We start from the raw sequence: 72089 nt of genomic DNA, 5'->3' as shown, positions 1-72089 counted from the left end.
TAAGAACCCCAAAATATGCACCAAAAAGTGGATACAACCACCAGCAGCAAAAACCATGCGTTGTCCACAGCATGCGAGAGAAACAGCAAGAAAGCAAAGCAACTCCTAATGGCTCTGAGAACTGGAGAGCCCTCAAAGTGCTAACAAACACTTATTTAAAAAGTGTATTCCAATTGGAAACAACTGCAGAAGCAAGCACAGCTTTCACCAACCCCATACAACTGTGCGGGGCAGAGACCAGTGTAAGATTAGATGTGGCACAGGCAAGCTGAGCCCTGTGAATTATGAAAATGAATAAAGGGAAGCTCCCTCCCAAGACAAAATCCCACTCTGAGAAGAATGCCACTTGAACAGGACAGGTACAATAAAGCAAAGGAAAAAAAAAATTCAGATGAAAGTGGAGAAAGGGTGCACTGGAGTTAGATCTCAGAATTCACTGAAGCCATTACGATTACTACTAGTAGTCACTTCACGGAAATAACAGAAAAGATAGTGCTAAAGCCCTAAATCTAGAAAAGCTATCCTGGAACACCCTTTCTGTCTAAAATATAGAGAAACCTATTTGTTTTAAGCATGAGCAAAAGAAAACGAATGTGATTAAATCCCATACAAAGGTATTTTTTAATCAATAAGGAGCAGAATCTAATATTTCTAAAAAAGTGAAAGTATTTATAATAAAGTAATAGAAACTATTAAATAACAGCATGAAACAGAAGTAGAAACACATGGAAATGAAGTGAATAGAAAATGGGAAGTATGAAAAGATAGGGTGACAAAATTTAAGAAAGAGCATAAAAGAAAAAAACATTTTAGAAATGAAGACTGAATTTGAAGTCACTCAGAAGTAAATGAACATAAAGAATAATGTCTTAAGAAAAATAGAAAGTGAAAGGAAATGTTTTAACATCAAAAAGAAACACTGAAAAAGATCTAAACTATTCTTGGGAAAGATATAGCTATCGAAGATAAGCAAAAAGGATTGGACAATGTATTAGAGTCCACAGAGAAAATCAAAGCAAAGGCAGAGAACAAACACTAAGATTATCAATCAAGAAAACTTCCATGAAGTTTACAGATATAAAAATAAGAAGACTTAAAACTTCACATGGAAAAGGTATACCACATACGTGGGAAAATCATCATAGCACAGCCATGGCATATTCTGATAAAATCGTCAGACTTTAAATAAAAAGAAAAAATGTCTAGCACTCCTGCCTCCAAGTCACTTCTATGAAAATCAGGTTGTCATCAGATATTTCAGCACTATATCAAAAATAAAATGAGGCAACACATCTAAGAAAATGTGAACTAGTATATCATCCAGCCAAACAAAACTCCAAGTAAAAAGACCACAATTATTAATTTACCAAGTAAGCAAACCATCGCAGCCACAACCCTCGCAAAAAAGAGAAAGCGCTATTTCTCTGAAGACAGTTTCAGATAACCAAATGTCTAGAAAAAAACCGGCATCATTTCTGACAGTGAATATTAACTATATATTTATCTATAGAACTAAGATAAAATAATGGCTATAGTGGAAAAACTAAAGTTTATGATGGCTACACTTTGACAGTATAATAAAACAGGGAGAGAGAAACAGGAACAGACATGAAAGGAGAAGGAACTTACTTATTGCCTTCTGCAATCAAGTTTTCTGCGTAAATTGCCTTCTGGAAGTAAAGGATATTTCAAATACAGGCATACCTTGGAGATAGTGCAGGTTTGGGTCCAGACCATTGCAATAAAGTAAATATCTAAATAAAATGAGACACATGGATTTTTTTTGTGTCTCAGTGCATATCAAAGTTACGTTTACACTATGTTGTAATCTGTTAAGTGGGCAACAGCATTATGAATAAAAAAGCAATATATATAATTTTAAAAATGTATTGCTAAAAATAATAACAATCATCTGAGCCAGTTGTAACTTATTTTTTGGTGGTAAGTCTTGATGTTGATGGCTGCTGACTGATTAGGGTGGTGGTTGCTGAAGGACGGGTTGACTGTGGAAATTTCTTAAAATAAAACAATGAAGTTTGCCACATCAATTGACTCTTCCTTTCATGAAAGATTTCTCTGTCATATGCAATGCTATTTGATAACACGTTACCCACAGTAGAACACCTTTCAAAATTGGTGTCAATCCTCTCAAACCCTGCCACTGTTTTATCTACTAAGCTGACATAACATTCTAAATCCTTTGTTTTCATTTCAACAATGCTCACAGCATCTTCACCAGGAAAAGTTTCCATCTCAAGAAACTCTTTGCTCATCCATAAGAAACAACTTCTCATCCCTTCAAAACCGATCATGAGATTGCAGCAATTCAGTCACAGCTTTTAACTCCATTTCAAATCCTAGTTCTTTTGCCATTTCCACCACATCTGCAGTGACTTCCTCCACTGAAGTCTTGAATCCCTCCAAGTCATCCATGAGGACTGATGTCAACATTTTTCAAACTCCTGTTAATGTCATATGTTCTGAATGACATCTACAATGCTGAATCCTTTCCAGAGCTTTTCAACCTACTTTGCCCAGATCCGTCTGAGAAATGATTATCTATGGGAGGTATAGCCTTATGAAGTTTATTTCTTAAATAACAAGACTTGAAAGTTGAGACGACTCCTTGATCCATGGGCTGCAGAATAGATGTTATGTTAACAGGCAGGAAAACAATATTAATCTCCTTATATCCCTCCATCAGAGCTCTTGGGTGAACAGATGCATTTTCAACAAGCAGTAATATTTTGAAAGCAAATTGTTTTTTGTTTTTTGTTTTTTTTTTTTTTTTCTGAGCAGTAGTTCTTAATAGTGGGTTTAAAATACTGCTGCAAACCATGATGTAAACAGATGGTGCTGTCATCCAGGCTTTGTTGTTCCATTTATAGAGCACAGCTAGAGTAGATTTAGCATAATTCTTAAGGGCCCGAAGACTTCCATAATGGTAAATGAGTACTGGCTTCAACTTAATGCCACCAACTGCATTAGCCCCTAACAAGAGTCAGCCTGTACTTTGAAGTTTGAAGTCACTGACTTCCCTCCAGCTTTGAAAGTCTTTGATGGCATCTTCTTCCAACAGAAGGCTATTTAATCTATTAATACATTGAAAATCTACTCTGTAGTGTAGCCATCTTCATCAGTGATCTTTGCTGGATCTTCTGGATAACGCTACATGCAGTTTCTATGTCGGCACTTGCTGTTTCACCTCTCACTTTTATCTTATGGAGATGGCTTCTTTTCTTAAGTCTCATAAGCCAACCTCTGCTAGCTTAATTTTTCTTCTGCAGCTTCCTCACCTTTCTCAGTCTTCACAGAATTAAAGAGAGTTAGGGCCTTGCTTTTGATTAGGCTTTTGCTTAAGTGAATGTTGTGGCTGGTTTGCTCTTCTATTCAGACCATTCAAACTTTCTCCATATCAGCAAAAAGTCTGTTTTGCTTTCTCATCATTTATATGCAGTGCTTTAAACTTCTCCTTTGCCTTCACAACTTGGCTAATTGTTTAGCATAAGAGGCCTAGCTTTGGGCCTATCTCAGTTTTTGGACATACCTTTCTCACTAAGCTTAATCATTTTTAGCTTTTGATTTAAAGTAAGAGACATATGACTCTTCCTGTCACATGAACACTTCAAAACCACTGTAGGGTTATTAATTGGCCTGATGCCAACATTGTTTTGTCTCAAGGAACAGGAAGGCCCAAGGAGAGGGAGAGAAGTAAGGGAATGGCTGGTTGGTGGAGCAGTCAGAACACACACATTTATCAATTAAGTTCACCTTCTATATGAGCAAGGTTTGTGGCATCCCAAAACAAATACAATAGTAACATCAAAGATCACCGGCCACAGATCACCATAACAGATATAATAATAAGTTTGAAATATTGCAAAAATTTTTAAAAATGTGACAGAGACACAAAGTGAGCACACAAAGTGAGCAAAACAGTGCTAACAAACTTGCTCTGTGCATTGTTGCCACAAACTTTCAATCTGAAAAAAAAAAAAAAACAACATCTGGGAAGCACAATAAAGTGAAATACAATAAAAGGAGGTGTGCCTGTAGATGCTGGGAGAGGGGGAGAAGAACAGAAAGAAGTTAGTACTAGTAAATGTCAAAAATTCTGGCAGGAGGGAACAAATTAAAAATAGCCAGAGAGAGGAGGAAAGAAGGAGAGAGAGAACACAAGTACATAAAATAGAATACACAATGAAAGGGTATGTATATATAGTAATTATGAAAACCAATATTACAGAACCAGAGGTCAAACATACAGATCATATCAGTAAATATAAAATGAGATTAATTTATAAAAGGAAAAACATTCAGATTGGTAAACAAAGCAATCATGATTTTGGTGATATTGTTTGCCTTGTTACTTTTAGGCAGTAGTGTGTATGGTGAGGGATATCCTGATTAATATGGTGGCATCATACATTACTTCAAAATGCATGGTTTTAAGATATGACGACATTGATAATGGGCTTATATCCGGATACAAACAACTCAAAAATCAATAAAAAGAAAACAAAAACCCCATTTTAATAAATGTGCACTCGATTTTAACAGACAGTACACCACAAACGACATACAAATGACAAGTGCATGAAGATACATTCATCTTTAGATATTAGGGAAATGTATATTAAAGCGAAAATGAGCTATCAGGACACAGCAAATGGAATGGCTAAGATTAAAAAACAACTAAACATACTGTAGATTACCTAGAATTCTTAAACATTCCTTGCAGCAATATAAAATATTGATAAACAGTTTTTTGTTGTTGTTGTTGTTTTGTTTTTTTTTGAGACGGAGTCTCACGCTGTTGCCCAGGCTGGAGTGCAGTGGCGCGATCTCGGCTCACTGCAAGCTCCGCCTCCCGGGTTCCCGCCATTCTCCTGCCTCAGCCTCCTGAGTAGCTGGGACTACAGGCGCCCGCCACCGCGCCCGGCTAATTTTTTGTATTTTTAGTAGAGATGGAGTTTCACTGTGGTCTCGATCTCCTGACCTTGTGATCCGCCCGCCTCGGCCTCCCAAAGTGCTGGGATTACAGGCTTGAGCCACTTGATAAACAGTTTTGAAAACAGTATGGTAGCTTATAAAATGTTAAGCACACACATACCATATAATCCAACCATTTCACCCCTAGTTACCCAAGAAAAATGAAAACAGATGTTCAGATAAATACCTTCACATGAACACACATACCAATCTTATTTGTTTAAAAAAAAAAAAAAAAAAAAAAACCTAGAAGTAATCTGAATGCTCATGAAGAGATGAATGGGTAAACAAATTATGGTATAGTCACACGATGGAATACTATTCAATAATAAGAAGAAATGAACTATTGATTACTCTATGACATAGATGAATCTCAAAATAATAATGCTGAATTAAGCCAGGTCAAAAAGAGTACAGAATGTATGATTCAATTAATATAAAATTACAGAAAATGCAATTAATGTATACTAGCCAATCAATGGCGCCTGGAGACAAAGGGGGGTAAGAACCAGGGAGGGGCAGCGAGTAAGGATTACACAGAATACAAAGGAACAGAAGGAAACTCTTGGACTGATAAGTTGTTTCATTATCTTGATTGCCCTGATGGGTTTACACTATATGTACAAGTCAAAACTTACTGAATTGTGTGCTTTAAATTCCACAGTTTTTATGTCAATTATAACTCAATAAAGCTATTTAATTAAAAAGGTAAGAGAAAGGGCTATACTTAAAAGCAACAAAGCATGGGTAATTTAATACCAACAAAATGACATTAATTTTGCTCTTGAAAAAAATATTTGGGCAGCTCTTGGTGGAAATAGCTTATTTCTACTCAAATCCATGTTACCTAAGGAAATGGAATCATCTAAAATTTTCCTCACTCACAACTCTGGTGGTTGATCTTGTCAGCTGAGACCATACGTGGGACTGTTGGCCAGAATGCCTGCAGGTAAACTCTCTGGAACCTGGACTTCCTTAAAACATGTGGCTGTTTCCAAGGGTGAGCATTCTGAGAGAAAGTCCAAAAGAAGCTGAATTGCCTCCTGCCTGCCATGCAGACATCATACAATGTTGTTTTTGTCTCTTTATTCATTGAGGCAGACAGAAAGGCATATCCAATTTCAAGGGGAAGAAAACTGACCACATCCAGAAGCAGAAGCAACAAGCTTCTGGATGCACACATAGGATTGGAAACACTGTTGTGACAATTTTTTAAAATCCAATGTGCCATATGGGACAAATAAATGAGTATTTACATTAATGTAATTAGGAACTGAAATTTTTGGCATGAAAGAAGATTCAGATGTAAGAGTAATAAAATTAAAGAAAAACACCATATTCCTGAGTTCTAAAATATATTTCTATTTTCCACAAAACTATAAAAATCCCATAACATAGGAGAAAATCTAGGTGACCTTGGGTTTGGCAGTGACATTTTAGATCCAATACCAAAGGCAAGATCTATCAAAGAAATAATTAATAAGCTGGACTTCATTAAAATTAAAAACTTCTGTTCAGCAAAAGACACCATCAAAGAATGAAAACATAAGCCACAGGTTGGGAGAAAATATTTGTTAAAAGCAACAAAGACATATTTAATAAAGGACTATTATTCAAAATATATAAAGAACTCTTAAACCTCAACAGTAAGAAAACAAACAACTTGATTTAAAAAATGTGCCAAAGGCCTTAGCAGAAAACTCATCAAAGAAGATATACAGATAACAAAGAAGCATATGAAAAGATACTCCACGTCATAGGTCATCTGGGAAATGCAAATTAAAACAACAATGATATACCAATACACAACAATTAGAATGGTCAACATCCAGAAACAGCAATACCACATGCTAGCAAGAATGTGGAACAACAGAAACTCATTTATTGCTAGTAAGAATGCAAAATAGTACAGCCACAATTTCTTTTTTTTTTTTTTTTTTTTTTTTTTTTTTGAGACGGAGTCTCACTCTGTCACCCAGGCTGGAGTGCAGTGGCCGGATCTCAGCTCACTGCAAGCTCCGCCTCCCGGGTTCACGCCATTCTCCTGCCTCAGCCTCCCGAGTAGCTGGGACTACAGGCGCCTGCCACCTCGCCCGGCTAAGTTTTTGTATTTTTAGTAGAGACGGGGTTTCACTGTGTTAGCCAGGATGGACTCGATCTCCTGACTTCGTGATCCGCCTGTCTCGGCCTCCCAAAGTGCTGGGATTACAGGCTTGAGCCACCTCGCCCGGCCAGCAATTTCTTATAAAACTAAATATATTCTTACCATAGAATCCAGCAATCAAGCTCCTTGGTACTTAACAAAAGGAGTAGAAAACATGTCCACACAAAAACCTGCACATGAGTGTTTATAGCAATTTGATTTATAATTGTCAAATCTTGGAAGCAACCAATATGTCTTCAGTAGGTGAATAAACTGTAATATATCCAGATAATAAAATATTATGCAACACTAAAATGAAAAGAACTATCAAGCCATTAAGAGATATACAGGAAGCTTAAATGCATATTACTAAGTGAAAAAAAAAGCCAATCTGAAAAGACTACCTACTGTAGGATTCCAACTACAGGACATTCTGGAAAAGCCAAAACTAAAGAGTCAGTTAAACGACTGGTGGTTGCCAGGGTTTGAGTGGGAAGATGGATACATAGGCAGAACACAGAGAATTTCTAGGGCAATAAAACTACCCTGTGTAATACTATAATGGTGGATATTGTCATCATACATTTGTCAAAAAACCCATAGACTATATGCCAAAAGTGAACCCTAACATAAACTATAGACTTTGGGTGATAATGATGTGTCAAGGTAGGTTCATAGATTGTAACAAATGCACTACTTGGTGGAGAATGTTGGTAACAAGAGAGGCTGAGCATGTGTTGGGGAAGGAGGTACATGGGAAATTTCTGTATCTTCTGCTCAATATTACTGTGAACTGCTCTAAAATGAGCAATCTAGTAACAATGAACATGTCAAGCAATCAGATCTGTGTCTCTAACTACATTTCCTCATAAAAGGAACCAGGGCTTCTTAGAGAAATGGCTGTTTTTAGGAATGTTTAAGATGAGCTTTCATACCAGAAAGCAAGAAAGCAGTGACTATCAGGATTGTGTCCAAAGGACTCAGAATCCAAAATGAAGAGGATACCCTGGCCATTGTTGGGACAATTTAAGCATAAAGAAGAAAAATATTTGCAAGTATTAAAATATATCAAATATTTAGGAATTCATGCATTCATAATATGAAATTTTAAACCTCATTGTAAGAAACTGATATATGGTCTCATTTGGAAACTAGCAAATAAGAGAAAAGAATCAAGGAGTTTTCCTTTCTTTACTGTACAAACTATATCATCTCAGGGTAATTAGATAGTTGATGATGGAAAACTTCATCATAGAATGAACTATTCCAGCTAGTAAGTAAAAGGAATAATTGAATTAAAATAGCACCATTTTGTAAACTAATTTGAAAATGGGTCTGGGCATTGATCATCAGAGGCTGTTAATATCTCAAAAAGAGAAACAACCAGAAATATTTTACCTAATGATGGATGTGCCCAATAACACTTACGAAACAGTCTTTCCAAAGTGATCCAATTTAAATTCTACCAAGCTTTTAGCTCTAACTATCAATTTATAGGAAATAAAGAGAACAGAGGAACACACTAAATGATGTAACAGAAATTCAATTACTCCTAACCCTTTGGAAAACTGCATACAAATGACCCACTCTCTTTTTTGCAAGAAAAAGGAAAAAAGAGATGGAGACATAGGCTATAGATTTTAAAAGATGTAAGAAACACATTAACCAATCTCAACAAATACACCTTATTTGAATTCTGATTTGAGCCAACAAACTATATATGGGACAATCTGGGAAGTGTGAACATTGACAGGATATTTGATTATACAAAATAAATTAAACTTTTGGTGTCCTAATGGTATTACATGTTTTCAATGAATCATCCTCTTTTAACTACACATACATCCACACTAAGATATTTTTCAGATGAAGTCATAGCTAGGACTTCTATCCAAATAGCCCAAAGGAAGGGGTAGTGAGAGTGGGGCTGGCTATATATGAAACAAGGCTACATCATCCTGTAGATTCATTATTTTTTTCACTTCCATATATATGTTACAAGTATTCCAAAATAAAAAGTCTAAAAACAAGTACTTAAGTAAATAATTATACCCTCACCCCATTGCCAGCTATTCTGATGTAATTGTTCTGTTAATATCCAGCTTTTGGTTCTTTTTTAAGATTGCTAAGGAATTCTAATGAGTAGCAATAAATGAGAATAATCTCATTGAGCCATACACATAGACAGATATACTCATACCTCATCATAGCATGGGAGAAAACCATAAAGCCTGTTATCTGGGTGACTGATTGATTTCAGAAGCCACAAATCATAACAGAAATGAGTAGAGCTTGCATGTTTATGAGTACAGTACATACACAAATATAAATATGGTAAACATTCCTGCTTAATGGGAAGACTTGCCAAGTGCAATGAACTGTTGTCTGTGGGGTTTCACTTTTGTGCTTGGCTGAGCTGGTCGAAGTAGAATGAATTACAGGGGAAATAAGGCTCAGTCATTCAATGACAAGGTGACTGAGGCATTTTCCTGGAGAAAGCATGCAGCTAGCCTGTATCTGTGCCATTTTGGTTATAAATAATTCAACTAAAGAAATCTTCATCACCTTTCATGGTAACAGTAATTGGTAATAACCACATGTGATATTTTAAAGTCCATCTTGATTAAATGCCTGTATGATAGTTGAAATTGAGTAACATTTGAGATTTGAAACCACATCATATATCATACTCACGGAAAAAAGAAACACATCCTGCTTTTCTTACTGTGCAATTGTAATACATATTAATACTGCTCTCCCTACTAACTGAAACAAATAAAACCTTGAACCTCAACAAACTGCCTTTTATTAACACTATTATTCAAAATCACTCTGGCAGGTTATAGCACAAGAGCAATTTTTCAAAAACAAAAAAAAGCCTAAAATATAATACTGAGAAGACAGTCCTCAAACTATAGGCTACCATTATACATCGGAGTCCTCAGCAAACTAGCTATAAGTTTTTTTTCACCTAAGAAATTATGTCTCTAAATTGTTCTGCTTACAGTACATCTCAGGGAAATAAAATCTTTAAAGTATTTATCAACTATTGCTGATGCATGTTTCAGAGATTGGTTGAGTTCTTACTTTTTCTTTAAGGAGAAAATTCAGGAAGGCACAATTTTAATCAAAAATCTCACAAGGCAGCACATATCCAGTCAGGATCCAAATGATAGAGTCAGAACACTAATAAAGCTTGGGAACCGTTTCTTTTTAGGAGCTGGAAGTGGTCATTTCATCTCAAAAGGCAGAGGGTATTCTGGTCAGACAACCAGCTCAACTAGCGCTCATCATTCTCAACCTCAGTGCCCCTAGTTAATACAAGTATTGATGTGTCCCTGCCTAACCTACAATATTCAAAGCTTCACTTGAAGACTTGAATACGCTCTTAATTTTTCTCCAAGAACTTCTACAGAGCCCTTTCTTGAAGGCTATATTTTCATATCAAAAGTGAAAACATGCTCTCAGCTATTTTGTTTTTGAGGGTTCTATACATGAGAGTGCAAGTTAAGTAGTGCCAAGGGCCCAAGACCTTGTATGTGATAAGCCAGTTGATTGCCTGTAGACATTTTACTCTTTTGAACCCCAGCATCTGCATTTGCAAAATAGGAGTCAGATTACCTCTCTTCTCGGAAGAGTTAAACAAGAAGAGATGTTGTGCAGTGTTCCACTTGTAACAAGTGCTCAATGTTTATTCTTCCAATTCACCCACCCCAATTAGAAGAACTGTGTCTAGAACAAATAAATACAACCCTTGTGATTAAATGCCTTGCTAATCTATCTAGCATTCCTCAAAGTATATTTTAGCAACTTTATTTTCTTGGATTACAATTAGATGTCCACAGAGCCACTGAGGAGGGTAAAAGTAGTGTCTATGGCCAAGTTAGCTGAGAAATACCTGTTTTTATGAATGCTTAGAGTTTTTTAACTGCTAATTTAAATTGTGATTCTTTGGTGGGGTGTAGGGGCAGTGCAAAGCATGCTACCTTTCCCAACATTCTATGCCATAGAAACTGATATGGTTTGGATCTGTGTCCTCACCAAATCTCATGTCAAATTGTAATTCCCTACTGATGGAGGCAGGGCCTGGTGGGAGGTGATTGGATCATGGGGGTGAAGTTCTCATGAATGGTTTAGCACCACTCCCTTCTTGGTACTATATAGTGATAAAGTTCTCATAAGATCTGGTTGTTTAAAAGTGTGTTAGGACCTCCACCACCCCCTGTCCTGCTCTTGCCATGTAAGATGCCTGATCCTGCTTTGCCTTCTGTCATAAGTAAAACTCACTGAGGCCTCCCCAGAAGCAGATGCTGCCATGCTTCCTGTATACCTTGTGGAACCAAGAGCCAATTAAACCTCTTTTCTTTATAAATTAACCAGTCTCAGGTGTTTCTTTACAGCAGTGTAAGAATGAACTAATACATAAAACTTCTTGTCAGAAACACCTATTAATAACCCAAGGAACTCATAATATTTTTTGGAAAACAATGTGGCAAGACCAAATGAGTCTTGGGAACTATGGGCAATTATTGTTGTCTCAAAGGATAACAATGCTTTTCTGGTATTGTTTCTATGCATGGGATTACTCATAAGAACCATGGGAATGAAAGACCTTCAACTACTCACTGCAGAGCTATTGGGTAATTTTACTTTATTTAGCTTTTGCATGACGAAAAGCAACTTGTTCACTCTTGTGAACAATATAGTGAATAATTACAGTACCTGCTATTGACAAATGAGCATGATTTCTAAAGGGACAGTGGTCATTTTAGTCAGAAATATAATTATTGAGACAAAAGGGATTTGATTTTTTATACTTTTAATAAACAGTTTAAAAGTAGGTTTGGGAGAGCTCAAGGTCATGGAAATTCTAATTGTGTATGTGCTGGTTCAGATACATATAAGTAACCATTCTGAAAGGCAATTTGGCTTAATAAAGATCTGCTGCACACGTGCTATATAAAAGGTTCTAGTTAGCAAACCAATAATGGTAATAGAAGATATGCATTACACTTTGGATGAAAAATTATAATGAATCTATATTGTGAACTTATGTATAGTACAAAAGGTTATGCTGGCTTTTCACATAATCATTCACTTTGAGCTTCTGCCACCTCTGGGATTTCGACGTGCTGCAACATTTTAGTTTCAACTCTGCTTAGCAATGCCATTGCAAAAACCATTTCAACTAGCGTTCAAATAGAATGGAGTATGCGTCAGTTGCCAAATCAACTCACTCAGTATGTGCTCTCGCAGTTCAGTTCTAGAGCAGCTGTGGTCTACTTGGGGGAAGGGTAAATGAGATCACTTGAATTGAAGTAGCTTCCAATCTACATATTTAAATGAGAAACATGGAAATTAACCATGCCGATATGATCCCAAGTATGTTCAGGATTCAGGAGATTGAAGCTACCTCACCTTGGTAGGTAACTACCATCTTCCTGGTAGGCAGAATCATAAGGCAGTTCTCAAGATTCTCACCCCCAGTGCACATGCTCTGTATAATCTTCTCTCCTTGAATATGAATAGGTCTTTGTGTATAAGGGATCTGACTCCCATGATTAGGTTAAATTAGCTGACAAAGCTGAAGGGATTTTGCAGATTTAAGGTAAAGTGCCAAATAATTTGACATTGAATTCCTCAAAAGGGAGATTATTCTAGGTAAACCTGACCTAATCAGGTGATCCCATAAAAAGAACTGGACCCTTCATGAAGAAAGAGCTTCGAACCCAAAGAGATTCTCCTGACAGCCTTAGGAAAGCAAATACTCATGTTATGGAGAGGACAAGATGGCAGGTAAATTCTTTTCACAACCATTTCTGGTAGTATCCTTCCTGTCCGTGGGTTTAATGCATTCTCATAAACACACATGATATATCCATCAGGGTCCAGGCAAGAGACAGAAACCACATCAGTTATTTGAACAGGGAAAATTTAATATAAAGATGCCTTAACTAGACAAGGAGTTAATAACTAGATAAATGAAAGAATAAAAAGAGATCTCTAAGGTATAATGAGAGTAGTACCTGCAAGAGGCAGCTATCACTCCAACAGCCAGGGAACAAAGGGAAGAGATTAGAAGTATTAAAACCTACAAGGGACCCTGTGAAGCTGAAACTCAGCCATGTGAGGAAGGACTGCTGGCTTCCTGGTATCTCTGAGCTTGGAGAAGGGCACTAAGGAACTTGGACCCAGATTTCTAAGAAGAAGACTAAGAAGCTTATTTTTCAGGTGCTGGAAAATTCAATCTGGGTTCAGCTGCTGCTATAGGAGGGTGCTGCTATAGCTGGGGCAAAAAAAAAGTAAGGCTGAAGAGACACCCACAAGAACAGCAAGCAGACAGTAAGTTCACAGGATGCAAAGATGAGGGAGCAAATCTCTTTTCTCTTACATCTCTGAAGTCTCCTCTGGTATCTCCTGTTGGCAGAGCCTAACATGGACCCAGCTGGAAGCAGACATGGTTTCAGAGTTGCTCTCCAGCATCACGAGGTGAATATACAAGGGTGAATGTGGAGCCAAGAAAAAATAACTTAGTAGCTGACACACATGGTTTATATTATTTTTTCTATCCCTTATTCTGTCTCCCCGAATGCATTCTAAACTTTCTGATACCTGAAAATCCACAATAAAGTTTCTCCCAAACGATATGAAGCTCACACAGAGTCCATGAAGCTGCTATAGAACACGTGCTGCCATAACCAAAGTCGCTGTCTCCTTGATTTGCTACCACTAAATTAACAGAGAATCCAAGGGCTGAAAGCCCCAGCCACTATGCCTGAGCCCTCCAGACCCAGAAACCACACTGTGGATTCAGCTGAAATGAAGGAACAGACACCTACTTCTGTGTTACACTTGGTTGCAGGGTTTGCCTTGTGCTCCCACTGTCTCAGAGAGAGCATGGAAACACTAACCCATTTTTGCTTGCAGCTTTCTATCACGAGGACCAGAGTTCATTGCACTTGTCAGAAAATTATCAAGAAACAGATGCTATTGCGAGACTTTATCCTTGGTTAATACTTGTGCACTCTGGCTTTCTTTCCCCTTATGGTGAATTATCTAACTGTTTAAAGCAAACTGTGCCAATATGCTACTGGTTATGAGCATCCTTAGATTTAGCCTCGATTCAAAACCTCTGCTACTTGGGATAATATACTATACAATGTGTAAAGAGCATTTTATGAGGCAAAATAGTTTCATAATTATGAGCAGGCTCTAGAGCCTGACTGCTTGAGTTTAAATCTTGGCTCCATTTGTAACCTTAAGCAAGTTAGTCATTGTCTCAGCCTGTTCAGGCTGCTATAACAAAATCTTATAAACTGCATGGCATATAAACAACAGAAACTTATTTCTCACAATTCTGCAGACTGGGAAGTTCAAGATCAAGGTACAAACAAATTCAGAGTCTGGTAAGGGCCCCCTTCCTGGTTCACAGAAGTGCCCTCTTGCTGTTTTCTCACATGCTGGAAGAGGGTGAGAGGTCTCTGTTGGTTCTCTTTATAAAGGCACTAATACCATTCATGAAGGCTTTCCCTCATGACCCTGATCACCTCCCAAATCCCCTATGGCCTAATACTATTGTCTTGGGCTTTAGGATTTCAACATAAGAATTTGCAATGGTGGGACACAAACATTCAGACCATAGCAATTACTCTTTCTAGGTTTTGGGTTCCTCAGCTCTATAATGAGGGGGATAACTGTAGTACCTGCTACATAAGATTGTAGTGAGGATAAAATATGTCAATGTAGGCAGAGCACTTGGAGGAGTGGCTGCCACAGTAAGTGCTTCATAAACGGAAACTGTTATTTTGCATTCCTGTCATTTTGAAAATGTAACCAGATATCATGTTGTCATACCAGGATAATTCTCACTTCAGCACCAAGATCACTATTTCATCCACCTGAAATCTAAATTTTGGAGTTCCTCAGGGCTCTGTGATGGGTTTACATTTTTCCCCTGGTCATTTTCTTTTCTAAATGATCTTATGCTTTACTCTATATATCATTTATGTGTCATCGACTCCAAAATTTATTTCCCACACACAGATCATTGTTCTCATCTTTAAACATACACATGTCCCATTACCAACCTGAAATATCCACTTTGATGGCTTGCAGGCATCTCAAGCATAGCGTGTCCACAGTTGAATACTTAGTAACCCGTCCCTCCTCCAGTCTTTCTCTCCTAGGTTTTTTCCTTTCCAGTAAATTGTGTTGTAGTCCATCCAAGTGCTCAGTCTAGAAATCCGGGAGTCATTCAGGATTTATTTCTCTCCATTAACATCCTGTACTGAATTGATTAGTATTTTCTGCCACTTTTTTTCTCCACACTATAACTCAATCCAATCATTTCTCTTCCCATACCATCATCAAGTCGTACATAGACTATTGCTTCTATTCTTTCTGCCACCACAATTATTCTCCACGAATTAGCCAGAAAGATCAATTTAATGTGTGGATCAGATCATGAGGTCCTTCTTCTTAAACCCTGTGATGGCTTCCCATTGCACTGAAAATAAAATTTCTGCTTCTGATATGTGGCTCCCAGTGGATTCTTGTGATGTGACTCCTTCTTTACTCTGCAATCTTTTAAGTCTTCCTGGACATCTTTCAGTTCCTTTTACCTGCCAGACCTCTCCTGCCTGTGGCTCTTCATGAATGCAGTTCCCTCTCCTTGGGAGGCTTTTTCTACTTCTTGTAGCTGGCTCAACCTCATCCAGAGGTCTTATCATAAGAGTCAACTGCTTGGAAGAACCTTTTCTGACCACTGTGTCTAAAGTGGGTTCCCTCACCTACCATGTCATTCCTGCCCTATGATTCTCTACCATGGCACTTAATTCACTTTAATGCATGTGTAAAAATCAGTACCATTTCTTACTTTTATATGCCATTGTCTGTATTCCCACACAAAACAGTTCTATATCCGTTTGTCCCCTACTAACCTATGTTCTGCTACTAGCACAGCGCCAATCCCACAACACATATTGGAAAAAAATTTGTTGAATGAATAAACATATCATGGCCCTTCTCCATGTTTTTGTGAAAACAACAGAAATACCCAGAGTGAAAGTGGATATAGTCCGATTCCTCATGTGATGGTTATATGGATTGTCAACTTGATTGGATTGAAGGACACACTGAAGGATGCAAAGTATTGTTCCTGGGTGTGTTGCCAAAGGAGATTAACATTTGAGTCAGTGGAGTAGGAGAGGCAGACACACCCTCAATCCAGGTGGGCACCATCTAATCAGCGGCCAGCACAGCTAGGATAAAAGCAGGCAGAGGAATGTGGAAGGACGAGTCTGGAGAATTCTGGCCTCCATTTTTCTCCTGTGCTGGATGCTTCCTGCCTTCAAACATTGAACTCCAAATTCTTCAGCTTTTGGACTCTTGGACACCAGTGATTTGCCAAGAGCTCTTGGGCCTTCAGCCACAGACTGAAGGCTGCACTATCAGCTTCCCTACTTTTGAGGTTTTGGGACTCGGACTGGCTTCTTGGCCCCTCAACTTGCAGGCAGCCTGTTGCGGGACTTCACCTTGTGATCGTGTGAGTCAACTCTCCTAATAAACTCCCCTTATATATTCTTCTATCCTATTGGTTCTGTCCTTTTATAGATTTCTGACTAATACACCTTATAATTAAAATAGTACAGCAACATATTTAGAATATTAGTGTCATAAAGTTTAAAATTCACATTTCCCTACCTTCAATTCCAAATACATCCAGATTACTGATAAGCTTAACCCTGAGTTTTAATATCTGATGTAATTTCCTATCACCATACCCAGTAGCTGTTGAGTCTTGAGACCTCCTCTTTTTGGGACTAGTCATACCTGCTGGTTCAAATTATACCAGATAAATTTCCAATACTTAGAGAAAGGCACAAATTATATTTCTGGATTAATCAATAGTCACATCTTCTAGTATTATTGTGAAGAACGATTTGAGATCCTAAAATGATTGTTCCCAATATTCTATGCCAAATACATTTCTCTCTTTTATCCCACATATAGACTATGACTCGTGCTACCATGTTTAACCTTCATCTTCCTCCTTTACTGAGGTAGGTCTACCAGTAAATATCTTGAAAAAGGTAGGAAGTACAATATTTAAGAATGTAAAGTTTTAAGTCTATGTGTACCATACTTATTTATACCCAGGTCAAGAACAAAGTGGGATATACACAAAGATTGTTTTGTGGTGAGATATGTTTAAAATGCCTCTGATTAAAATGCCTACCTAGAAGCATCTCCCCCAGTAATACTCCATGAAGCCTCTCCTCTTTAACACAACCATGCCTCAGATACTTCTATTGAAAATAAAAGTTCACTGTGGTCTGCACTGTCCTCTAGCTACCATTCTCTATGTTCCTCCTTCCTACCTAAGCCAAATGTTTAGGAAAAAGTTGTGTCCATTTCCATACATTCTACTCTGTCATCAAAATACTCCCTTCTGAACCAACACAAGGCCAACGACTAACTGATGTGGAATATAAAGACCTGGACCCTCATCCCAACTTGAGGTAACTCTTAAGGCTCATCTAAGTATCACGGTTCCCAGTAGGTCAGCTGAGGGCTTCATAGAGCCTGCATCACAACCCAACTTCCACCTTAGCCCAGTTGTTTCTTCTTCTTCCTACTAGTGTTGATCTCAACAATACTCCCTAATAAATATCCTACGCATTCATTTTCATCTTAGAAGTCTGCTTCCCGGGAACCCAACCTACAACTCGAGTCTCTACTATTATAAGCATCCTTTAACTTTCTTTTGTATCAGTCTTAACAATCATAATTTAATATAAATTTATGTGTTCTTTAATCAGTATCTTTGTTCCCATCAAGCTCTATGCTTCTTGAAACAAAAACTGTCATTGTTTTGCTCACTATTGTTTTCTCAGTACTTAGCACAGTGTACTTGGCATATAATAGATGCTTGGTGAATAGCTAGGTGTTGCATGAGTATGTAAATACATTATCTGATAACTCGTCATTAGAAATTTATCTCTTTGCATTAAGTTATTGGGTTTTTAGTTAAAATGCAATTAACTCTTATATTCAATGAATATTATACACCAGTATTCCAGGTTGAGAACTTAAGAATTTCCTGAAGAGAAAAACCTTTAAGAATGGGCTCAGGCATAATGTCTTGAGGAAGAAAAGAGCTAAAGGCTGATGGACGACTGACCATCCACAATGTAATTGAAAGATGAAAAGAATGGCTCTCAGATTCAAACATGGATTTGAAGCCAGGTTTTGTCACCTACTGTGTGATCTGCAGTAAGAATTAAAAGAATTCCAGTTGAAAAACACCAGGTAGAAAGTAAACTCATGATAAATATTGGTCTGTTTTCCATCTACATTGCCAATTTCCTCCACTTACTCTCTAACTTTGCTTCAGAAAAGTACTATGAAATTGCTTTATTTGAATATCCACAGAGGAAGAAAGCCAACATAGAGATGTAGTTTAATCCCTTCAATTCACTTGCTCTTTCTTTACAAATCTTTCCAGTTTCAACTTTACGTCAGTTAGCTGATGATCACACAATCCTTGGGATGGCTGCTATTGAATCCAGTCACAAGTAATGAGCTGAAACAAAGTATCATGGCAAAACTATGCAAATCAACCCATACCTAAATCAAACTAATAGGCAGAATTCTCACCCAACTGCCAGCTAACTTACTTCATGCTACTGGATATTGATCCTAGTTGGAATGGTGGGAAATCTGTCATGCTTGAGATGCCATCTGTTCCAACTGCCAATGGAAGTTATTTCTCCCTTCCAAGGTCTGTTGGCCAAGAGTTTATCCCTTATTTCCTGTAGATTTTCAAAAGCTTCATTAGGTTCCCAGTCAACACTGGACAAGGAATCTATTCTATTTATTTTCATTACTTCCTACAATTGACTAATTTTATACTTCTAGTCAGGAGCTTCACCTTAACCACGGACACAAAAATCAGTGGAGGAAGGGAGACTTGTGACAGGACATAGGAGTTTTGTGGAGAAAATATCTGAATTTGTAGACTATTCCACAACAAGAGTTAACAGATATTAGATTCCATGAAGCTATAAAGTAGAGATAGAGAGATTATAGCAGTTATCAGTTTATTAGAGGAAGCAGCCAGAAAACTTCCAAGAAATGTATGTGTCTGTAAAAATTAGACCAAGAAAGAGTTTTGCAAGGAAAATTTTAGAAATTCTACTTCCTGTAACACTAGGGTCATCAAATTCTGTGGCTGGTACTGTAGTAAATAAATATCCATTTGTTCCAACTCAAACAAGAGTTGGTGATATCTTTTCATATCAGACCTTATGGAACCAAATGAGCAAGAGGTCTAAATGACTCTTCTATGATAAAAATAAAATGTCTAACTCTATACAGCGACAAGTAATTTGAGTGACTAGGGAACTTTAAAAGTGTACAATTCCATTTATTTCTTCACAAAGGTACATTTCTTTGAAGTAAACTCACTTTGTTTAAAAAGTTGTTATTCTATTCAGGACATACATGCTGTTTTACTTGGAACATCTCTGAAGACAATGCTAATTCTTCTGAAGGTGGAAAAAAATGTCAACAAATTTCTCAGCCATGGGTTATTAGACTTGCCCACCATCTCCTGGAATCTGTTAATCTAAAATTGACAGTACAATTAGCTGATAACACCTAGTTTAGCTATGGTCGGTGAAGTTTTTACATGGATATATTTAGAAGTGAAAGCAATCTACCTGGTGTTAAGGTTTTGGTTTATTTGAAGCCCTGATGAAAACAGGAAGACGACTTGAGGCATGAATAATATATCCAAAGTTTACACATGTCAAAAGTCTAGTCATGTATTTAAATAATTACATTTGTAATCTTGTCAAAAGTAATTATCAAGTTAATGTGGAGTGGGTAAATTGCTCCATTTGAATGGCCTTAAATTATTAAAATCACCTCCCTCTGAAAGATGGTTTGAATGGTTAGACACCTAAACATAGGTTAAAAAGAGGAGACAATTGGCCAGAGCGTGGTGGCTCACACCCTTAATCCCAGCACATTGGGAGGCTGAGGCAGGTGGATCACCTGAGGTCAGGAATTCGAGACCAGCCTGGCCAACATGGTGAAATCCCGTCTTTACTAAAAATACAAAAAATTAGCTGAGCGAGGTGGTGGGCGACTGTAATCCCAGCTACTTGGGAGGCTGAGGCAAGAGAATCCCTTGAACCTGGGAAGCAGAAGTTGCAGTCAGCTGAGATCGTGCCATTGCACTCCAGCCAGGGCAACAAGAGGGAGATTCTGTCTCAAAAGAAAAAAAAAAAAGGAAAAAAAGGAGGAGACAATTGCACATAATGTGGTGCCCTCAACCCACATGCCAGCCCCTTAAAATAAGTACATCCTCAGCAATACACATTCCAGAACAGCTTCTCTAGAAACGTATCTGCTGTTTGAAGTCCCTGAACTCAGGGCCCTATAAATATCTGTTTCTAATGCCAAAGAGAAGGACTAAGATAAAGAGTTCTCTCAATTAACCACCTTTTTCAGTTAATACATTTGCATTTTTATAATATGTGTGTCCATTTATAAAATAATAAACATTAATTGTAGAAAGTTGAAGAAGAAAAGCAGAACCACTCATTCTTCCTCCAAGAAGTAAAATATTGGTAACTACCTATACATCCTTTTCCACACATATAAGGTATATATATGCATAAATATAATATTTACTTACAAAATTGGGGACTATACGGGGAGTATGTATTTCTCTAAATAAATATTGAAAATTTTCTCGATATTAAATGTTTTTCTTGAGCAAGTATTGTATATGCGTCTATATTCATCGATAAGTATTGTCAGATGGTGATGAACACTGAAAAAAATATATAACAAGTTAAAGTGAAGGGAGATTTGGAGGATAACACTGTTACTGTAAGGGCTCACAAAAGACATCACTGATCATATGGCAGTTGCGTAGAAATCTGAAGCACAGTGCTGAAACCCTGACCATAACAGGGTCTGACATTTTCAAGGAACTGCTGAGAGGCCAATGGAGCTAAAGTGGGTCAGTCAGGAAGAGTATCAGAAAATGAGTTGGAGCAGGAAATAAGATATATCAAATGATGGATGTAGAGATGCTAAGTAGATGGGAATATTATGTTGGGTCTTTTGGACATTGTAAAGACTTTGCTTTTTACTCTAAGCAAAATGGGAAGATAGAGGAAGGTTATGAGCAGAATTCCATTCCAAACAAATCAGTTTTTCTTCTCAGTGGTTAATAAGGAGTGCAGAGGTGTAGTGAAGAAAGCAAACAAACCAACATAAACCGTGGAGAAATGTATAGCGATAATTCAGGTGAGAGCAAATTGTGGTCTGGAACAGAGGGTTAGCTGTAAGGACAAAGAGAAATATTTGAGTTCTCGATTCTGTTTGAAGGTAGAACCAATATATTTGCTGACAGATTTGATACAAAGTCAAGAATAATTCTGTAATATCTGACTTAAGATTAACCCTGAAAGTCAGAGATGAACTAATTTTCCCAATAGAGGGCCATACAGTAAATATTTCAGGCTACAGACCATACCTGTCTCTATCACAAGCATTCAGCTCTGATGTTGTACCATGAAAGCAGCCATAGACGATAAATTAACTAATACACGGTTGTTTTCTAACAAAATTTTAATTACAAAAACACAACCGGTTAAACTGGCCCAAAGGCCACAGTTTGCTAACCCTTCAATTAAAGTTATAAAATTTACGAACATAGAATTGCTTATAGTATTCTTTATTGTCCAGGAAAACAGAAATAGCTGAGGTTTAGCCTTACCCCCATCTATGGCCACTCATTAATTTTTGCTGCCTCTCCATCTGCCTATTGTTTACTTCCCAGCTAGAGATGGGTGTGTGTGTGTGTGTGTGTGTGTGTGTGTGTGTGTGTGTGTGTGTTCCAGAATTTTTTCATTTCAGAGAGTGGGATACAGAGATAGACTGTAGTGAAATTATTCAGTCTTGGATAAAACTAGAATCTTAATTTTTAAGTATTAATCTTATTTTACATTCCATGGATAAACCCCACTTAGTTTTAGCATATTATCCTTTTTGTATGCTGCTGGATTTATTTTGCAATTATACCAAAGATATTAACATTAATGTGTTTGTGAGGGATATGATTATGTATTTTTCTTTTCCCATAATGTAGATCTTCTGCTTTTTCATTAGGATAATACAGTAGTACCCCCTTATCCATGGTGTTGTCTTCAGCAGTTTCAGTTACTGGAGGTCGACTGTGGTTTGAAAATATTAAATCAGCAATTCCGTAAATAAAAAATGCATAACCTTTAAATTGTACCCCATTTTGAGTAATGTGATGAAATTTCTCACTATCCCACTCTGTTCCACCAGGGACAGGAAGCATCCCTTTGTCCAGTAGATCCATGCTGTAGACACTGCCCACCTGTTAGTCATCGACATCTGCTTCTGACATCCAACCATCAACATCTTCATGGCTTGATGACCCAGGATCGCCCAAAGCAGATGACAGCAGCTAATGTTACATCACAATGCTATGCCATTCATGTCACTTCATCTCATCATGTAGGCATTTTATCAACTCACATCATCCCAAGAAGGGTGAGTACAGTATAGTAAGATACTTTGAGAAAGAGAGACTACAGTCACATAACTTCCATTACAAAATATTGTTATACTATTCTTACTGTTGTTAATCTTTTACTATGCCTAATTTGCAAATTAAACTTTATCATAGGTATGCATATATGTGAACAAACATATTACAGTATCCACATGCATTGGTAATACCCACAGTTTTGGGCATCCACTGGGGGTCTTGGAACATATCCCCTGCAGATAAGGCGGAGACTACTGTCTTAGTCTCGTAAGATGAGTTAAGAAGCTTGCCCTTTTAAATTTTCTGAAAGAGTTTATATAAAATGAGTATAATTCATGCCTTAAGTGTTTTTTTTGTTTGTTTGTTTGTTTTCTGTTTTTTTTTTTTTGAGAGGGAGTCTCGCTCTGTCGCCCAGGATGGAGTGCAGTGGCGCAATCTCGGCTCACTGCAAGCTCCTCCTCCTGGGTTCACGCCGTTCTCCTGCCTCAGACTCCCGAGTAGCTGGGACTACAGGCGTCCAGCTAATTTTTTGAATTTTTTTTTTTTTTTTTTTTTTTTTTTGAGACGGAGTCTCGCTCTCACCCAGGCTGGAGTGCAGTGGCGTGATCTCAGCTCACTGCAAGCTCTGCCTCCTGGGTTCACGCCATTCTCCTGCCTCAGCCTCCCAAGTAGCTGGGACCACAGGCGCCCGCCACCACCCCCAGCTAATTTTTTGTATTTTTAGTAGAGATGGGGTTTCACCGTGTTAGCCAGGATGGCCTCGATCTCCTGACCTTGTGATCCGCCCACCTCGGCCTCCCAAAGTGCTGGGATTATAGGCGTGAGCCACCGCGCCCGGCCGCCTTAACTGTTTTATACCACTCACCTATGAAGCATTTGGCTCTATAGGTGTTTTTAAAATATAAACACATTTAATTTTTTTCTTGAGTTAATTTTGGTAACCTGTTCCTTTCAAGCTACTTACCGATTGTATATATTTTTAAATATAATGAATAATTTTTTATCAATATTCTTTTACTATTATTATTATTATTTTCTGAGACAGAGTTTCACTCAGTTGCCCAGGCTGGAGTGCAGTGGCGCTATCTTGGCTTACTGCAACCTCCGCCTCCTGGGTTCAAACAATTATCCTGCCTCAGTCTCCCGAGTAACTGGGATTACAGGTGTCTGCCACCATGCCTGGCTAATTTATTGCATTTTCAGTAGAGATGGGGTTTCACCGTGTTGGCCAGGCTGGTCTAGAACTCCTGACCTCGGGTGATCCGCCTGCTTTGGCCTCCAAAAGTGCTGGAATTACAGTGAGCCACCGCGTACAGCCTTTTTTAATTATTTTTAATGTACGTGGGATAAGCAGCTGCCTCTTTTATTTCAGATATGGTAACTTACGTCATCTCTTTTCTTACTCAATCTAACTAGATATTTCTCAATTTTATTGCTATTTTAGAGAAACCAGGGATTGGCTTGATTTCTCTCATCCCTTTTGAATAATTTTAGTACTTACCTTCATTATTTACTTTCTTGTACTTATTTTGGATCTACTCTTTTTTTCTCTTAAATTGAAAACTTAGATAATTGATTTTAGGCCTATATTATTTTCTAAAATGATAAATACTGCTTTAGGTGCATTCCACAAATGTTGATGTGTTGTGTTTTCCTTATCATTAACAAAAAATTTCATTTTCAATTTTTCTTAGATCCATTGGTTATTTAAAATCACCTGCCTTAATTTTTAAAATTTTGAGATTTTTCTATATATCCTTTTGTTAGTGGCATTTAGAACTTTATATAGAATAAAGTAATTTCAATTCTATTATGGTCAGAGAATATGCTCTGTATTATTTCAATACTTCTAAATTAACTGAGACTTGTTTTATGACCAAAATATCTCCTATCTTAATGAGCATTACATGTACAGTTCACAAAATTTAAAACAAAGTATTCTGTTATTTGAGGACAGAGAAATCAATAAATGTGAATTGATTTAACTCATTTGATAATGTTGTTTAAACCTATTATATCTTTACTAATTTTCTGTTTACTTGCTTTATCAATTACTGAGAAAGGAGTTTTAAAATCTCCAACTGTAATTCTAAAATTGCCTAATTCTCCTTTCAGTTCTATCAGTTTTTCCTTCATGCATTTTTATAGGTTATTGTGTACATAATAATGTATTGTTATGTATTGTTGATTAATAGAAACCTTTATCATTATGAAATGGATCCCTATGCTCCTGATCAAACCCTTTATACTTAACCGATATTAATACAGCCACTCCAACTTTATTATGATTAGCGTTGGTATGGAATATCTTTCCTATGACTTTCCTTGTATCCTGTATTTTTATATTAAAAGTGGTTTTCAACTAGAAGCAGTGGCTCACGCCTGTAATCCCAAAACTTTGGGAAGCCAAGGCAGGCAGATCACTTGAGGCCAGGAGTTTGAGAACAGCCTGGCCAACATAGTGAAACCCCATCTCTACTAATAATACAACAACAACAACAACAAAAAAAAGCGGGCGTGGGAGGTTGTACCTATAATCCCAGCTACTTAGGAGGCTGAAGCACAAGAATTGCTTGAACCCAGGAGGCAGAGGTTACAGATCATGCCACTGCATTCCAGCCTGGGCAATGGAGTGAAACTATGTCTCTAAATAAATAAATAAAATGTGGTTTTCTTGTAGACAGCATACAATTAAGTCTTGATATTTATACACTCTAATAACCTCTGCTTTTATTTAAAATATTTAGTACTTAAACATTTACTAAAACTATGTAACATACAGTGAGACCAGTCAATATTTGCTTTTTTTTTTTTTTTAACTATCATCAACTGGGAAATGCAGACTTATCTGAAAAAATAATTTTTATCCAGTTTCAAAATTGAAACTTTTCCAAGAAGTATGATTACCTGTGAATGGAGCAAAATACTAAGGGCATATGCAAGAAATGTATAAAGAAGGAAGGAAGAGATGAGCAGGCCTAAAGGTAATGGAAACATCTGAACAATGGATTATGGAACCTGATAATATAAAACAGTATTGGAACCCCATGCCTGGAAGGAATAAACAGCAAAGTTAAAAATAATAGTACAAGGTTTGGTAAAGAGTGTAGTTAAGAGTAAAGAAAATTTTAGGCCGGGCACGTTGGCTCACACCTGTAATCACAGCACTTTGGGAGGCCACAGAGGACGGCTCATGAGGTCAGGAGATTGAGACCATCCTGGCTAACACTGTAAAACCCCGTCTCTACTAAAAATACAAAAAAATTAGCTGGGCGTGGTGGCGGGCGCCTGTAGTCCCAGCTACTCGGGAGGCTGAGGCAGGAGAATGGCATGAACCCAGGAGGCGGAGCTTGCAGTGAGCCGAGATCAGTGCCACTGCACTCCAGCCTGAGTGACAGAGCGAGACTCTATCTCAAAAAAAAAAAAAAAAGAGTAAAAAAAATTTTATATTAACATCTCATTTCTCACTGGAAGATCAGTAAATGCTAACATAATTTTCACCATGTTGTAAATATTGAAAACTTAAAACTGATATATCACTTTAATAATGTAATATATTTAATATACTTACTATAGCAATTTAATATGTGCCATTCCTTTATAAAAATATGTGAATAAGTTCGTCTTTAAATGATTAATATTTCACAACTCATTTTTAACCTTAATTTGTATTTCCATTTCACTTCTCCCACAGAATTTTATCTGAGTGACATGTTTCTGTTTGAAAGTCTTTGATTTAACATACTATTTACATTTCTGCAACAAGAATATGTATATAAATTAATTTTTGTAAATTTATGCTAATTTTTTTCCTGGATTTAGTATTCATGCAATTGTTAGTAGTAGCCAATTGATACAAACATTTGGCAAGTCAGTTTCCTCCCAGTTCACTACTTTCAAAAATAAGCTGGTAATTTAAAATTGTTTATTTTAAATTATAGATGATGTGATTCAGATATATAATGCTGATGTAATTGGACAAAATTAATATAACCATCCTTCTGCTATTCCCATCTGCTTTTTTATATAAATACATGTCCTTAGTCTAAACTATGAAAAACAAATTATTAATTTAGGAATAAATTTGATACTAAACCTTCTCCCATTCTAGTAATAAACAATGCTTGCCCATGTAAACAACACTTTTTGAAAATGCATATTCATCTCATTAAGAGATGCATTGTTAATAAAATGTTACATTTAATAATCAGTAAATTTTGTGAGACAGCATGATCTTATAAAGACTAAAAGAGTTTCTCTAAAGACTCCACCAACAAACTTGTTAGGACTTATAAACAAATTTAGTAAAGTTGCAGGATACAAAATCAGATACAAAAATCAGTAGCATTTCTATGCAAGTCAAAATCACAATGAAATACCATCTCACAACAGTCAGAATGGCTACTATTAAAAAGTTAAAAAATAACAAGTGCTGCTGAGGTTGTGGAGAAAAAGGAATGCTTATACACTGCTGGAGAGAGTGTAAATTAGTTCAATCATTATGGAAAACGGTGACAACTCCTCAAAGACTGCAAAAGAGAACTACCATTAGACCCAGCAATTCCACCCAAAATTCCAATTTTGGGTATATACCCAAAGGAATGTAAATTGTTCTATTATAAAGACACATGCGCGTTTATGTTCACTGTAGCCTTATTCACAACAGCAAAGACATGGAATCAACTTAAATGCCCATCGATCATAGACTGGATAAAGAAAATATGGTACATACACACCATAGAATACTACTCAGCCATAAAAAACAAGAAGATGATATCCTTTGCAAGAATATGGATGGAGGTGGAATCGATTATCCTTAGCAAATTAATGCAGGAACAGAAAACCAAATACCATGTGCTCTTACTTATAAGTGGGAGCTAAATGATGAAAAGACATGGACACAAAGAGGGGATCAGTGGACCCTTGAGCCTGTTAGAAGGTGGAGGTTGGGAGGAAGGAGAGGATCAGAAAACACACCTAATGGGTACTAGGCTTAATAACTGGGTGATGAAATAATATGTACAACAAACCCCCATGATACAAGTTTACCTATATAACCAACTTGCACATGTTCCCCTGAACTTAAAAAAATAAAAATAGGATAACATATAGTCCTTGTTAAAAATGGGAAGAATACAATTCTATATAAATTTGAACATGAAATTAGCCTTTGTCCAATTACCCATTTTTTGCATAGTCAATCAATTACATCTATGTAAAATCGTTGTCATTTTTTAGGGCTTACAAAAGTGCACCTTAACAGTTCGTCCACTTTCTCTCTCTTTTTTTTTTTTTGAGATGGAATCTCACTCTGTCACTCAGACTGGAGTGCAGTGGTACGGTCTTGGCTCACTGCAAGCTACACCTCCCGGGTTCATGCCATTCTCCTGCCTCAGCTTCCAGAGTAGCTGGGACTACAGGAACCCGTCACCATGCCCAGCTAATTTTTTTTGTATTTTTAGTAAAGAGGGGGTTTCACCATGTTAGCCAGCATGGTCTCAATCTCCTGACCTCGTGAGCTGCCTGCCTCAGACTCCCAAAGTGCTGGGATTACAGGCGTGAGCCACCGCGCCTGGCCAGTTCGTCCACTTCCTTTGTAAAATTATATTAAAGTCATCAGTCATCTTGTTAGTCTGTATATACTAACTGTATATACTATATATGCCTTATTGTTTAGCAGCGACCTTATTGTGTGGTTAGATTTGGACATACATTTAGGTAACTGAAAGCTTTTTGGTATTACAAATGCTAATACAGTAAACGTCTTTGCATTCAAGTGCTCAAAAAAAAAAAAAAGTAGCATTTCTATTTACTAAGAGCAAACTATCTCAAAAAGAAACCAAGAAAACAATCCCATTTACAACAGCTACAAAAAATAAAATACTGAGAAATTTAACCACAAAGGTAAAAAATCTACACCGAGAACTATCAAGCATTGATGGAAGAAACTGAAGATGACACAAATAAATAGATATAAATTAATATTGTTAAAATATCTATACTACTCAAAGTCATCTATAGATTCAATGCAATTCCTATCAAAATCCAAATGATATTCTTCACAAATACAGGAAAAAAAAATCCTCAAATCTATATGGACCATAAAAGAGCCCAAGTAACTAAAGCAATCTCGAACAAAAAACAAATCTGGTGGCACTGTGCTACCTAACTTTGAAATATACTACAAAGTTACAGTAACCAAAACAGCATGGTACTGGTATACATATAGACCAATGGAACACAAATAAATTCATGCATTTACAGCCAACTGATTTTTGACCAACAATGAGTAAAGAAAAGTCTTGTCAATAAATGGTGTTAGAAAAACTGGATATCCACATTCAGAAGAATAAAATTAGACCCTTACTTATCAGCCTATACAGAAACCCAGCTCAAAATGTATTAGTCTTAAACATAAGACCCAAAACTATGAAACTACTAGAAGAAAACATAAAGGAAAAGCCCAATCACGTTGGTCTGGGCAATGATTTTCTGGGTATAACCTCACAAGCACAAGCAACAAAATCAAAAATAAACTATTGGTTATACTTCGAACAAAAAAGCTTCTGCATGGCAAAGAAGCAATCAACAAAGTAAAGAAAGAAGCTACCGAATGAAAAAAATATTTACAACACTAATATCTGATAAGGTGTTAATATTCGAAACATATAAGAAACTCAACTCCATATCAAGAAAACAAATAACTTTAAAAATAGGCAAAAGACCCAAATAGACATTTCTCAAAAGAAGATATACACATAGTCAACAGAGGTATAAAAATACTCAACATCAGTAATCATCAGGAAATTAATGTAAATCAAATACAAAATCACCTCATTGAAATTAAAATGAGTATTATCAAAAAGACAAAATATAACAAGTGTTGATGAGAGTATGGAGGAAAGGAAACCCTTCCACACTGTTGGAGGGAAGGCAAATTAGTACATCTAATACAGGAAACAATATGGGGTAAAAATCAAAATACAACTACCTTATGATCCAGGAATCCTTCTACTGGGTATTTATCCAAAGAAATACCCAGAGAGTATATCCACACTCTGGATATACTCAGAGTGTGGCAGAGAGATACCCACATTCCTATGTTTGCTGCAGCACTATTCACAATGGCCAAGATATAGAATCAACCTATGGTCCATCAATGGATGACTGGATAAAGAAAATGTGGTGTATAACACTCAATGGGATACTACTGGGCCATGAAAAAGAAGAAAATTCTGTTTTTTTGCAACAACATGGATGAACCTAGAGACATTATGTTAAATGAAATGTCAGGCACAGAAAGACAAATATGACTGATCTCATTCGTAGGTGGAATCTAAAAATGTTTATATTTCATTGATAAAGAGTTGAATGGTGGCTACTAGAGGCTAGGATGGTTATGCAGGGTTGGGTAGTGGGGAGATGTTAGTAAAAAGATACATATTTACAGTTACACAGGAGGAATATGTTCAAGGGATCTACTGTACAGCATGGTGACTATAGCTAATAATGATGAATTCTTAAAAAATGCTGAGTAAGTGTTCTTACCACAAAAAATTATATGTATGTTAATTTGTTAATTAGATTTAACCATTCCGCATGTATATATACTTCAAAACATGTTACACATGATAAACACACACAATATCATTTAAAAAAATAAATTTGAAAAAAATTAAAAAGAAGTCTCCTCCATTAAACCAAGCCAAGGATATTCTGCTTAGAAAGTCAGTCTACTCAGGAAACTCCTATGGATCAAAGATTTTGTAACCATAGTATGTATAAAACTTATAATCTGTGCCTTATTTCATAAAAACATAGGTTGCTTTTATCCACAGAAAATTTTTCTGCATTGAATCCCCCGCAACGGTGCAATAAACATGACTCCTAATAACGCCACACAAACATGCCTCTCTCCCCAAACAAGATACAAACTATGGAAAATCAATCAATCTTTATTCTGGATTAATGAAGCTAAAGCATAATACACACTTGAATACAAGTTCATATTACCTCACTTAGATCATGCTGCTTATGAATAACAAGGGATCCACTCACTGCTACTCAATGCTGTTCCTCATTGCTATCAAAAAAATCATATTTCAAACCTACGACCTGCTGTGATAGTATTAACAGGTTGGACTTTTGGGAAGTTATTAAGTCATGAGACTCCACCCTCATGAATAGAATTAATGCCCTTCTTAAAAAGGCATAAAAAAGCTCCCTTCCTCCTTCTCCCATATGAAGACACAGCAAGGCATTATCTATTAAGCAGAGAGCAAGTCCTTACCAACAATTACTCTACCAACACCTTAACCTTAAACTTCTCATCCTCCAGAACCATAAGCAATAAATTTTTCTTGCTTATAAATTACTCATTCTAAAGTATTTGGTTACAGCAGCCCAAATGGATGAAGAGACTACCCCAGAAAATATATGCCCTAAAAAATAGGGAGTGAGTAAAATGTTTCAGAATAGATCACCTACATCTGATACTTGAAGCAAATTTCTGAATGATCTTCTATCCTCAAGACTTGTCCTATGCGAAATTAGAAAAATTGGCTGAATCATAGAATATCTGCCAAATATATTCTAGACCAATTAGTCTGGTCAATTATTCAGTTAAATTGATAACAAGGAAGTTAATGAAATTCTGAGAAGTAACCACAAAAAACTTATCATACTAAAATGGTGTCAGGACCAGCAATCAGTATATCCCCATTGCTAGTGAATGAAGTTAAACCCTTACCTTATACCATATGAAAAACTTAACTTAAAATGGATCAATGATCTAAATGTAAAAGATAAAACTATAAATTTTAAGAAAACATAGGTATAAATATTCAGAACCATGGATTTGGCAATTTTTCTTAAATATGATACCCAAAGCACAAGTTACCAAAAAAAAAAAAAAAAGATAATTTGGACTTTATCAACATTGAAAACTCTTGTGCTTCAAAGGACACTACTAAGAAAGTGAAAACGGCCAGGTGTGGTGGATCACGCCTGTAATCCCAGCACTTTGGGAGGCCGAGGGGGGTGGATCATGAGGTCAGGAGATTGAGACCATCCTGGCTAACATGGTGAAAACCTGTCTCTACTAAAAACACAAAAAATTAGCCAGGCATGGTGGCAGGCACCTGTAGTCCCAGCTACTCATGAGGCTGAGGCAGGAGAATGGTGTGAACCCAGAAGGCGGAGCTTGCAGTGAGCCGAGATCGTGCCACTGCACTCCAGCCTGGGGGAGATGGGAGATACCATCATTTAGAAACATATATCTAATAAAGACTGGTATCTAAAATATAAGAACAATTCAATAATAAAAAGACTAACAACTATTTAAAAATTAGCAAAGGCTATGAATAGACATTTCTCCAAAGAATATATACAAATGGTCAATAATCACATGACAAGGTACTCATCATCATTAGTTATCAGGAAAATGCAAACACACAGCCACACACAGCATGAGATACTATTTTCTACCCACTAAGATGGTTGTAACTGAAAAGATAAATAACAACAAATGTTGGTGAGGATGCGGAGAAATCAGAATCATCATACACTGCTGATGAGAATGTAAAGTGGTGCTGCCACTTTGGAAAACATCTGGGCCATTCCTCATAAAATTAAACATAAAATTTCCATTTGACTTAGCAGTTCTACTCCTAGGTATGTAACTAAGAGAAATGAAAACACATGTTCATGTGAAAACTTGTTAATGAATATTTATAGCAGCATTGCTCATAGCAGCCAAAAGATGGAAACAATGCACCTGTCAACTGATAAGAGTCAACTAATAGATCAACAAAATGTGACATATCTATACAATGGAACGTTATTTGGCCACAAAAAGTGATGAAGTACTGATATATACTACAACACTGATGAACTCTGAAAACATCATGCAAAGTGAAAGACAACAGTTACAAAAGACTATATAAGATTCCATTCATATAAAATGTCCAGAATAGAAATATCTATAGAGACAGAGTAATTTAGTGGTTGCCTAAAGCTGAAATGAGTGGAGGAATTAGGAATTGATGACTGAAGGGTGCAGGGTTTCTTTGTGGCAGGTATTGAAAATGTCATAAAATTGATCCTGGTGACAGTTGCACAACTCTGTGAATATACTAAAAACTATTGAATTCTATATTTTAAATGGGTAAATTGTATATATGACATATGAACTACATCTCAATAAAACTGCTACCCAAAAGAAAGAAAGAAAAGAAGGGAAAATGTACAGGGCTAGAAATACTTTGATCTCTCAAGAAGGAACCTATGCTGTTCATGGAGAGAAATGTAATGATAGCCCTGCTGGTCTGACCACTGTCCTTACCATATCCGTAAACAAACCACTGTTCATGTAACCACAGGATAATCAGGCATTACCTACTATCTCTGCCCTCTAGTTACAAGTTAAAGATTGGCTAGTTAGAGAATTATGAAGCTAACTGCAAAATTTGCATGAGTCCAGTATCTATGTTTGTGCACTGAAACTACAATTGGGCAAATCATATGTGTCTGTAACCCATCTGGAAATCAAATTAATAACCTTAAGTGAGAAAATCACAAAGCAAACTTATTTAGTCAACTCTGTATCTCAAAGGAATGATTGACCAGAATAAGGAACTTAAAGGGGAAAATATAAAATTTTGTCCTGTTTCCTCAGCCTGGAAAAGCTTTGCATTTCTTAATTAAAGAGATTGGTTTCCAAGATGAGTATGAGTAAAAGGACCTTCCTAATACTAGCTATGAATTACAAAGGCATCCAAAGAACAGTAACCTTTGTAATTGGGTGACAGGGAAATCTCACAAACACTGGGATTATTGCTATTATTGTATCTGCCATAGGACCAATTAGGCTATGCACATAGAAGGTGCTTAATGAGTATTTGCTCAACTGGAAAAGAATGAGATTGTAAAAACCAATTAAAAACAAGGAAATTTTTATACTTGTTTATCAAAACTTACTGTCTTCTGTCAAATCTGAGCTAAACATTACACAGCTAGAATTGGAACTGCCATGTAATAATTTTGAGCTCTAAATACGCTGTACTGTATTTAATCATGGGCCTCTTGCATTCAAAATTCTGGCCCCCTTACATGCAAGTAAAAATTCTATTATTTCTTTTCCAAAAATTGTGTATGTGTTTTGCTTTAAATAAGGGCAAAATATCAACTTCCCATTGCATTTTAAAATAAGGATATCCTACCTAAATTCTATAATTGTTATGTCAATATTGAATTTTTTCTCATAGTCAAACTGATATGAAAATGATGGGGAAGAATCAGAACAGGAGAAGATGATAAAACTGGAATGGGGGGAGGAGGATTAGCAAGGATAAATTCAATTTTAAATTTTAGTTTTGGAACAAGAAGCCTTTAAAGTTGAAAAACGTGAAGGAAATACAATTTTGAACTTGGTCAATAATTGCTTGTCCAAACTTCTTGATATAGCTGACGTTGTTTCACTCTTTTCCTTCTCTTTTTTGCTTTCTAAATTGTCATTTTAGCTCTGTCGACTGTCATATTCCATCAGTCACCGATTTTTAATGATGCTCCCCACATGGGTGCCTTCCATTTCAGCCTTACTCTTGCCTTCACAGCCCAGGATCTCAGCATCACTTTAATCATCCTGTATAACATGTGTGAGTTTCACTTCCCCAATGACCTCCACAAAATCAAAAACTTTGCTGTTATTTTATCAACTGTAGAGCCACAGTCTATGCACATAGCAAGCATTAAGTAAGTATTTACTGAATTGGAGTGAGAGAGGTTTTGAACTTAATCAAACTAAATTTGAAAATAAAAATACTTAAAATGTAGACAATACACTGCAAGGTCACTAAGACTCAGGTCCACATTTTACAACCTATGTTTCCATAATTTAATGCATCAGATATGTTAAATTTCTAGGTATATCATAAACTTGGTTAATTAAAGGAGACTCATAAATATTTGCAGTTGACCAAGTTGCTGTTTTAGTATCAATTAAAAATGACATCTGGAAAATGAATAACATGGAAATTTTAGTCTTCATTGATCCAAACTGCCTTTCCCCAAACAATAAAACAATCATGTTATTAAAAATTAAGTACTTATGTTTCATCCAATAACTGAGTAAATATTAATTACAATATTGACACAACATAGAGTTCAAGAGCTAACTAAAACTGATATAAGCAATTGGGAAGGCATTTATTTCCATTGCTTAAGTGATGGTTATTTATGAACCCTGATGGTTATTTATGAACCCACCTCATTGATTTTAGAGAAAATCTGTATATTCAAATGCCTGCTTCATTACTCAGTAGTTGCGTGATCTTGAGCAAGTATTATTTTTTAACCTCACAAAACCTCAGTTGTTTAAAAACCAGTAATAAAATTACATAGAGCTGTTGAAAGGATTAAATGGACTATGAACATAAATATTTAGCAGAGCACCTGGACCAAAGACAGTTTCACTAAACGTTAAGAAATGTTATTGAAATCTGTTTTTATTATTTGGATGATTGTTTTTCACTTTAAATTTTACTTCTTCCTTTGGCTATCATTTAGCCTTTTCTCAAATTGCCAGTCTTAGAAATAAGCTTCTAGATAACACACTGATCCTCATGCCCCACCCTGACTCCTGACTACCCTTTTTCCACTCTTGAGACTTATTACTGCTTAGACACTGACACATTAATACAAAATTAAAATAGAAGAGTATTGTGAAGAAGAAAAATCAGTAGGTAGAGATCCGCTGCTTAGCAGGTAAGGGAAGTAGTTTGAGAAAGAAAAACCTTGAGGGAAAATTGTGTTGAATGAAGACACTTTATAGCAAGAATGGACCTAATGGAGAGAGTAGGACGGAGACAAGGGGATATCATGAGAGAAGAGACAGAATTTAAAATGGAAAAAATGACTGATAAAGTTCCCAGAAAAAATAGGAATGAGTGGAATCAAGAGTACAGATAAATGGATCAGTTCTACAAACAAAATTACACATCTTCCAAGAAATCAGAATAAAGGAGCTAATGGATGAAGATATGGAAAGAAATTTAGTTGCAGAAGAAGTTGGCACTAGGTTGTTAGATAAAATATGAGACACCTAGTTAATTACAAATTTCAGATGAACAACAAATACCTTTTTAGTATAAGTATCTTCCAAATGTTGCATGCGAAATACCTATATTAAAATATATTTAGTTTATTTGAAATTCAAATTTAACTGGTTTCCTATATTTTACTTGCTTAATCTGACAATTCCATGTGTTAATACAATTTATCTTTTTCCTGACTACCATATTCAATCACTTTTTTATATGTTTATATAAACTTTTTTATAGAGTTCATTTTTATGATATATTCATACTCAGTAAAGCTGTGTAACAATTTACTTAGAATAAAGATTTGGGAAAGGGATAGAGACATGTTCATAGCAGCAAAAAATGTACCAGTCATAGTAAGAAAAGGCATAGAGTGTACTCAGAATAGAATTGTAAACAGTTAAGTGAGAAATTCTGAGTGTCTGAGCCAATGTTCATCTTCTTGATTTTAGGAAATCCATCTAAATCTTAGGGGTTGTTTGCATTTTATCTTCCAGTAGGTCAACATCTAGCACTACTCTTCATTCTCATTCTCCACAGTTAACTCTCCCCATTGTTGAAACCAGAATTAGTTTCCTCAGCCTCCTTTGTCCCTAAGAAAATGCAGTTCTTCTTAATCCAGTCTATCATTGATGGGCATTTGGGTTGGTTCCAAGTCTTTGCTATTGTGAATAGTGCCGCAATAAACATACGTGTGCATGTGTCTTTATAGCAGCATGATTAATAACCCTTTAGATATACATCCAGTGATGGTGTCTCCAGAATGCGTGCATTCTTGGTCTCACTAACTTCAAAAATGAATACGCAGACCCTCACGGTGAGTGTTACAGTACTTAAAGATGGTGTGTCTGGAGTTTGTTTCTTCTTACGCTCAGCTATGTCTGGAGCTTCTTCCTTCTGGTGGGTTTGTGGTCTATCTATCAGGAGTGAAGCTGCAGACCTTCGTGGTGAGTGTCACAGCTCTTAAATTCACCACGTCTGGAATTGTTCGTTCTTCTCGACGGGTTCGTGGTCTCCCTGGCTTCAGGAGTGAAGTTGCAGACCTTCGCGGTGAGTGTTACAGCTCATAAAAGCAGTATGGACCCAAAGAGTGAGCAGCAGCAGGATTTATTGCAAAGAGCGAAAAAACAAAGTTTCCACAGTGTGCAACGGGACCCCAGCCGGTTGCTGCTGGCTGGCTCAGGCAGCTTGCTTTTATTCCTTTATCTGGCCCCAACCACATCCTGCTGATTGGTCCATTTTACAGAGAGCTGATTGGTCTATTTTACAGAGAGCTGATTGGTCCATTTTGACAGCGTGCTGACTGCTGTGTTTATAATCCTTGAGCTAGACACCAAGTCACACAGTGCTAGTTAGCTAGATACAGAGAGCTAGATACAGAGTACCAATTGGTGTATTTACAAACCTTGAGCTAGACACAGAGTACTGATTGATGTATTTACAAACCCTGAACTAGACACAGAATGCTGATTGGTGCATTTACAATCCTTGAGCTAGACACAGTCACAGAGTACTAGTCCTCCAAGTCTCCACTAGGTTAGCTAGATACAGAGTACCAATTGGTGTATTCACAAACCCTGAGCTAGACACAGAGTGCTGATTGGTGCATTTACAATCCTTGACCTAGACACAGTCACAGAGTGCTAGTCCTCCAAGTCTCCACTAGGTTAGCTAGATACAGAGTACCAATTGGTGTATTCACAAACCCTGAGCTAGACACAGAGTGCTACTCCTCCAAGTCTCCACTAGGTTAGCTAGATACAGAGTACCAATTGGTGTATTCACAAACCCTGAGCTAGACACAGAGTGCTGATTGGTGCATTTACAATCCTTGAGCTAGACACAGTCACAGAGTGCTAGTCTTCCAAGTATCCACTAGGTTAGTTAGATACAGAGTACCAATTGGTGTATTCACAAACCCTGAGCTAGACACAGAGTGCTGATTGGTGTATTTACAAACCCCAAGCTAGACACAGAGTGCTGATTGGTGCACATATGATCCTCCGGCTAGATATAAAAGTTCTCCAAGTCCCCATCCAGTTCAGGAGCCCAGCTGGCTTCACCCAGTTGGGCTGCAGGCAGAGCTGCCCACCAGTCTCGAGCTGCAGCTGCACTCCTCAGCCCTTGGGCTATGGGCGGGACTCAGCGCCAGGGAGCAAGGGGCAGCGTCGGTCAGCGAGGCTCAGGTCCCACGCCATGGGGTAGGAGTTCAGACATGGCGGGCTGCAGGTCCCAGCCCTGCCCCGTGGGTAGGCAGCTAAGGCCCTGCAAGAATTTCAGTGCAGCTCAGGCGGGCGGCACTGCTGGGGGACCCTGCGGCAACCTCTGCAGGTGCTGGCCCAGGTGCTAATCCCCTCACTGCCCTGGGCTGGCGGTGCCAGCCAGCAACTCCGTTTGCGGGGCCCACCGAGCCTGCTCCTGCCAGAACTCACACTGGCCGGGGAGCGCAGCCCCGGTTCCCGCCCAATCCTCTCCCTCCACACCTCCCCGCAAGCAGAGGGAGGAGGCTCCGGTCTCAGCCATCCCAGAGAAGGGCTACCACGGTGCTGTGGCAGGCTGAAGGGCTCCTCAAGCGCTGCCGGAGTGGACTCCGAGGCCCGAGGCCAAGGAGGCGCTGAGAGTGAGGGCTGCTAGCACATTGTCACCTCTCAATGGGATGGCTGGGTCAAATGATATTTCTGGTTCTAGATTCTTGAGGAATCACCACACTGTCTTCCACAATGGTTGAACTAGTTGACAGTCCCACCAACAGTGTAAAAGTGTTCCTATTTCTCCACATCCTCTCTAGCATCTGTTGTTTCCTGGCTTTTTAACAATCGCCATTCTAATTGGTGTAAAATGTAGCACATATACACCGTGGAATACTATGCAGCCATAAAAAAGGATGAGTTCATGTCCTTTGTAGGGACATGGATGAAGCTGGAAACCATCACTCTGAGCAAACTGTCACAAGGACAGAAAACCAAACACCACATGTTCTCACTCATAGGTGGGAATTGAACAATGAGAACACTTGGATACAGGATGGGGAACATCACACACTGGGACCTGTCGTGGGGTTGGGGCAGGGCGGGAGGGATAGCATTAGGAGATATATCTAATGTAAATGACGAGTTAATGGGTGCCGCACACCAACATGGCACATGTATACATATGTAACAAATCTGCACGTTGTACACACATACCCTAGAACTTAAAGTATAATAATAATTTTTTTTTAAAACGCAGTTCTTTTGGTCCCAACACCAGGTCCAAGCAGGTCTACTTAACTACTCTCCATAGTATCTCAAGTCCTGATTTAAAGGCCTCTAAAGATTCTTCTAAGAACCACTTTCTTCACTGTCTCTTAATGCATTGTTTTTTCTGCCTGTAAAGGTTCTTTTTTAGTTGCTGGTCACTTTAAAATCTTTCTTAGCCACCTACTGTATTCCAGTCAATTAACAATTTCTAGTCTGGCAACTCTATAATCATGAGTATTACCTCCCACATCCTCATCCATTGCATCACATATTCTGAAGACCCCAAGCTTCTAAAGCCATATACCTTCACATCTCTACCTCCAGAATCACCACCTGGCTATCTGGCACATAGAATAAATATATTCAACATTTACTGCTGACTGACTACACTGTCACCATACTCAATGATGTCAAGCCACATTTTTATTCACCAGCTTTGCCATATTTTAAAACTGTGTTTAACCTCAAAGCAGAAATATTAAAAAGACAGATTTCAGCAACTATTGAGGCAGAATGAAAACACACTGAAACTTTCAAATTGCCTCATGGATTGTCACCCTATTGGATGTACTTGTTGTATAATATCCCAATTGCAAATAAAATATCCGGTAAACAGCCCTTAAGATTTTTTAGAATCCAATTTGATCTAAGAGCACCTGATTCAGTTTACCTAAGAGTTCATTTTTTATCTTCATACTTTGGATAATTTTCCGTTAATGTTTATGACACTTAACTTCATAACATATAATTGAGCTATTTGTGATGCATTAATCTTCTTTTTAGATTAGCAGAAAGTACTGATTTATCAAAGAGAAAAATTAGACTTGTATTAGAACAGGCTTAAAAATTCATAAGACGTTTTCAGATCACTTGAATACTGTTCTCTGAATCTCTACACTTTTCAACCGAAGACCAAACTCAGAGACATTAAATAAGTTTTTGGAATGCATTTTAAGTCTCTTACCAGAGACCAGAATTTAATTTCCTCAAGCTTTCTGAGAGAGATTACGGGAATTGTTTTTCAATTGCATGAAATAAATGCCAATTTTAAATATATAAAACACTAGCTATAATTTTGTTTAATCAGGACCTTAGGAATTGTGGGTGGAAAATGGCATGAAGTGGGATAAGGTTCTCAAATTCTGCATCTGCATTCAGAGAACAGTGGTATTTCTCCAGTTACACTTAGGTACTCTGCCACTAACGTAGCATTTTCCCAACTTGAAGGAAGCAAGTATGTGGGAAAAAATTGATGTTTTAAATTTCAAGTTATTTGTGTGTGTGTGTGTGTTTCTAGCATCAGCTTATGTTCATATATTCTAGAATGTAACATGAATTATTTGATTGACATGAAATTTTATTTGCATTTAAGAGAGCAAGTTATCAGGGGCATTTCACGTTTCTTTTAAAAGAGCTCCAAGAGTTCTATGATCTCTGTAATCTGAGCACTTGTAAGAAAACTGGAAAGGGCATAGTCAGGATGCAGGGACCTAGGTGTTACTCCCAGATCAATCATTATTTCAGTATGTAAACTTAAACGAGTTCATTTATTTTTCTGGACCTCAATCTCCTCAAATAGAAAATAAGGACTTGTATTAGTTCAGTGTATTTTAAACATTTTTTTAACTTCAAAACAGCTACTTTAAAACAAACTATTACCAATAAATATAAACAAATATAAGCAAATCATCCTTGGTTTTGGTTAAATAGTAGGAGTAAAAAGGGAGAGCCCCAAATCACTCCCTAACTTTAACAATGCTCAACATCTACCCCCAGAAAATGCCACACGACATTTATTATTATATGTTATTCTTATTTTAATCATAGGGGTAAATAAGCTCTAAAATCTTCTCCATATTTACCAAGAAATTATTTCACTAATTTGCAAATATACTACAATAAACTTACTACGTGACAGTCTATTAAGTTCATACAAACTTAATAATATTGGCTTCAAGACTCAATGTTAGAGGTAACATAAAGCCCTGGAGATCATCTACAAGCACAAAAGCTGATTGCCACAATAGTGAAGGAAAAATCTGAGTTGGTCAAATATGATCATCAGGGGATACATAGTAAATGAACCCAAAGTTTCCGCAAAGCAAAGACTCTGTCAAGGAAACATGAGAAAAAGCAGGCTTGTCCCTAGTACTTACAGGGATCAAGCAAGAATACGAATACAGGCCCATATACTACATGTCTGAATATTTAAGAGTTAGCAATTAACATTTTAAGTCAAAATTATTTTAAAAAGCTACTTTTTTTTCCTTACTAGTGGGAATTTTCACAACAAATGCTGAAAATGGCAGTCATTTTTAATATCACCCACATCAATGGTGGTCAGTGACTGTGACCTCCTGCCCATAGCCCCTCCAATCCTCATTCCCAAAAATCTTTCAACATTTATGAAGCCCTAACTCATATTAAACCCTTTTATTCCCATATTCCTGACATAATTTAAACTGGTATGCTTGCTGGCATGGAAAGTATTCTAGGGATAATAGTCTTAAGAATAAGAATCTGGAATTGGTTCTCTGATTAAATTTGGAGAGAGTAATGACCTGCCGGGCGTGGTGACTCACACTTGTAATCCCAGCACTTTGGGAGGCCGAAGCAGGCAGATCATCTGAGGTCAGGAATTCAAGACCACCTGGCCAACATGGTGAAACCCTGTCTCTACAAAAATACAAAAAAAGTAGCCGGGCATGATGGCGGGTTCCTGTAATCCCAGCTACTCAGGAGGCCGAGGCAGGAGAACTGCTTGAACCTGGGAGGCAAAGGTTGCAGTGAGCCAAGACTGCACCATTGCACTCCAGCCTGGGCAACAAAGTGAGACTCCATCTCAAAAAAAAACAAAAAGAAAAAAAGAGAGAGAGTAATGACCTTACAGTGAAATGATTACATAGGGGCACAGAATTGAAAGGTCTCACAAAATCCCTCAGAATACATTCACATAAATGTATATAAAAGCAAAGTGAATGGTACGTGAGAAGCCAGCACAGGAAGATCCAGAGGCTTGAGGGACTTCCAGGCACAACTCTCCGGTTCCTTCCTCAATTGCACAGGATGAGCCTTACTTTGGGCTTATAAGCCATCAAGATATGTGTGAGGATTCTTAGTTTCAGGAGAGCTCGGGCAAAGGCTTCCCCTGAGGTTTTCTGTGCCCCACTCACCACAGAGCCAAAACCAGCCTGTGTAACTGGTTAAATCAGGTATAACTCATTAATTTGCACATCCTTAAAAATGTAAAAAAGTTGGTTCTGGCTTCCATCAAGGAAATTTAGAACTATTAACAACACTTTCAATATTTCCCTGCCTATCGTTGTCTTGCTTAGGTGTCAATACAAGACTTCCAGATTTCCCAGAGATAAGAACAGATGTGTCCCAGTACAGCTGTAAGATAATGATAACTCTTTGTAAAAAGACCCCATTGGCACTCACAGTCCATGAGAAGGAGTGGCAAAACCAAAAGGAAAACTGCATTGCCAGAGGGACCATAGAGATTATGGCCACCAACAAGGATTTACAAGACAGGGCAGCGGTTGTTTCACATACCCATTCAACTCACCTATTCAGCCAGATGAATCCTGGGGAATTACAGGAAAATGTCATACATGAATTGAGGAGGGGCGCCAATTAACAGCTACTAGTCCAGAAAATCAACAAAACCTCTAGTACTTGATATGCAACTGCTGATCTGTGAATTATCTTTCTCCCTCTCCCTTTACACCTCTGTATCTCTTTTTCTTTTTTTAATAAAAGAAGGGGCAACAATACGCCTCTTCTCCCTTCTTTCAAGAATATGTTAACTTTCCAGACTATTGTTTTAATGTAGGGTATAAGCATCTTAATAATCTCGCCATTCCACTGACCATGACAGCAGTCCATTACATTAAATGTCAATTACCTTGGTGAGCAGAAAGTAACAAATACCCCAGATCAGTATTAGACAAAGTGTAATCTGAATACTGGTGGGGATTTAAAAGTTATTTATCACTAATTTGCAATGAATTAAGTACTGAAATTCACACTAAGCATTTAGAAATTTTATAGCAACTTAACAGCATAATTTTATGTCAAAATTTTCTGTTAACATGTTAAAATTTAAACTTGTATTTTATACATCTTTATAATTTTATTTTTTACTCATTTTTATTGTACTTTACAAAAGTGGCAGTCTGGATGGATTGAAAATTTAAAAATTTTTTTAAAACTATATACCACAGATAATTTGAAAAATATTGCCCCAAAGTAAAGCTCTACAAACTACCCTAATTTTGCACAGCTCATTAGCTAAGAATGATTTTTACATTTTTAAAGGGTTGGAAGAAGAAGGGGAGGAAAAGGAGAAGGAGAAAGAGAGGGCCCCAAGAGGAGGAGGAAGGTGAAAAAGAAGAGACCGAGATTGTATGTGATCTATAAAGCCTAAAATATTTACTAACTGGCCCTTTACAGAAAAATTTATCCAACCCCTTGCTAGACACTTTGATTGCACACATGTATGACAAAGCATGTAAAATAAACCCCTCAATAATTCAGGATACTGTAGCTTCGGTAAAGTTTCCATCCTTTTAGTGGTCTAGGCACGTCAATGTATCAGCTCAGAGGTGAAGAGACAGCTGGTACATCTGGTACCCACCACCACCAAGAAAGAAACACAATGCCTATGTGGCCTATTTCGGTTCTGAAGGCAACATATGTCAGAGTTGGACATGAAGGCTTCTGGGATACACTTATAAAGGAACTTGTAAGATTTCTAGTTTTTAATGCAGTGTAAGGAAAGAAAAGCCTCTGTGACAGGTCCACATTGCTCTGCAAGCTGCTCAGCCATTTGTGCCATATGATACAGTGCTCCAGTACAAGAGGTATCTGATAGAGATGTGTATGAGCCTTTGGCAAGACCCTAAAGATAAATCACCATGCAGACCCCTGGGATTCTAGAGTAAATCATACCGTTTTCTGCAGAAACCCATTCTCCTTTTGAATTACAGCTTCTGCTATACACTGGGCCCGGAATACATGGCATAAGCCACAGAATTACTATGTAACCTGAACTGCTCATCATAAGTTGAGCACTCTCTGAACTACCAAGCCATAAAGATTGATGTAGGTGACAGCAATCGATTAGCAAGCAGAAGTGCTGTATTTGAGACTCGGTCCTGAAGATACCTCAGTTGCATGAGCAAGTGATTTAAACTCCTCTGTTGTCTACTCCTATTGCAATACCTCTTCTTCCTCACCTCACATTATAGCCTCAGGGAATCCGCTCTTCACTGGAAGGGGAGAAACAGCTGGGCATGGCTTATAAACTGTTCTAGAAGGTAATATAAAACCACTCAAATGGATGGTAGCAGGAGTCCTGAACGGGAACTTTTTAAAGGATATCCTTCTTGCCGGTATACCTTTGAGCAGGTACTGCTTTGTCTCAAAGAAGAGTGAAGATGACTGATGAATCTACACTTATTTGTGGGCAGTTGCTAACAACTTAGCTGAATGGCTGGGGATTTTCAAAAAGCTACATTCAAAAATTAGAAAAACTGAGAAAAGATGTGGATGAATCAGAATGAGCACAAAATGTGAGAGATATTTGTGTCTCATGTAACTACAGCAGGGTAAACACAGCAGAACAGGCTCTCCTCAATGAGACAGACAAAATATTCTATTCTGTATATCAACCATAGCCAGGGTTGTGGAGAGTTAAGTGTAGGCTCAGAAACATACATTTTCATTCACCATGGCTGGTATGGCTACAACCATTGCTGAGAGCGCAACTTGTTAGCAACATAGGCACCAATTCTGAGTTCCCACTAGGCAAACTGACTACCCGATGTACTTACATAGGGCGGGGATCCCCAATCCCCAAGCCACAGACCAGTATTGAGTCAGTGGCTGTTAGGAACTGGGTGCACAGCAGGAGGTAAGCAGCGGCTGGGCAAGTTTTACCACCTGAGTTCTGCCTCCTGTCAAATCAGCAGCAGCATTAGATTCTCATAGAAGTGGGAACCCTATCATGAACTGCACATGGGAGGGAACTAGGTTGTGTGCTCCTAATGAGAATCTAATGCCGGATGATCTGAGATGGAACAGTTCCATCCAGAAACCATCCCTTCCCCTGCCCCACAAGTTCATGGAAAAACCGTTTTCCACAAATCTGTCCTTGGTACCAAAAAGGTTGAGGACTTAGGGCAAAAAAAAATATGCACTGGGTAATGGGAGAGGGTATCGAGAATCTTTTTGCCCTAGGCCAGTGGTCCCCAGCCTTTTTGGCACCAAGGATCCGTTTCATGGAAGACAACTGGGTATTTTCGTACTACAAATACCAACAATGGCCATGTGACAAATTGCTAGTAAGAAAAAAAAAAGCTAGTAATTTTCTTTGTTCTTTATTCTTTGACAGGTACATATTTGCATAAATTAACCTCCACCTCCATCCTCATACCAAGTATAAAATATGCTGAAAGTACTCAAACTCTATATTTCAATATTGAAATCATGAACTATCTAAGATAAAGTGACATCTGAGCTTTGGCACTTTCCCTTTTGGGAAAAAGAATGTGTACACTTGAATTAACGTTAATTGCATAATATTAGTTGGAAGCAAGATGTTGTATTTGCCTTTATTCCGAAATTAAATATAGGGAGAAGTGTCGTGCATAGTTGCTGAGTTGACAAAGGGGTGCATTGTGTTCAGTTCTCTGCTGTCAGCTCACCATCACCCCTTTTCTCTTCCTCCTCTTGCAGAGTAGTCAGGAACTACATTTTCCAGGATCCTCCACTTTGTATAGCTCTGAGTTACAGTTTTTTAATTAGAAAAACCCCTGCAATACTTTGCAGGTAGAATGGAGGCGAGATCACTATTCTTAGGAATTCATGGTGTCCAGATTTATGGGCAGATGAGGATGCACTGTGGCTTCCCAGGCAATTCAGAGGCACTCACATTTCTGCAGTAGCCTGACAGTCGGTAGGAAGATTCCCAGAGAAACTGATATTGCAAAAGTTTCCTAATAACCTTTTAGAAATCATGTCCTTTAATGCTCCAGGGTAACTATTAGTGACCATTTCCCTGATCCTCCAGTTGAAGATTTTCTAATGTTCACTCTCTCAGCTCTTCCCCCTATTGTATCAACCCTAATTCCTTTAATAAATGTCCTTTTTTCATAATACCTAAAGTAGTCCTGACCAAACCTAAATTGATACAAATTATTTGCCTTTTTAAAAATCTATGTGCTTTTACCACTCAGATCCTCTCTCATTTCAAAGTACTATCCATCTGTGACATTGGCAGCAACACAACTCAAACTTTTATGGCATTTGGACATAATTGCCTTTTGTTTTGAAAATACAGGGCAAGACGTAGAGAAGTGCTTTCTTTGAGGCCTGAACAATGTTAATTATGAGAATGAATGTTCATGGTTTCAGATTATGCTGTGGATCCCAAGAAACAGAAGTAAACATATGTTCTTAAAAAACTGAGAAATAAAAATTGTATATATTTATCATGTCCAACGTGTTTTGAAACATACATAGTGGAATAGCAAAGTCAAGCTAAATGAATGCATTACTTCACATACTTATTTTTTGTGGTGAGAATACAAAATCTACTCTTAGTCATTCTCAAGAATATAACACGTTGTTATTAGGTATGGTCACTGTGCTGTACAATAGGTATCTTGAAATTCTTCCTCCTATCTAACTGAAATTTTGTCTCTTTGACAAATATCTCTTCAAGCTTCCCAACCCACAGTTCCTGGTAACCACCATTCTATTCTCTACTTCTATGAGATCAACCTTTTTAGACTTAACAGGTAAGTGAGATCATACAGTAGTTGTCTTTCCGTGCCTGGCTTATTTCGCTTAATGTGATGTTTTCCAGGTTCCTCCACATTGTTGCAAATAACAGGATTGCCTTCATTGTTAAGGCTGAATAGTATTCCATTGTGTATGTATATCACATTTTCTTTCTTCATTCATTCACTGATGGGCTCTTGATTCCTTATCTTGGTGATTGTGAATAATGCTTCAATGAACACAGGAGTGCAGATATATCTTTGACATACTCATATCATATCTTTTGGATACATACCCAGTAGTGCAATTGCCAGATCATATGGCAGTTCTATTTTTAATAATTTTAGGAACCTCAATACCATTTTCCATAATGACTCTACTGATTTGCATTTCCATCAACAGTATCCAAGGGTTCTCTTCTCCACATCCTCTCCAACATTTTTATCTTTCATCTTTATTGTAATAGTCTAACAGGCACAAGGTGATATAATATTGCATTGTTTAATAAATGTAATCTGTGTTTTTTTATGATACATGAGGCCCCATATACCGCAGGACCTAGAACAGGGGTCTGTCTTATCCCAGTCTAAAGGCAATTCTAAGAGTAAGAATCATCTGACCAGGAAGACTATGAAAGGAACTTGTAGAGTTGCTAAATCTTCCAATCTGTATGTTATCATCATTTTAGAAGCTGTCACAGTCAGAAACTGAAATGTATTGTTTATATATTTATGTAAAGCCATTGAAATGTATGTGGTGATTCATTTATGTTGTTCCATAAACAAAAGCAACCTACATGAAATTAGTCACAAGAGCAGTAAGTTACAATCTCCCTTTGTTACTCACATCAAAGGGCCCAGAGGAACCTGCCATATGCCCTCAGGGTGATTCATTGGAGGAAAAAGGCCCACAAATTGTTTTAAGCCGTTTAGAATTATACATCAAAAATGCTTCAATAAATACACCTAAAGTAGCCAACTGAGAAACCAACCAAACTACTCGTATGCTGCACTGTGTTTGTTGGACACTTTCTACTACATCAGTGTTATCTAAACCCATATAGAAGACATCAATGTCTATCCCAGCAGTAAAGAAGATTTTGGGTTCCTTTTATTCCTAAAATTAAACAGAGAGAAAAAAAACATGCTGAGAGATGTTCAAGTGCATCAAGATTAGTCTTAAATTGCTCCAAGGAGAACAGAAATCCCTTTTAGAGAAGGGATATCCCTTCTTTCTCTGCTACCATTCTACTGTTGAGTACCATTTGAATTCTCAGATGTGACTCTAACTTAAATCATTTTCATTGGTATTTTCTGTCCTTTGTTCCACAGTAGACAAGGACAGTTTGCATCCTCTTTGTGAATGAATACTTTGAGATTGACTTATTTATATGTACAGTTGTCCCTCTGTATCCCCTGGGAATTGGTTCCAGGACCCCTATGGATACCAAAACTCACAGATGCTAGGTCCCTTGTATAAAATGGCATAGGATTTGCATAGAACCTATATACATTTTACTGTACTTTTTTTGGAGACAGAATCTTGCACCGTCACCTGGGCTGGAGTGCAATGATGCAATACCTGCTCACAGCAACCTCTGCCTCCCGGGTTCACATGATTCTCCTGCCTTAACCTTCTGAGTAGCTGGGATTATAGGCACCCAACACCGCACCTGGCTACTTTTTTTGTATTCTGTACTCTTTAAATCACCTCTAAATTACTAATAATACCTAATACAATCTAAATGCTACATAAGCAGTTGTTATACTTTATGGTTGTATTTTTAATTTTTACTGTTCTTTTTTCCAAGTATTTTAAATTGTGGTTAAATCTACAGATGCAGAACCCACAGGTGTAGAGGGGAGACTGTATGTAGAACATATATGTGACCCTGAAGCCTAGATTCACTCATTCAACAACTTATAAATTCCTCCTATGTTACTGAGATACGCATTGTAAAAATAAACAAAACAGTTCAAATCTAAATTGTAAGTCTAAACAATGTCACCTTTTAACTCTTTAGTCTTTGAGTATAGAGAAATTGCAAAGTAACATTGTGCCCTGGCTTTCTACTTTTTGATGGAATCCCTTATGGAAATAAACTGCTGATGTTATCTTTTACTTCTTAAACAATAAGAGGTAATGATGAAATAAACAATGTGGTAATAATGAAATAATGTCATCTTTTCCCTCTTTAGTCTTTTACAGTTTACAGACTGCTTTCATCTTTTTAAAATAATATTCAGCTTTATAAAAACCTTCTAAAATTTTTCAGGATTACTCTATCAGTAACATAACCTGAGATGCAACAAAGAGGTGAGGGATCGTGGATGTTAGCCCCTATCTTTTAATTCTTCATCCAAGGCTCTTTCTATACTGGTTTTATGAAAAAATGTTATCAGCAAAACCCTTTCTTCAAATGAAAAATGAAACAATAGCCTAGGATATTTGAAACCCAACTCTGGGCCCCATTGCTACATTTAGTCAAACCGGACATCAACCTCATCATCCAACTTATTTGTCCTGCACATTCATTATTTTAAAAATATAAGACATCCAAAATTTAGTAAATATTGTAACTCTTCCAAGCATTTCATGGGAAAGGGAAAGCAAGGGTACAGACTGTATATTATGACCAAGTAAAAATTTCATTAGACAATTTCTCCAAGTGTTTTCATGGTCACTCAGCCAATTAGTAGTCCTTTCTCTCACCCGTCTATCACTCCTACTCACTGTTAGCTTCTTCTGTGCAGATGCAGCACTATGCATACCACCTGCTCTAAAATTTACTCTTCCCACAGGTGTTCCTCACTATTCCATGCAACTCTCTTGACAGGTAAAATCCAGTTCCAATTTTGACCCAGGTGTCTTAATTTGATCATTTGGTTGTAACAAAAAAATAGCTTCAAATTCTCTTAAACAAAAATGGAAGTTACAACCACTTTATTCTCATAAGGGACTCTATCAAAAAGTAGAAAGCCAGGTCATAATGTTACTTTTCAATTTCTCCACACTTATATTCAGTAACTACTGCATTACTATCACCCTCTGCTTTTCCCAGCAGAATTCAGATGCCCTATGGGACCCAAAGAACAACTTTCATTTTAAGCACCCACCAGAGACTAACAGCAATTTCGGTATCCTGCGAGAGAAAATGTGGTTGACTCAGTACGTGCCAGCCAGGTCAAATGTCCAGTATTCCATGGCCAAAGCCACATAACCCATTTCCTACCTAGCAGAGGTGATATGAATAAAATAATCAAGAAAGGGCTTTGAATGCAGTAGTAAATTGGCTGAACTTGTGTACAAATAAGTCGCCACTTAAAGCCTATAATTCTGAATTCTTCAAAAAGTCAACATAACATTCCACTCTGCAGAAGACTCCATGGAGAAGAAACAGAGACCCCAAAAATGTAGCCTTTCCAAAGACAATCTGTCTAGTAGTGTGATAGACTACAGTGTCTCTGTAATGAGGATCTATTGGTATATTCTTGTGACTCCATAAAGTTTTTTATGACAGTTATAAAATATTTTGTTTTTGTTGAGAAACTAAAAATAAAATTCTATTCTGGATTATCTAGATAAATATTTAGTGACCTTGTTTTACCACCAAGTTTTATTGCTTAAGTCTGATTAGTGTTTATGGTTGTAAGATTCGAAATGATCATCTACAGTAACCACTTCTACATTGAACTAATTAATGAAATACTTCTTACATTGGAATCCACAGATACATTTCAGGGGTGGGTACTTTGAGGGTTCTCAAGTTTGAGAAGCACTGACATGAGGAGAAAATTGATAATTTGCTGTCATTTACTGAAGTGCTTCAATGAGTTATATGTTTTTATAAAGCTTTTTTAAAGTTTCACACTTAATTCTAAAAACAATCATGTGAAGTTGGTGTTATTATCCTCACTGTGTAGATGAAGAAACTGAAGGCTAGATAAACTAAGTCATTTGTTCTAAAGTCACAGAGCTGGCCAAGTTGGAGCCATAAGGATAATCCAAGTATATCTCCTGCTATCCCATCTATATCCTTTTCTCTACGTCATGTCGACTTTGCAAAAGAGGTGTTGATGTACTATGCCCTATACTTTTATTTATGGCATCTAGGTAGTTAGGGGGTAATTTGGCCAAATCAGAACAGCTGAAAAGCATGAGATACATAGAGAGAACAAAGTTTTTTTTGTTTTGTTTTTTGAGACGTAGTCTTGCCTTTCACCCAGTCTGGAAGGCAGTGGCATGATCTCCACTCACTGCAACCTCTGCCTCCCAGGCTCAAGCGATTCTCCCGCCTCAGCCTTCCAAGTAACTGGGATTACAGACGTGCACCACTCCACCAAGATAATTTTTTGTATTTTTAGTAGAGAAAGTGTTTCACAATGTTGGCCAGGCTGGTCTCGAACTCCTGACCTCAAGCCTCCCAAAATGTTAGGATTCCAGGTGTGAGCCAACATGCCCAGACAAGAACAAAATTATTTTAATCTGGTAAACATGGTGGACATGAAAGTAGGGTTGTCAGATTTAGCAAATAAATATACAGGACACTCAAGTTTACATTTCAGATAAATAATGAATACTTTTTTCCTCTGAATATTTCTCACACAATATTTGAGATCTATTTATCCTAAAAAGCTTGTTACATAAAATTCAAATTAAGTGGATTTCCTGTATTTCATCTGGCCACCTTCCATGAAAGGAAGTGCAGGAGCATTTCCTTTTAATGTGCTTCACTTTACTGCACTTCCAATAATGGTTTCTTTTTTTTTTTTTTTTTTTTTTTTACAAATTAAGGGTTTGTGCCAACCTTGCATCAAGAAAGTCTATCGGCACCATTTTTCCAACAGCATATGTTTACTTTGTGTCTCTGCGTCACATTTTGCTAATTCTTGCAATATTTTTAAACTTTTTCACTGTTTTATATCCTTTATGGTGCTCTGTGATCAATGATTTTTGATGTTACTATTATAATTGGTTTGGGGTGATACCTACCATGCCCAAGTAACATGGTAAACATAACAAATGTTGTGTGTGTTCTGACTGCTCCACCAACAGGCTGCTCCCCCATTTCTCTTTCTCTCTTGGACCTCCCTATTCCCTGAGTCATAAAAATACTTAAATTAGGCCAATTAATAACTCTACAGTGGTCTCTAAGTTCTCAAGTGAAAAGAAAAGTCGCAGGTCTCTCACTTTAAATCAAAAGCTAGAAATAATTAATCTTAGTGAGGAAGGCATTTTCAAAGCCACAATAGGCCCAAAGGTTGGCCTTTTGTGCCAAACAGCCAAGTTGTGAATGCAAAGGGAAAGTTCTTGAAGGAAATTAAAAGTGCTATTCCAATGAATATACAAATGATAAGAAAGTAAAATAGCCTTATGCCGACATGAAAGAAGTTTTAGTGGTCTGTGAGGACTAAACTCCGATTTTTTTTTTTCTTTTTTTGAGACAAAGTCTCACACTGTTGCCCAAGCTGGAGTGCAGTGACATGATCTCAGCTCACTGCAACCTCCACCTCCTGGGTTCAAGCGATTCTCCTGCCTCAGCCTCCTATGTAGCTGGGATTACAAGTGCCCGCCACCATGCCTGGCTAATTTTTGTGTTTTTAGTAGAGATGGGGTTTCACTATGTGGGCCAGGCTGGTCTCCAACTCCTGACCTCGTGATCCACCCAACTAGACCTCCCAAAGTGCTAGGATTACAGGTATGAGCCACCGTGCCCGGCCAACTCTGATTTTTTTTTTTTAATCTTGCCGGAATGCCTATCTGAGGAGTCTGGGGAATCAGGCCCTACAAATGATAAATTCTCATCAGATAGGTTTTATTTAACCTTATATATCATGACTTACTTTCCAACCTGACTCTGGCATAACATTATGAGAAAAGGAAAGAAATAAAAATACTTCACCCCAAAACATATTTATTTGCCTTATTTTGCAATGGACCTGCAAAGCTGTTCTTTGTGGGGGAAAATTTGCCTCTATAAAGAATCTCTATTAACATAGCTAGTTCTTTTTCTTCCAGACTCTCCCAATCCTAAAGAGATTAACTAACATTTGAATAGGTAACTTTGTCATCTACTGTCTGTAAGGGCAGCCACTACAAGACTTCAAAATAACTTTGGTCTCCAAATCTTTTATCTTAACCTGAACTCTCCCTTTCTATGGATTCCAGGTCTTTAGATAAATGCAACCAACTGTCAACCAGAAAATGTTTAAATTTACCTACAGCCTGGAATCCACCCCTTTCCCCCTCCCCTCCCCACTTTGAGTTGTCCTGCTTTCTGGACCAAACCAATGTGTTTATTAAATGTATTTGATTGGTGTCTCATGCCTCTCTAAAATGTATAAAACCAAGCTGCACCCCCACTACCTTGGGCATATTGAGACTTCCTGAGGTCTATATCATGGGCCATGGTCACTTGCCATGTGGATAGAAGTTCAAACCAGCCACAACATTCCCTTACGCCAAAGCCTAATCAAAAGCAAGACCCTAACTCTCTTCAGTTCTCTGAAGATTGAAAGAGGGGAGAAAGCTGCAGAAGAAAAGTCTTTTGTCTGACAGTAACAGAAGTTGGTTTATGGGGTTTAAGAAAAGAAGCCCTGTCCATAACATAAAAATTCAAGATGAGGCAGGCAGGTGCAGATGTAGAAGCTACAGCAAGTTATCCAGATCTAGCTAAGACCATCGATGAAGCTGGCTACACTAAACAACAGCTTTTTCATGCAAATGAAACCGCCTTAAAATGGAAGAATATGCCATCTATGACTTTGATAGCTAGAGAGGAGAAGTCAATGCCTGGCTTCAAACTTCAAAGGACAGGTTGACTCTCTTGTTAGCAAGGGTTAATGCAGCTAGTGACTAAGTTGAAGCATGAGGGTTTGAGAGGATTGACTCCAATTTTCAAAGAAGTTCTTCTGTGGGTAAAATGCTATCACACAGCATCACATGCTACAGGGCAAGCTTTTGTGAAAGGAAAAGTCAATTGAAGTGGCAAATTTCATTTTTTTAAGAAATTGCCACAGCCACTCCAACCCTCAGCAATCATTTTCTCTGACTAGTCAGTAGCCATCAACATTAAGGCAAGACCAGCAAAAAGTTTATACTTTGCTGAAGGTTCAAATGACTGTTAGAACTTTTAGTAATATGCTAGTTTTTATTAAATTAAGGTATATAGATTTTTTTAGACATAATTCAACTGTACCCTAATAAGCTACAATGTACACATAACTTTTATATGCACTGAGAAACCAAAACAATTGTGTAACTTGCTTTATTGAGATATTCACTTTATTATGGTGGTTTGGAACTGAACCCATCATGTCTCTGAGGTATGCCAGTAATTGGTTATAAGCAGGAGAGGTAATGAATGGGGGAGATAAATGGAGCCTGAGCTGAGTCAACTGGCTAAGATTAGACTTTATTCTCCAGGCAAAGGGATATTATTTTGTTTCTGAGAAAAATATTGACATGATTGGATTTGTGCTTCAGGAAGATTAATCTAGCTGAGAAAGGTAAAACAAATTAGACACATGAGGAATCTAAGGTAACAGTTCAGGGGAGAGGGTCTGAATTATACTAGCAGTAGTAGGATAGAGGTGCGGGGGCAGATTTGAGACATAATAAAGGTAGCATCATCAAGTTAGTGATCAGAAGTTCACTAATGAAATTCACCTATCTGGATTTATGGAACAAACAAACACCTTTGGAAAAAAAAAAAAAATATGGACCACCGTCAATATTTCTATTTCAAAACAAATACTTGAAGTGCCTGTTGGATTGTTTCCCCCATATTTGGGTGATATTTTCCCCAGAAGCTATGTAAGCAGCTCGGACTCAATCCCAAGTTCCTTCACTAAGTTCATGAAGTAGTTTTTCATCATGACAGTAAACCCACAGCACACACTCAAGAGGCATATGATGGATTAAGGACATCTTTGAACTGCCAGTGGGAATGGAAAACAGAAGAAGACTAAACACTGCAGCACACCAGAAGAAAACCTTACCTTTTGGTTGTTTTTTATCAAGCATGAAGTTTATCTTCTGCCCCAGGACTGCAATGTTTTCCACATGGGCACACTGGTTTATGGCCACAAAGCAGGCACCCTCCAGAGGTTTCCTAAGTCATTCATAATGCCTAGTCTCCAGTCATCACATGTGTCTCATGTAGATACCACACACACTGAAAAAAAAGAAGAGAACGTGCAGGCAATTTTAGAATGTAAAAGCAATCCATTTTTTTCATTTGTTCAGCAAATATTTATAACATACCTACTCTGCCCTAGAGGAGTCAGCAAACTAAAGCCTCTAAGCCAAATCTAGCCTGCAGCTGGGTTTTGTAAATAAAGTTTTATTGAAACACATCCATGCCCATTTGTTTAGCTTCTTTCAAGCTTCAATTGCCAAGAGGGAAGAAAAGGAGATTTGATGTTCTCCAGGGTTGGTAAACTTCCCTGAAGGAACAGAGAGTAAATATTTGAGACTTTGGGGGTAATGTGGTCCCTGTCACAACTACTGTATTCTGCACTGTGAAGCAAAAGCAGGTATAAACAACATGTAAATTGTCTTTAGAGTTCTGTTTACAAAACAGGAGGTCAACCTGTAGCCATAATTTCTTACCTCTGGTCTAGATCATAGAATGTCCCCGGGCTATGTCTCTAGATAAAAACAATAATTTCTCCAAGAACTAACCAATATTTTTATTTCTCTTCACTAGTGTGAACATAGAGGATTGACAAAACATATTTTGTGTTTGATTTCTTCATTTGATGATTTATCTATCTTAGATCATACAATTTCAACAAATCACAGTTAAATCTCAAGTCCTTTTTATTCTATCTTGTTCTTATTCAAATATTTGTTTCTTCAATATGCCTGCTGCAAAAGAGAAAAAATATTTTTATACATTTTTCGTATTCATTTCAGTAGAGGAATTTTATGGTGTTTTTATTTCAGCATATACTTGGGTAACTTGGGTTCTTGGACTAAATTTGGATATAGATTCTGCTGCATGATGATAAATTGTTAGTGCTTGGAAAAGAAAATACACCAAAATTTAGAAGGCACACTCTGAATTTACCCAATGCTACATCTATATATCTATTATATATAGAACAATAATGTGTCTGTGAGAATCCTGTCAGAGACAGAAACCACACCAGTAATTTGATCAGGGAAACTTTAATATAAGAAAATACTAACTAGTACAAAAGGAAGTAACATTTTAGTAGTTAAAAAGGAAAAGAACAGAAAAGAATACAAGAAAAGTGTCTCTAACACCTCTTACACTGTCACATACAATCAGTTGCCAAGACCCACATATATTTGGTCTATTATGATTATTTCCTAATTGAGCTCTGTACTTTTGGTCTCTTTGTGAGGCAATATTAATCTTTCTTAACTAGTCACAACTTTCCTCAAAGTCTTTTAAAATAGTACTTCTATTCAATATCCTCTTTAAATGTCTTTTAAACTAAATACTTTCTTAGTATTTAATAACTCCTTGGTTCTTTTACTTTAAAACCTCCAAAAAACTCTAATTTCTTTTTCATGATTACTTTTGTACTTTCTTGCCTATGTAATTTTAGCTGAGTCCTTCCTTTCTTCTAGAATCCCCCCAAGCCTATCTCTACTTGTTAAAATTCTCTCATTTCTTGAGAACTGGTCTGAAATACTATTTTTCCCATGAAGACTTTCCAGTTGCTCCGTTAAATAAATACAATCATTTCCTACCCTGATCTCCTCCAACACCATTTTATATTTCCCTAATGTTAATTACCACACCCACAAGTGTAAATTTTTCTACAGTCATAAGAAAACACCAGCAGATAAGCAACTTGTAGACTAGGACTATATTTTAGGGAACTGGTATATGACAAGAGATGATGTATTAAATCTGATGGTTGGGTTTGAGGCCCGGCTGCTATACTTGCCAGGCATTAACCCATTTATGCCTGAGGTTGTGATTTTTTTTAATTTTTGCAATCAGACCTTGCTGATGACTTTGAGCAGCAGGATATAAATAACTCCCACATGCTTAGCATTCCTGTAATGGAACACTAGGCAGAAAGGGGTTTTAATGCCTGATTCACTGAAATACAGAAAATATTATCAGCCTTACAAATGAAGTGACTAACACAATTTTAAGCTCAAGGTGGGCGCAAAATGAATCAGTTCTTCTTTTTCATTTTTAGAACCCTCCTGACCCCGAACACAAAGAATGTTCAATTTCTTAAATACATTTTTATGGAGATGTAGGCCAATATGAAGTTTGCCAATCTAGAAACTCAGCATTATCAGCTGAACAATCCTATTTGAATTCCTAATGTAGCAAAATCTTCAAAGAACTTCCAGATCTCAGTTTCTCCCATATGGGAAACAAAATGTAAATGAACCTATTGTTCCCAATTATCAATGTGTGGTGAGTAGAAGACAGAAAAAGAGGGGCACGTTGAGGAAGGGGATCCCTTTCTTAATCCTTAAATTCCAAAATCAGGCCACTATTTTGATTTTGTATTTATTTTTTCTTAGTCTATTCAGCTTCCAAGTTTTAGATGGAAACAGTAGTCCTTTTATTGCTTCCTATTAACCTAATTTTTTAAACTTTTATTTGTCCCCTTATTTTCAATTATTTTCAAGTTCAATGCTATTACAACTCTCAAATATATATATATACGAGAAAAGGTTTTGTTTTACATATAGGTTTTTGTCTTAAATATATACATATTTAAGGTTTTTGACTTAAATATACATATATATTTAAGACAAGGTTTTGCTCTGTCATGTAGGCTGGAGTGAGGCACGATCATAGCTCACTGCAACCTTGATCTTCCAGGCTGAAGCAATTCTCTCACCTCATCAAATGGAAATTTTACTTGTAGCTTCATTTAAAAAATCAAAAGTTGCTTAACTACATTAAGTTGACTTTAAGCAATAAATGAAATCCTAAAAATTGTGTAGAAATTGAATTTGTTTTAATTATAAATGAATGAATTCATATTGGGTTAAATGGTCTATAGTAGTATGATTCTTGAGAAATAAATTCATATTTATAAATATTTGGGCAAAAATGAATAATTTAGGTTTTCATACGTCAGATTTGTTGCATGTGGGCTAAATCTGTAATCTTTTTCCTTATTCCTATTTGAAACTCATTTCTATGATGACAAAATATATATATTATTTTCTGACAAAATAAAAACCATGCTTAACGAAACAAAGGGAATAAGTCATGAGCTACATTTACATAATTTTACCCCTCAGTTTAAAAGATACTGCCAAATAAAGTGTCCCATATCTTATATTCATTTAGAAAACCCTTCTCTGAACACAGAAAAGAAATATAACTCTATGAAAACCCCAGGCACAAACTGCTACCCAGTTGAATATAATTTTATAGATTTTTTTATACTTGAATATAGAAAGGCTTTTGACTGTCATGTATCTTGCAAGATTTGTATAAATAAGGGATGACTGGTTGCATCATAATATACACATGTATTGCTCAGTCTGCTACTTCACATTTTTTGCTATGATGATGAAAAATTCACAATGACATCTCCCTTGACATAAATGCAGATCTATAACAGAGAGATTTCATCTTCAGAATCATGGAATGTTTGAACTCTCAGAACCACAGAGATGACTTAGTTTAGCCTTTTCCTTTTATATTTCAAGTTGTTGAAACTCAGAAAGATAATGACATACCCAAGATCATCCAGGTTATTGGTGGCCACACCATAAGAAATTTAGGACTCTGTTTCCTCCTCTATTGCACAGTTTGAAACAGAAAATGGAAATTACAGTGTTTCAAATCTGAAATTTAAGCCATTTTTTTCCCCATGTTATTTACCCAAGCTACTTTGAGGTCATTTTTGCTTGCTCATTTTTGTTTGTTACACAAAGCATCTTATTCTATATAAAAAATAAAAACCTAAAGTTTTGACTCTGGGAAAGTTTTGAAAGTAAATTAAAATGATGAAAAACAAAGTAAATATTAGATATAATTAAACACAGTATTTATTCCTGGGAAGTAAACTTCCTAGAGCTCTCATAAGTATTTTTGATTATGACAGTTGAATATTCTCCAGCCACTTGCCAACACCTAAAACTGAAGGATGAATATCCAGGGCTAAAATATGTCAATTATGTTTTTAATATCCCAACAGATTTAGTTATAACCTATCTGAGTTCTATACAAAGGGAGGCGGAGCAAGATGGCTGAATAGAAGCCTCCATTGACTGCCTTCCCCGCAGGAATGCCAAATTGAACAACTATTCACACGTAAAAGCACCTTCCTGCGAGGCAAAAACCAGCCAAGTTATCATAGTACCTGGTTTTAATTTCATATCAAGGAAAGAGGCACTGAAAGTTAGGAAAAAGTCTTGAATTGCTGATGCTACCCCTCTGCCATCCCCCAGCAGTGGCTGCATGGTGCTGAGACAGAATCTGTGCCCTTGGGGGAGGAAGAGTGCCATGATTGTGGGACTTTGCACTGGACCTCAGTGTTGCCCTGTTACAGTAGAAAGCAACACAGGGCAGAACTCAGCCAGCACACACAGAGAAAGCATTTAGACCAGCCCTAGTCAGACAGAACTTGCCCATTCCAGTGGTTGGAACCTGAGTTCCAGCAAGTCTTGCCACCATGGACCAAAGTGCTCCGGGGTCCTAAATAAACTTGAAAAGCAGTCTAGGCCACAAGGACTGAAATTCCTGGGCAAATCCTGGTGTTACGCTTGGCTCAGAGCCAATGGACTTGGGGAGCATGTGACCTAGGAAGATACAAGCTAGGGTGGCCAAGGGAGTGCCTAGGCCACCACTCCCACAACCTCAAGCAGTAAAGCTCACAGCTCTGGGAGAGACTCCTTCCCTCTGCTTAAAGAGAGGAGGGGAAGAGTAAAGAGCACTTTGTCTTGCAACTTGGATACCAGCTCAGTCACAGTAGGATACCAGGCAGACTTCGGAGGCCCCCATTCCAGATCCTAGCTTCCAGATGAAGTTTCTAGACACAACCTAGGCCAGAAAGGAACCCACTGCCTTGAAGAGGACCAAATTCTGACAGGATTTATCACTTGCTAACTAAAGTGCCCTTGAGCCCTGAAAAATCAGCAATGGTGCCCAGGCAATACTTGTCAAGGACCTTGGATAAGATTCACAGACATGTCTGCATCAGGAGTGACCCCACACATTCTCAGCTGTGTTGGCTAAGAGGGGGGACTTTTTCTGCTTGAGAAAAAGAGAGGGAAGAGTAAGGGGACTTTGTCTTGCAGATTAGGTACCAGCTCAGTCACAGTAAAGAAGTGCATCAAGCAAGCTCTTGGGCTCCCAGTTCCAGGCCTTGGCTCTTGGATGGCATTTCTTGACATGCTCTAGGCTGGAGGGGAGCCCATTTGCCTGAAGAGTGAGTCCCAGCTCTAGCAGCATTTACCACAAGCTGACTGAAGAGCCCTTGGGCCTTGAATATCAATAGTAGTCAGGCAGTACTTACGGCAGGCCTGGGGTGGTGGTGGCCATAAGGACAGACTTCTCTGCTTGAGGAAAGGAGAGGGAAGAATGGAAAGGACTTTGTCTTGTGCCTGGGATGCCAATCAGCTGCAGTAGAATAAAGCACCAAATAGATTCCTAAGGTTTCTGACTCCAGGCCCTGCCTGTGGATGGCATCTTTAAATACCCCAGGCCTGTGGAAATTTTACCACCCTAAAGTGAAGGACACAAGCCTGGCCGGCTTCACCACCTGCTGATTAAAGAGTTCAAGAACCTTGAGCAAACATAAGCAGTAGCCAGGCAGTGGTTACCACAGGCCATGGGAAAGACCCCAGTGCTGTGTTGGCTTCAGGTCTGATCTAGCACAGTCCTAAGGGTGGTAGTCACAGGGGTGCTTGTGTCATCCCTCCCCAAGCTCCAGGCAGCTAAGCACAGACAGAGAGACTTTGGTTGATTGGGAAAAAGTAAAGGAAGAGAACAAGAGTCTCTGACTGGTAATCTAGGGAATTCTTCCAAATCTTACCCAAGACCACCAAGGTGGTACCTCCATGAGTCTGAGGCTTGGGATGCCTCCTAATGCAGATACGGCTATAGTGACCTAAGACAGATCATAACACCCAAGTTCCTTTGAATACCTGGAAATCATACCTAAGAAGGATGTGTACAAACAAACTCAACTGTGACAACTACAATAAGTACCTAACTCTTCAGTGCCCAGAAAGCAACAAACATCCACAAGCATCAAGACCATCCAGGAAAGCATGGTCTTGCTATGCAAACTAAATAAGGCACCTGGAACCAATCCTGCAGAAACTGAGACATGTAACTTTTCAGACAGAGAATTCAAAATAGCTGTTTTGAAGAAGCGCAACAAAATCCAAGATAGCGCAGAGAAGAAACTCTGAATTCTATCTGATAAATTTAACAAATAGATTGAAATAGTTAAAAAGAATCAAATAGAAAAATTCTGGAGTTGAAAAATGCAAGTGACATACTGAAAAATGCTTTGGAGTCTCTTAACAGCAGAACTGATCAAACAGAAGAAAGAATTAGCTTCAAGACAGGCTGTTTGAAAACACACAGCAGGGACAAAAGAAAAAATAATAAAAAAGAATTAAAGCACACCTACAAGATCTAGAAAATAGCCTCAAATAGGCAAATCTAAGAAGGCCCTAAAGAGGAGGCAGAAAGAGGTAGATGTGGGTAGAAAGCTTATTCAAAGAATAACAACAGAGAGCATCTCAAACCTAGAAAAAAATACCAATATTCAAGTACAAGGTTATAGAACAGCAAGCAGATTTAACCCGAATAAGTCTGCCTCAATCTATTTAATAATCAAACTCCCAAATGTCTAGGATGAAGAAAGAATTCTAAAAGAAGCAAGAGAAAATAAACAAATAAAAACATACAATGAAGCTCCAATATGTCTGGCAGCAGACTTTAAAAACGATATTTAAAGTCTGAAGGAAAAGAAAATTTACCCTAAAATAGTATATTTGGCAAAAATATCCTTTAAATATGAAGGAGAAATACTTTCTCAGACAAAATCTGAGGAACATCATCAACACCAGACCTGTCCTACATGAAATACTAAAGGGAATTCTTCCATCTGAAAGAAAAGAATGTTAATGAGCAATAAAAAATTATTTGAAGGCACAAAACTCACTGGTAATAGTAAATACACAGAAAAACACAGAATGTTATAAAACTGTAATTGTGGTGTGTAAACTATTCATATTTTGAGTAGAAAAATTAAATAATGACCCAATCCAAAATAATGACTTAATAATGAAAAATTTTCAAGACATAGACAGTACAATAAAATATAATTCGAACAACAAAATGTTAAAAAGCAAGGGGAAAAAGTCAAAGTGTAGCATTATTAGTTTTTATCTTTGCTTGTTAGTTTGTTTATGCAATCAGTGTTAAGTTGTCATCAATTTATAATACGGACCAGAACATAGTATTTACAAGCCTCATGGTAACTTCAAATCAAAAATCATACAATGGATACACACAAAAATATTAAAAGCAAAAAATTAAAACAGACCACCAGAGAAAATCACCTTCACTAAAATGAAGACAGGAAGGAAAGAAGAAAGCAAAGACCACAAGACAACAAGAAAACAAATAACAAAATGGCAAAAGTAAGTCCTTACTTATCAATAATAATATTGAATGCAAATAGACTCTCTGATCAAAATACATAGAGTACGACTGAATACATTAAAAAACAAGACCCAGTGAACTACTGCCTACAAGAAACACACTTCACCTACAGACAAAATAGATTTCAAGACAAAACTATTGAAAAAAGACAAAGAAGGTCATTATGTAATGATAAAGGGATCAATTCAGCAAGAGAATACAACAATTGTAAATACATGTGCACCCAAAACTGGAGCACCCAGATATATAAAACAAATATTAGAGTTAAAGAGAGAGATAGACACCAATACAATAATAGAAGGAGACTTCAATACCCCACTTTCAGCATTGAACAGATCTTCCAGGCAGAAAATCAACAAGGAAACATTGGACTTTGCACTATAGACTAAATGTACCTAACAGATATTTACAGAACGTTTCATCCAATGGCTGAAAAATACAGTCTTCTCCTCATTAATGGATTATTCTCAAGGATAGACCATGTGTTAGGCCACAAAATAAGTCTTAAAATATTCAAAACCACTGAGATAATATCAAGCATTTTTTTCTGACCATAATAGAATAAAACTAGAATTCAATAACAAGAAGAATTTTAGAAACTATACAAACACATGGAAATTAAACATATGCTCCTGAATGACCAGTGGGTCAATGAAGAAATTAAGAAGGAAATAGAAAAATTCCTTCTATTTTTTACAATTACAAATGGAAACACAACATACCCAAGCCTGTAGGATATAGTGAAAGTAATACAAAGAGGAAAGTTTATAGCTATTAAGTGCCTACATCAAAAAAGTAAAAAACAAAACAAAACAAAACAAAACACTTCAAATAAACAACATAGTGATGCATCTTCAGAAACTAGAAAAGCAAGTGCAAACCAAACCCAAAATTAGTAGAGGAATATAAATAGTAAAGATCAGAGCAGAAATAAATGAAATTGAAACAAGGAAACAAGGCAAACAATAAAAAAGATCAATGAAAAGAAAGTTGGTGTTTTGCAAAGATAAAAAAAAACTGACAAACCTTTAGCCAGATTAAGGAAAAGACGGGAGTTCTATACAAGACATTGAGACACTATCCATTCATCACAACTTGAACTCAGTCATGAAGCCTGAGCATCGTTTTTTTAATGCTTCCCTCTTCATTTATACCTACGTAATTTTCCTCTCTGGAATCATTAAGTTATTTTATTGTCTTAGTAAAATATATACCCATGCATGTACATAATTTATTCTTTATTCATCTTCCATAAGAATTGTATAACTATATTTTCCTGCTGTCTCCAGCAGGGATAGTTTCCCTTTATCATCAGTCTGTCTTTCAATTTGTGCCAACTAATTACCTATTCAACACAGGATTAAAGGCTAACAGAGAATAGGAGGATGGACCAAAGATGTAAAATACGTGGAACCAATACTTAGCTCAGGGAAAAATGGATATTCAATTAATTCTCCTGTGAACAAAAAGAATATTAAAGTCTTACCATAACCTTTATAATATTATTACTATTCTATGGCAGCAGTTCTCAATCAGAGGCAATTTTGCCCCCTATGAGACATTTGGCAACATCTGAAGACATTTTTGATTGTCACAACTTGGAGAGTTGGCCGCTGCTAGTGGCATCTAGTAGGCAGATGCCATGGGTCCTAGGACAACCCCCTAAAACAAAGAATTAACAGGCCAAAAATGTCAATCATGTCAAAGTTGAAAAACTCTCTCCGAAGGCATTATTATATGCATTCTATGTATATTACATAATTTAACCCTAGGTTACTCTCATTTAACTGAGGAGTTACACAAGTCACAGAGAAGTTAAGTAACTTGCAAAAGAGGTCAAGAAACAGCTAACAAGTGACAGAGATAAGATTTAAAATTGAGAGGTCTGGATCCTAACAGCTCTGCATCTCTGCTGAAATATTCATTTTTTAAGGCCAAAATTACTAAAATTTTTCTAGTCCAGTTGACCCTTGAACAATGTGTGGGCTAAGGACTCTGATCCTCCGTGCAGATGAAAATTTATGTATAACTTGACTCCCCCAAAACTTAACGACTAATAAACCACTGTTGACCAGAAGCCTTACCAATAACATAAACAGTCTATTAATACATAATTTGCATGATACATGTATTCTATACTGTATTCTTTAAAATAAGCTAGAGAAAAGAAAATATTAAGAAATCACATGGAAGACAAAATGTATTTACTATTCATTAAGTGAAAGCGGATCATCATAAAAGTCTTCATCCTTGTTGTTTTCATGTTGGGTAGGCTGAAGAGGACGGGGAGGGGGAGTCGGTCTTGCTGTCTCAAGGGCGGCAGAGGTGGAAGAAAACTGGCATCTAGGCCAGGCACGGTGGCTCATGCCTGCAATCCCAGCACTTTGGGAGGCCGAGGCAGGTGGATCAGGTGGTCAGGAGATCGAGACCATCCTGGCTAACATGGTGAAACCCCGTCTCTACTCAAAATACAAAAACAAAATTAGCCGGGCGTGGTGGCGGGCACCTGTAGTCCCAGTTACTTGGGAGGCTGAGGCAGGAGAATGGTGTGAACCTGGGAAGCGGAGCTTGCAGTGAGCAGAGACTGCGCCACTGCACTCCAGTCTGGGCAACAGCACGAGATTCCATCCCCCCCCCAAAAAAAGAAAAGAAAATTGGCATCTAAATAGACCCATGCAGTTCAAACTCATGCTGTTCAAAGATCAGCTGTACTTTGTAGGACCCTCTCATATGATGACCATAGCAGCTCTATGCTCTAAGTAAGATTCACAATATTTTCATATTTCATTAGCTGTCACCATTGCATGAAGATTTTTTGATTCCCTTCCCACCTACACAGTTAAAAATAATTGTTCTGGTCTTCAAATTCCCAGAGCTGTAATATCTTACCTAGAGCATGACACCAGGATTTCCCAAAGCACTTCTTAAGGGACACTAGCTCTGCCAAGGATTAAAATGTATTGTGTAATAAGAAGAATTCTGTGGTCAAATAATATATGAAAACATAAGATAAATAAAATCAAACTTTCCGTTTAAACTTCCCAGAGACTGATATGCACTGTGACGGTCTGAGATATATACTTTATATAGCATACCTCAGATTAATTTGAGCAAAAACACTCTTCTTTACCTATCAGTTTGAGAAATATTAGTATCATATGACCAAAAATAATAAAAGAATAGTAATCATGTTGTTAGGTAATAATGATCTTTTCTTATCTCTTGACATTTTAAATGACCCACTCAATACCCTTTTCCCAAGCAAAGGGGACAATATTTATAAAGCATTGGAATATAATAAACATTATGCAAAGATACTGCAGAAAATATACACAAACAAATCATTATTTTAATGACTCTTCTCATGGGGCTTAAAATAAAAAGAAACAACTAATATGATTGTTTGTCATCTTGCAGATAGAACAACCATGCATTTGGGTGCCCTGTAACCACAGGGTTCATATATCTCCTCAGTCAAACCTCCTAAAAGAAGCCTGTTAGAAGTAGAGAACAATGCTGCCAATGATCCAAGAACTCACCCTTTATTCTCCAGTGAGCTAAGAAACAGTTTTGTCATTGTGGTTTGCAGCAGAATGTGCTCTCGAGATGGTTGCAGACAATTGGGTCAAGAATGTGGCCTCCATGAGCAGGTACAGTGGCTCATGCCTGTAATCCCAGCACTTCGGGAGGCTGAGGCAGACAGATCATGAGGCCAGGAATTCAAGACCAGCCTGGCTAACACAGTGAAACCCCGTCTCTACTAAAAATACAAAAAAATTAGCCAGGCATGGTGGTACATGCCTGTAGTCCCAGCTACTCGGGAGGCTGAGGCAGGAGAATCACTTGAATCTGGAAAGCGGAGGTTGCAGTGAGCCGAGACCACGCCATTGCACTCCAGTCTGGGTGACAGAGCAAGACTCTGTCTAAAAAAAAAAAAAAAAAAAAAAAAAAAAAAGAATGTAGCCTCTAGACCTAGGTAAACTACCCACCATAATGCCAAATAAAGTGAAAACCCTGGTGGGAAATAGGCAAAGGATTTGAATGAACATAAGCACATGGAAAGATGCTCAACATCATTCTAGAACTTGATTAATTGTTAGAGAAATACACTGAGCTACAACTTCTCTTTCACTAGGATGACTAAAATGAAAAAGACAGACAATAATAAATGTCAGTGAGGATGTGGAGAAATTAAAACCCTCATACAATTGTTAGTAGGACTGTAAAATGGAGCAGTCACTTTGGAAAACAGTTTGACAGTTTCTCAAAACGTCAAATATAGAGAGTTACCATAGGCTGCTCCTAGGTATACACCTACAAGAATTGAAAACCTATGTTCACACAAAAATTTGTACACAAATATTCATGGAAGCATTATTCATAATAGAGGGAACGTGGAAACAATCCAAAAGTCTGTAAACTGATAAATAAGATGTGGCATGGCTATACGATGGAATATTATTTGCCATAAAAGAGAATGAAATACAATGGGAAGTAACACCTAATGGGTATGGTTTGTTTTGTTTTGTTTTTGAGACAGGAGTCTCACTCTGTCGCCCAGGCTGGAGTGCAGTGGCATAATTTAGGTCCACTGCAAGCTCCACCTCCTAGGTTCACGCCATTCTCCTGCCTCAGCCTCCCGAGTAGCTGGGACTACAGGTGCCTGCCACCATGCCCGGCTAATTTTTTTTATTTTTAGTAGAGACGGGTTTTCACCACATTAGCCAGGATGGTCTCGATCTCCTGACCTCGTGATCTGCCCGCCTCGGCCTCCCAAAGTGCTGAGATTACAGGCGTGAGCCACCGCACCCAGCCGGGCATGTGTCTTTTATTTCCATGCAGGGTGATGAAAATATTCTGGAATTAGATAGTGGTGATGGTTGCACACTCTAGCTGCATACTAAAAACTACTGAATTATATACTATAAACAGGTTACTTTTATGGTTAGTTTTAAACAGATTAGAGAAAATAACCACACACTGTATAAAAGGGGATCCCACAACTCACCTTGTAAGAAATCCTCAAGTTTTAGTACTTTAGGTTGCTTATTTCTATTATAGTACTAAAAAGAATTTAGTATTATAGTTTCTTTTCTTCTCCAGATCCACACAGATTAGAAAGAGCTCTTTCTCCTCCATATACGTTCAACATTTTTCCCCAGCCCAGTTAGAGTGCCACCTCTTCAACAAGACCCCTCTTCTGCTTTTTAATAAACAAAAAGTCACTTTTACTCAGCTCCAGCAGACATTGTTTTATGTGAATGTCTCTTAAAGGCAGGGATTCTCTTGTGCCTTTATTTTCAGCACATTTACAATAAGCATTGGTGGCAATGATGTTGATCTTCCTTGTTTTCTTTGTCCTTTTCATTATTTCTTCCTTTTCCTTCTCAGGGCTTCACTATTGTCCTCCATATGTACAGCTTAAGGTTAAGCTCTATCTTGAGCTACTCTAAAATTTCTAGAACTTTATTCTACTGATGGATGATGCAAACTCTCAAGATGGCCTTTGAGGCAGAGGATCACTAATGTGCTGTCAGCTGACTTCCCACTCCTCCAACCACCTACCTCAGCTCAGCACTCTCTGAGCTTCTTAGTACAGGTACCACATGCCTATCTGCTCTTTTGCATGCCAAAGATTTTTTTATTCTATTCTTACTGCTCCTCTGCATTTATGGCTTTCAGAAGAAAAAAAAAAAAAAAAAAGAACACTGCAATTATATGAGTGGTGTTTGGGTGGAAAGCCAGTGTACTTATTCCCTGGAATGTTCTTTGACAAACTAGAAAACCCTGGCAGGTCAGCATACTCTGAGAAGCATCACAACTGGGAAACACTAGTCTGGCAAAAGGATATTGAGATTTCAGGTCAGAAAAACTAGGCTCTAGTGTTAGCTTTGCTATGATTTAGGGGTAAGCTAACATTTCCAAGCCCCAGTTTTCTCATCTGTTAAACGGACATAATATGAACCTTGCACGTACTTGAGACAAAGAGATGAAACATTACCTGTACATTGCCTTGTATGTAGCCTATAGCTTTTTTGAGTTGTGACTCACAAATGTTAATTGAATTTTATTCCCTTGAAAGCAGATCCAGAGCTATGCTTCTCAAAGGGTGGTCCATGGACCAGAAGCATCTGCATATCCCAGGTTCCTGTTCAAAATACAGAGCTTCCAGCTCCACCCTAAACCTATTGAATCAAATCTGCATTTTATCAAGACTTGAGGGTATCTGTATACCAATTTTTATGCATATTAAAGTCTGAGAAACTCTGCTATAGAGGCCCATGTTTATTAACTGACAGTTGTTGGCATGGGATGGAATTGGAGATGATAGGAAAGTCTATTAATGAGATTCCAGAACATCCTGGGGAAGATTCAAAGGGCCTGAGAAAATTGTAGAAAGTGTCTTTATAACTGGAAAGCATAATCTCCTTCCAGTTTTTGCTTTCTCCCATTGATACATACATTGAGATAGTAGAGCATGCTGAGGCATCTTGGGACAGATGTTGAATAGAGACAGCTCCCACACTTCCCTGCCATGCAGATGATGGAGATCACTCCATGCCAGGTGAGTGATCGGCCTGATACTGTCTCTCAAGGACTTTCCTTTGGTATCTTTATAATGATTTTTTTTTTGAGATGGAGTCTCGCTCAGTTGCCCAGGCTGGAGTGCAGTGGCGTGATCTCAGCTCACTGCAACCACCATCTCCCCAGTTCAAGTGATTCTCCTGTCTCAGCCTCTTAAGTAGCTGGGATTACAGACACCTGCCACATGCCTGGCTAAATTTTTTTTTTTGTATTTTAGTAGAGATGGGGTTTCACCATGTTGACCAGGCTGGTCTTGAACTCCTGACCTCGGGTGATCTGCCCACATTGGCCTCCCAAAGTGCTAGGATTACAGGCGTGAGCCACCACACCCAACTATAATGAATTTTTAAACCTATAAGCAGACCATGAGTGTAACACTTCATGCCTGAGCCCAACATACAGATACAGAAGCGCTGGTTTCCTCTGTCTCCTTATGCCATTTACAAAATGCATCCCTCAGCCTCTGTGTTACAGCCAGAATTTATCCTAAAGTTGCTCCTTCAATTTCTGGGTCTTGTATTGATATATTCCTACAAGCTCAAGCATTTTGAAGACCATTAGAAATATCCAATGTGGGCCGGGCACGGTGGCTCACGCCTGTAATCCCAGCACTTTGGGAGGCCAAGGTGGGTGGATAATGAGGTCAGGAGTTCAAGACCAGCCTGGCCAAGATGGTGAAACCCCATCTCTACTAAAAATACAAAAATTAGCTGGGCATGGTGGCGGCGCCTGTAATCCCAGCTACAGGCTGAGGCAGAGAACCGCTTGAACCCGGGAGGCGGAGGTTGCAGTGAGTCGAGATTGCGCCACTGCACTCCAACCTGGGCAACAGAGCAAGATTCTGTCTCAAAACAAAACAAAACAAAAAAATATCCAATGTGGTTAAATCAAGAAATAATGTTAGAGAAAATAACCATATACTGTGTATAAGAGAGGATCCCACAACTCACCTTGTAAAAAATTCCTCAAATTTTAGTACTTAAGCCTGCTTGTTCCATTTTTTTAAATAAACTAGAGAAGCAATTGACAGGTATCTTAGGGTACACTTAATTTATACCAACAGATTTTCATTTAATCGTTGGAGTCTGTGAATTCAATTAATTACCAGAAAGATTTTTGAAATGTTAGTACCATCCTTTCTCCAACTATCCTTTAATCCAACCCCAAACAGGATACTATCTTAAGCACAGCCTTAGGTAACAAGAAAAAAAAATTAGGAAATTGATTATTATCTCTTAAGACAGACAGAGCTTTATAATTGCAAAACTAGTTTAGATGAATTCCTTTCTTTAAATCACTTCACCCAGAAACTCAATAAATGTTCATTAGAGGACTGAATAAACCAACATTTGGTGACAGTGTTCCACCAGCATCTCCGGAAAAGCATCTACTGTTAGGACACTGTTTGGCTAACCACCCATAGTAGATCTTTCCAGATCACATCAGTAATTGCAAATGCTATCTCTTGGATGAAAGAAAAACTGTGTTAGTTGTTATGTTGACAAGTGTATCCATAGAGATGTTTTGCTGCCAAGAAAAGAGGCTGAATGTGAGGAAATTTCATTATGCACACATTTCCATTAAAAAAAAATTAAATGATCCAAACCATCTCTCTGAAGCACAGTCTTTAGCATCAACCTGGAATTGATTCAGTTGTTGTTGTTGTAATAGAATTGCTTTTTTCCCCAATAAAGCCTCAATGAAATTTGTTAGCAGAAGTTTCAGTTAATGGCATTCAGCCAAAGTATTTGTCAATAGGATTTTACTTCTTAGATGTGTTTGGTAGCTTTGGAAAAGTTTTTATTTATTTATTTTTTAATTAGATGTCTCCAGAGAATGTCTGGAAGCATAAGTACTAGCTAGTCTCTATTCCAAGATTTATTTTAAATTAAACTTGAAATTCCCAGGTCTCCTTTGGGTACTAGAATATGCAAATTTGATGACACTGCACAAATACACAGTTGAAGACTGCATGACTGAAAGAAAACACCAGTTTAAGTGGAAGAAAGATTATTTTTCTTAGGAAAAGAATAAAGAAGATCAGAAACGTGGAACTTTGAGTCTGACCATGATAAAAATATAGTATAATTTATTGAATTAAAATTTCAATCCTGACCTGTTTCTTTTGTTAACTCACTACCTCAACAGCTCTCCACTGCTGGTCCACCAACCTTGTGCCTCAGATTTCCAATAGACTTCCATCATAGACAGTGAAAGTCATGTCCTTCACTGTCATACCTCAGCTGCTGCAGTGTAGGAGAATGTCTAGTTCTTTTTTTTTTTTTTTTTTTTTTTTTTTTTGAGACGGAGTCTCACGCTGTTGCCCAGGCTGGAGTGCAGTGGCACGATCTCGGCTCACTGCAAGCTCCGCCTCCTGGGTTCACGCCATTCTCCTGCCTCAGCCTCCTGAGTAGCTGGGACTACAGGCGCCCGCCACCGCGCCCGGCTAATTTTTTGTATTTTTAGTAGAGACGGGGTTTCACTGTGGTCTCGATCTCCTGACCTTGTGATCCGCCCGCCTCGGCCTCCCAAAGTGCTGGGATTACAGGCTTGAGCCACCGCGCCCAGCCGAGAATGTCTAGTTCTTTTTAGTGAGAGACTGAATGCATTTGCTCTGACAGAGAAGTCAAGTTTTACTCAAGGAAGAAGTGTATGGTCCACAGCAACGCACTGACACAAATGTGCTACTCTCTGGCTGCATAATCTTGGTTCTTCAACCTCTCAAAGCATCACATTCCTCATTTTGAAAATGCAGAAAATACTCAATACTGTCACAGTATTGCTGCACTCACAAGTGAAGTGCATTCGTACCCAACAGACAACAAGTGTTCATTGCATTCCTTTTCCTTCCCTCTACAACCTGAAGTTATGAATAGATTACGCTTATATTGCATAGAGACTTTTTGGGCTTCACTGAATCTTCTACCTTTTCAACGGCAATCACTATCAGCTTTACCAGCAGCAACATTCACAGGTCAAGTAGATCAGGCTTATATCATGT

The 72089-nt window shown here is 37.6% G+C and overlaps 1 long non-coding RNA gene across 1 annotated transcript; it reads left to right on the top strand.

Annotated features, from left to right (window-relative positions):
• Positions 1 to 18849: 18849 nt before the first annotated feature.
• On the top strand, positions 18850 to 50023 carry LOC139357813 (uncharacterized). Its single transcript, XR_011611595.1, has 3 exons — positions 18850 to 18917; positions 22508 to 22735; positions 49922 to 50023. It is a non-coding gene; the product is annotated as an uncharacterized lncRNA (long non-coding RNA).
• Positions 50024 to 72089: the final 22066 nt, after the last annotated feature.

The sequence above is a fragment of the Macaca nemestrina genome, chromosome 13 (assembly GCF_043159975.1).
Source record: "Macaca nemestrina isolate mMacNem1 chromosome 13, mMacNem.hap1, whole genome shotgun sequence".
NCBI classification, from domain to species: Eukaryota; Metazoa; Chordata; class Mammalia; order Primates; family Cercopithecidae; genus Macaca; species Macaca nemestrina.
This window is presented reverse-complemented; position numbering and strand designations above follow the sequence as displayed.